Genomic DNA, 72,089 nt, shown 5'->3' with positions numbered 1-72,089 from the left:
TTATAGACTAGCCCAAATGTGTGGAACAAATCACCACAGAATACCAGAGTTCCAGGAAATGTCAGAGTGAGTTCCCCAGTAAGGGGTGGCAGGTAGCCTAGTGGTTAGATCATTGGGCCAGTAACTGAAAGGTTGCTGGTTTGAATCCCCGAGTTGAGAAGGTAAAAATCTGCAGTTCTGCCCCTGAACAAGGTAGTCAACCCACTGTTCCCCGGTAGGCTGTCATTGTAAATAAGAATTTGTTCTTAACTGACCTGCCTGGTTAAATAAAAAAATAAGGATTTATTTTTGTCCTTGAGAATGAGAGCAATAGAGAGAGCAGGACAAGCACATAGCAAAGCGAGTCAGGACTGGCCCCTGAGGGTCAGTCAGACAAGGTCCCACTGTAGACAGAGGCTCCTGGGTCATAATGGGACAACAACACAGAGAGAGGGGTAAGAGATGTCATGTCGAGTGCAGCTGAAGTTTTGTATTTGACCCTGTTGACATCTCACATGAACCCTTGGACAATGTCCAGTAGCCAAGTCACGCAATGACAAAAGATGGACATAGCATTTCAACCCCTCTATCTATTTAGCACAGCAGATGGAATTGACACAGCTAACCAACTGATGGGACTGTAAACAAGATACCCAGTGTGTAGAGGTTGTTGAGACACATAGAAAGTGGAAGATATAGGTAGTAGTATTAGTAGATGTATTAGTGGTAGTAGTTAGGCTTGGGCGATATACCATTTATACCGTATACTGGGGTATTGAGAAATACCTACTTTTGAATACCGTTGTTAAAAATCGCTACATTTCTTTTTTTTTTGGGGGGGGGGCTCTGGGGGGGCGTTCTACACCAATGCTTATTAGTTAAGTTAAGTATAACTACAAGAAATCTAAGTTGTGTCAAATCAATTATATGCAGCTCAGGGCTATGCATTTGGTTTACTAACTTGCTAGCTAAGTGGCTAGATGTGAAGATTAAGCTTTTTGGTTACAGCAGAGACATTCAATCCCCTCCTGGATCAAGATCCCTGTTGCCTAAATTATTTTGTGCACCCCCCCCAAAAAAATGAATAAATAAAATAAGAATATATAAATATATACTATATATACAAAAGTATGTGGAATCCCTTCAAATGAGTGTATTTGGCATATTCAGCCACACCCGTTGCTGACAGGTGTATAAACTCGAGTACACAGCCTTGCAATTTCCATAGATGAACATTGGCAGTAAAATGGTTTTACTGAAGAGCTCGGTGACTTTCAACATGTCACCGTCATAGGATGGCACCTTTCCAACAAGTCAGTTCATCTAATTTCTGCCCTGCTAGAGCTGCCCCGGTCAACTGAAAGTGCTGTTATTGTGAAGTGGAAATGTCTATTGGCAACAACGGCTCAGCTGCGAATTGGTAGGCCACACAAGCTAACAGAACGGGATCGCCGATTGCTGAAAGCGTGTAAAAATAGCCTGTCTTCGGTTGCAACACTCACTACCGAGTTCCAAACTGCCTCTGGAAGCAACGTCAGCACAAGAACTGCTTGTCGGGAGCTTCTTGAAATGGGTTTCCATGGCCGAGCTGCTACACACAAGCTGAAGATCATCATGCGCAATGCCAAGTGTTGGCTGGAGTGGTGTAACGCTAGACACCGTTGGGTTTGGAGGATACCAGGAGAACGTACCTGCCGCAATGCATAGTGGCAACTGTAACGTTTGGTGGAGGAGGAATAATGGTCTTGGGTGGTTTTTCATGGTTCGGGCCCCTTATTTCTAGTGAAGGGAAATCTTAACGCACAGCATACAAGGACATTCCAAACAATTCCGTGCTTCCAACATTGTAGCAACAGTTAGGGGGGAAAGAACGAGGTCCATACAGAAATGGTTACAATCTACACATAATATCCCATAATGACAAAGCAAAAACGTTTTTTTTTTTTTGTATTACAAATAAAAAACAGAAATAACACATTTACCTAAGTATTCAGACCCTTTACGCAGTACTTTGTTGAAGCACCTTTGGAAGCGATTACAGCCTCGAGGCTTCTTGGGTATGACGCTGTAAGCTTGGCACACCTGTATTTGGGGAGTTTCTCCCAGTAGTAGTATATCTGGTAGTAGTAATAGATGTAGTATACGTATATCTAGTAGTAGTAATATATCTTTTTTCTTTTTTTTTTTTTACTAGGCAAGTCAGTTAAGAACAAATTCTTATTTTCAATGACGGCCTAGGAACAGTGGGTTAACTGTCTGTTCAGGGGCAGAACAACAGATTTGTACCTTGTCAACTCGGGGATTCGAACTGGCAACCTTTCGGTTACTAGTCCAACGCTCTAACCACTAGGCTACCCTGACACCCTAATAGTAGTAGTAGTATAATTGCTCGGTCCAGAACATCACTGGGGCCAAGCTTCCTGCCATCCAGGACCTCTATACCAGGCGGTGTCAGAGGAAGGCCCTAAATATTGTCAAAGACTCCAGCCACCCTAGTCATAGACTGTTCTCTCTGCTACCGCAAAGCAAGCGGTACCGGAGCGCCAAGTCTAGGTCCAAGAGGCTTCTAAACAGCTTCTAACCCCAAGCCATAAGACTCCTGAACATCTAGTCAAATGGCTACCCAGACTATTTGCATTGCCCCTCACCCCCTTCTTTACGCCACTGCTACTCTTTGTTGTCATCTATGCATAGCAACTTTAATAACTCTACCTACATGTACATACTACCTCAACTAACCAGTGCCCCCATCCTTTCACTGTATTTTACAGCCTTTCACTGTATTCAGCGCATGTGACTAATCCAATTTGATTTGATATCTAGTAGTAGTAGTAGATCTAGAAGTAGTAGTAGATCTAGAAGTAGTAATAGATCTAGAAGTAGTAGTAGATCTAGAAGTAGTAGTAGATGTAGTAGTAGTAGATATAGTAGTAGTAGTAGTAGATCTAGTAGTAGTAGTAGTAGATCTAGAAGTAGTAGTAGATCTAGAAGTAGTAGTAGATCTAGAAGTAGTAGTAGATCTAGTAGTAGTAGTAGATCTAGAAGTAGTAGTAGATCTAGAAGTAGTAGTAGATCTAGAAGTAGTAGGAGTAGATCTAGTAGTAGTAGTAGTAGATCTAGAAGTAGTAGTAGATCTAGTAATAGTAGTAGATCTATAAGTAGTAGTAGATCTAGAAGTAGTAGTAGATCTAGTAGTAGTAGTAGATCTAGAAGTAGTAGTAGATGTAGAAGTAGTAGTAGATCTAGTAGTAGATCTAGTAGTAGTAGTAGATCTAGAAGTAGTAGTTGTAGATCTAGTAGTAGTAGTAGATCTAGTAGTAGTAGTAGATCTAGTAGTAGATTTAGCAGTAGTTGTAGATGTAGTAGTAGATATTGTAGTAATGGTAGTAGATCTAGTAGTAGATCTAGAAGCAGCATTATTAGCAGTAGTTGTAGTAGTAGATCTTGTAGTAATAGTAGTAGATCTAGTAGTAGTTCTAGACATTAGCAGTAGTTGAAGATGCAGTAGTAGATCCTGTAGTAGTAGTAGTAGTAGCTCTAGTAGCAGTAGATCTAGTAGTAGATCTAGAAGTAGCATTAATAGCAGTAAATCAAATCAAATCAAATTTATTTATATAGCCCTTCGTACATCAGCTGATATCTCAAAGTGCTGTACAGAAACCCAGCCTAAAACCCCAAACAGCAAGCAATGCAGGTGTAGAAGCACGGTGGCTAGGAAAAACTCCCTAGAAAGGCCAAAACCTAGGAAGAAACCTAGAGAGGAACCAGGCTATGTGTGGTGGCCAGTCCTCTTCTGGGTGTGCCGGGTGGAGATTATAACAGAACATGGCCAAGATGTTCAAATGTTCATAAATGACCAGCATGGTCGAATAATAATAAGGCAGAACAGTTAAACTGGAGCAGCAGCACGGTCAGGTGGACTGGGGACAGCAAGGAGTCATCATGTCAGGTAGTCCTGGGGCATGGTCCTAGGGCTCAGGTCCTCCGAGAGAGAGAAAGAAAGAGAGAAGGAGAGAATTAGAGAACGCACACTTAGATTTACACAGGACACCGAATAGGACAGGAGAAGTACTCCAGATATAACAAACTGACCCTAGCCCCCCCGACACATAAACTACTGCAGCATAAATACTGGAGGCTGAGACAGGAGGGGTCAGGAGACACTGTGGCCCCATCCGAGGACACCCCCGGACAGGGCCAAACAGGAAGGATATAACCCCACCCACTTTGCCAAAGCACAGCCCCCACACCACTAGAGGGATATCTTCAACCACCAATTTACCATCCTGAGACAAGGGTGAGTATAGCCCACAAAGATTTCCGCCATGGCACAACCCAAGGGGGGGCGCCAACCCAGACAGGATGACCACATCAGTGAATCAACCCACTCATTTGACGCACCCCTTCCAGGGACGGCATGAGAGAGCCCCAGTATGCCAGTGACTCAGCCCATGTAATAGGGTTAGAGGCAGAGAATCCCAGTGGAAAGAGGGGAACCGGCCAGGCAGAGACAGCAAGGGCGGTTCATTGCTCCAGAGCCTTTCCGTTCACCTTCCCACTCCTGGGCCAGACTACACTCAATCATATGACCCACTGAAGAGATGAGTCTTCAGTAAAGACTTAAAGGTTGAGACCGAGTTTGCGTCTTTGACATGGGTAGGCAGACCGTTCCATAAAAATGGAGCTCTATAGGAGAAAGCCCTGCCTCCAGCTGTTTGCTTAGAAATTCTAGGGACAATTAGGAGGCCTGCGTCTTGTGACCGTAGCGTACGTGTAGGTATGTACGACAGGACCAAATCAGAGAGATGGGTAGGAGCAAGCCCATGTAATGCTTTGTAGGTTAGCAGTAAAACCTTGAAATTAGCCCTTGCTTTGACAGGAAGACAGTGTAGAGAGGCTAGCACTGGAGTAATATGATCAAATTTTGGGGTTCTAGTCAGGATTCTAGCAGCCGTATTTAGCACTAACAGAAGTTTATTTAGTGCTTTATCCGGGTAGCCGGAAAGTAGAGCATTGCAGTAGTCTAACCTAGAAGTGACAAAAGCATGGATTAATTTTTCTGCATCATTTTTGGACAGAAAGTTTCTGATTTTTGCAATGTTACGTAGATGGAAAAAAGCTGTCCTTGAAATGGTCTTGATATGTTCTTGAAAAGAGAGATCAGGGTCCAGAGTAACGCCGAGGTCCTTCACAGTTTTATTTGAGACGACTGTACAACCATTAAGATTAATTGTCAGATTCAACAGAAGATCTCTTTGTTTCTTGGGACCTAGAACAGGCATCTCTGTTTTGTCCGAGTTTAAAAGTAGAACGTTTGCAGCCATCCACTTCCTTATGTCTGAAACACATGCTTCTAGCAAGTGCAATTTTGGGGCTTCACCATGTTTCATTGAAATGTACAGCTGTGTGTCATCCGCATAGCAGTGAAAGTTAACATTATGTTTTCGAATAACATCCCCAAGAGGTAAAATATATAGTGAAAACAATAGTGGTCCTAAAACGCAACCTTGAGGAACACCGAAATTTACAGTTGATTTGTCAGAGGACAAACCATTCACAGAGACAAACTGATATCTTTCCGACAGATAAGATCTAAACCAGGCCAGAACTTGTCCGTGTAGACCAATTTGGGTTTCCAATCTCTCCAAAAGAATGTGGTGATCGATGGTATCAAAAGCAGCACTAAGGTCTAGGAGCACGAGGACAGATGCAGAGCCTCGGTCCGATGCCATTAAAATGTAATTTACCACCTTCACAAGTGCCGTCTCAGTGCTATGATGGGGTCTAAAACCAGACTGAAGCATTTCATATACATTGTTTGTCTTCAGGAAGGCAGTGAGTTGCTGCGCAACAGCCTTTTCTAAAATGTTTGAGAGGAATGGAAGATTCGATATAGGCCGATAGTTTTTTTATATTTTCTGGGTCAAGGTTTGGCTTTTTCAAGAGAGGCTTTATTACTGCCACTTTTAGTGAGTTTGGTACACATCCGGTGGATAGAGAGACGTTTATTATGTTCAACATAGGAGGGCCAAGCACAGGAAGCAGCTCTTTCAGTAGTTTAGTTGGAATAGGGTCCAGTATGCAGCTTGAAGGTTTAGAGGCCATGATTATTTTCATCATTGTGTCAAGAGATATAGTACTAAAACACTTGAGCGTCTCTCTTGATCCTAGGTCCTGGCAGAGTTGTGCAGACTCAGGACAATTGAGCTTTGAAGGAATACGCAAATTTAAAGAGGAGTCTGTAATTTGCTTTCTAATAATCATAATCTTTTCCTCAAAGAAGTTCATGAATTTATCACTGCTAAAATGAGTCATCCTCTCTTGGGGAATGCTACTTTTTAGTTAGCTTTGCGACAGTATCAAAAAGGAATTTCGGATTGTTCTTATTTTCCTCAATTAAGTTAGAAAAATAGGATGATCGAGCAGCAGTAAGGGCTCTTCGTTACTGCACGGTACTGTCTTTCCAAGCTAGTCGGAAGACTTCCAGTTTGGTGTGGCGCCATTTCCGTTCCAATTTTCTGGAAGCTTGCTTCAGAGCTCGGGTATTTTCTGTGTACCAGGGAGCTAGTTTCTTATGAGAAATGTTTTTAGTTTTTAGGGGTGCAACTGCATCTGGGTATTGCGCAAGGTTAAATTGAGTTCCTCAGTTAGGTGGTTAACTGATTTTTGTCCTCTGGCGTCCTTGGGTAGACAGAGGGAATCTGGAAGGACATCAAGGAATCTTTGTGTTGTCTGTGAATTTATAGCACGACTTTTGATGTTCCTTGGTTGGGGTCTGAGCAGATTATTTGTTGCAATTGCAAACGTAATAAAATGGTGGTCCGATAGTCCAGGATTATGAGGAAAAACATTAAGATCCACAACATTTATTCCATGGGACAAAACTAGGTCCAGTGTATGACTGTGACAGTGAGTGGGTCCAGAGACATGTTGGACAAAACCCACTGAGTCGATGATGGCTCCGAAAGCCTTTTGGAGTGGGTCTGTGGACTTTTCCATGTGAATATTAAAGTCACCAAAGATTAGAATATTATCTGCTATGACTACAAGGTCCGATAGGAATTCAGGGAACTCAGTGAGGAACACTGTATATGGCCCAGGAGGCCTGTAAACAGTAGCTATAAAAAGTGATTGAGTAGGCTGCGTAGATTTCATGACTAGAAGCTCAAAAGACGAAAACGTCATTTTTTTTTTGTAAATTGAAATTTGCTATCGTAAATGTTAGCAACACCTCCGCCTTTGCGGGATGCACGGGGGATATGGTCACTAGTGTAGCCAGGAGGTGAGGCCTCATTTAACACAGTAAATTCATCAGGCTTAAGCCATGTTTCAGTCAGGCCAATCACATCAAGATTATGATCAGTGATTAGTTCATTGACTATAATTGCCTTTGAAGTAAGGGATCTAACATTAAGTAGCCCTATTTTGAGATGTGAGGTATCATGATCTCTTTCAATAATGACAGGAATGGAGGTGGTCTTTATCCTAGTGAGATTGCTAAGGCGAACTCCGCCATGTTTAGTTTTGCCCAACCTAGGTCGAGGCACAGACACGGTCTCAATGGGGATAGCTGAGCTGACTACACTGACTGTGCTAGTGGCAGACTCCACTATGCTGGCAGGCTGGCTAACAGCCTGCTGCCTGGCCTGCACCCTATTTCATTGTGGAGCTAGAGGAGTTAGAGCCCTGTATATGTTCATAGATAGGATGAGAGCACCCCTCCAGATAGGATAGAGTCCGTCACTCCTCAGCAGGTCAGGCTTGGTCCTGTTTGTGGGTGAGTCCCAGAAAGAGGGCCAATTATCTACAAATTCTATCTTTTGGGAGGGGCAGAAAACAGTTTTCAACCAGCGATTGAGTTGTGAGACTCTGCTGTAGAGCTCATCACTCCCCCTAACTGGGAGGGGGCCAGAGACAATTACTCGATGCCGACACATCTTTCTAGCTGATTTACACACAGAAGCTATGTTGCGCTTGGTGATCTCTGACTGTTTCATCCTAACATCGTTGGTGCCGACGTGGATAACAATATCTCTATACTCTACACTCGCCAGTTTTAGCTTTAGCCAGCACCATCTTCAGATTAGCCTTAACGTCGGTAGCTCTGCCCCCTGGTACAGTGTATGATCGCTCTACACTGGAGTCGCAAATGACGCCAGTTTTAGCTTTAGCCAGCACCATCTTCAGACTGCAATTAGAAGGCGTCATGTTAATGTTACTACTTAGCTTCGGCTGTTGGAGGTCCTAACGAATCGTGTCCAGATAAAGCGTCCGGAGTGAAAAAGTTGAGGAAAAAAATATATATAAATAAACGGTAATTAAAAAGTAAAAACCGTAAAGTTGTCAGGTAGCAAAATAGGTTGAAAACAAAACGCACAGCAACTCGAAAACAAGTCTGCAAGTTGTGACCGGAAATTACTTCAGAGAATGTGTCGATGTAGTAGTAGATCTTGTAGTAGTAGTAGTAGATCTAGTAGTAGTAGTAGTAGTAGTAGTAGCTCTAGTAGCAGTAGATCTAGTAGGAGTATATCTAGTAATAGTAGTAGTAATAGATCTAGTAGAATTAGAAGTCGAAGTAGTAGATCTAGTATTAGTAGATCTAATAGTAGTAGTAAATCTAGTAGTAGTAGTCGTAGTAGATCTAGAGGTAGTATTAGGAGTAGTAACAGTAGTAGTAGATGTTGTAGTAGATTTAGTAGTAATAGTAATAGGAGTATATCTAGTAGTAGTATATCTAGTAATAGTAATAAAGCACAGAATGCCCTGGGGGATAACTATTTTCTCAGACTGGTTCAGAGGCTCACACAGCCTGGAATACCCCAGACTGGCTGATTGGTATGCTGCCTGCACTTCATGAACACACTGGTGGTGAAGAGTTAAGCTCATCCTCTTGCTCTCTACAGTATGTGTGTCGGTGCCCTCTCTCTCTGCTTCTCTGTCAATCAGTCTCTCCCTTCCTCTCTCTCTGCTTCTCTGTCAATCAGTCTCTCCCTTCCTCTCTCTCTGCTTCTCTGTCAATCAGTCTCTCCCTTCCTCTCTCTCTGCTTCTCTGTCAATCAGTCTCTCCCTTCCTCTCTCCCTGCTTCTCTGTCAATCAGTCTCTCCCTTCCTCTCTCTCTGCTTCTCTGTCAATCAGTCTCTCCCTTCCTCTCTCTCTGCTTCTCTGTCAATCAGTCTCTCCCTTCCTCTCTCTCTGCTTCTCTGTCAATCAGTCTCTCCCTTCCTCTCTCTCTGCTTCTCTGTCAATCAGTCTCTCCCTTCCTCTCTCCCTGCTTCTCTGTTTATCGATCTCTGTCTGTCTGTCTGTCTGTCTGTCTGTCTGTCTGTCTGTCTGTCTGTCTGTCTGTCTGTCTGTCTGTCTGTCTGTCTGTCTGTCTGTCTGTCTGTCTGTCTGTCTGTCTGTCTGTCTGCCTGTGTGTCTGTCTGTCTGCCTGTGTGTCTGTCTATCTGTCTGTCTGTCTGTCTGCCTGTGTGTCTGTCTGTCTGTCTGCCTGTCTGTCTGTCTGTCTGTCTGTCTGTCTGTCTGTCTGTCTGTCTGTCTGTCTGTCTGTCTGTCTGTCTGTCTGTCTGTCTGCCTGTGTGTCTGTCTGTCTGTCTGTCTGTCTGTCTGTCTGTCTGTCTGTCTGTCTGTCTGTCTGTCTGTCTGTCTGTCTGTCTGTCTGTCTGTCTGTCTGTCTGTCTGTCTGTCTGCCTGCCTGTCTTTCTGTCTGTCTCTCCCTTTGTTTCTGCCTGTCTCTCCCTCTCATTCTATCTAATTCTCTCTCCTCTCTCTCCCATGCACATTGACAGATGTTGTGGCCTTGGTGTGTGTCCTTGACTAGACACATTCTCCTGACACTACCCCCTCTTCTGTGTTGCTGGTCCTCTCCTCCCACGTCCTGTTTGGTTAACAGTACATCCCTTGCTGAAGTATCTGTGACATTGTGGAGTCTCTGAGTCTTTGATGCAGTATGTACTTCTTGCAAGACCTCATAGACCTTAAAAAACACTGGTTTTTATGTAACTTATTCCACTTGATGGTTAGAAAGACTTTTGCATACGTCACAAGATGCAGGCCTCCTAATTGCCCCTAGAATTTCTAAGCAAACAGCTGGAGGCAGGGCTTTCTCCTATAGAGCTCAATTTTTATGGAATGGTCTGCCTACCCATGTGAGAGACGCAAACTCGGTCTCAACCTTTAAGTCTTTACAGTGGGTCATATGATTTGAGTGTAGTCTGGCTCAGGAGTGTGATGTTGAACGGAAAGGCTCTGGAGCAACGAACCGCCCTTGCTGTCTCTGCCTGACCGGTTCCCCTCTTTCCACTGGGATTCTCTGCCTCTAACCCTATTACAGGGGCTGAGTCACTGGCTTACTGGTGCTCTTTCATGCCATCCCTAGGAGGGGTGCGTCACTTGAGTGGGTTGAGTCACTGACGTGATCTTCCTGTCTGGGTTGGCGTCCCCCATTGGGTTGTGCTGTGGCGGAGATCTTTGTGGGCTATACTCGGCCTTGTCTCAAGATGATAAGTTGGTGGTTGAAGATATCCCCCTAGTGGTGTGGGGGCTGTGCTTTGGCAAAATGGGTGGGGTTATATCCTTCCTGTTTGGACCCTGTCTGGGGGTATCTTCAGATGGGGCCACAGTGTCTCCTGACCTCTCCTGTCTCAGCCTCCAGTATTTATGCTGCAGTAGTTTGTGTCGGGGGGCTAGGGTCAGTTTGTTATATCTGGAGTACTTCTCCTGTCTTATCCGGTGCCCTGTGTGAATTTAAGTATGCTCTCTCTAATTCTCTTTCTCTCTCTCTCTGAGGACCTGAGCCCTAGGACCATGCCTCAGGACTACCTGGCATGATGACTCCTTGCTGTCCCCAGTCCACCTGGCCGTGCTGCTGCTCCAGTTTCAACTGTTCTGTTATAATCTCCACCCAGCACAGCCAGAAGAGGACTGGCCACCCCTCATAGCCTGGTTCCTCTCTAGGTTTCTTCCTAGGTTTTGGCCTTTCTAGGAAGTTTTTCCTAGCCAACGTGCTTCAACACCTGCATTGCTTGCTGTTTGGGGTTTTAGGCTGGGTTTCTGTACTGCACTTTGAGATATCAGCTGATGTACGAAGGGCTATATAAATACATTTGATTTGATTTGATTTCCATATACATTTCTTAATCTCATTTAATGTTCTGTCTTCAATTTAAAGAATGACCTTTCTCTTACATGGAACCATCAATTACAGTCATTCAAACATACTGCAGGGTTTGTACAGACAGACATAGCTAGTGGACCTAGCCAGATAGCTTATACAATGGGTCCAGTTTGTGACCCAGACTTCTTCCTCTGACTCTCTGCCAAATTATTCCACCAGCGAATGGCTGTTCTTTGATTTATCCCTGTGTGCTCTTCGTCTGGGTGCTGGAAAGGGCCCGGGGTGAGCCTGTGCCATCATCATTAATACATGTCCTGAGTTTCTCTCTCACCTACTATGGTGCTTAGTAGTGGGCGGTTTACCACCTATGTCCTTTTAAAGTGAATGAAACGACTCAGTGACCATTGTGACTAGTGGTTTGTCTTTAATTGTGAAGATGAATGAATGATTTTGAAGGGGTGATCGTAAGATCCATCTCTTACATTTATAATATATAGTATTTTCTTAAAAGATTGTTTTTGTCCACCTTAAATCAATGTGGGTTCACTTTAGTGAGGCTGCTTACACTCCAGAGTTTCTGCATCTGCATTCTAATTTGTATGCATTCTAATTGAGTAAATCATACAACCTGCACAACCCTTCAACCTCTGTATGTACCGGTGTCATATGCCCAATGCAGCCATTTTTTATACCAATATCAAATCATTTCTGGGTAACAATTAAGTACCTTACTGTAATAGATTTCCATTAAAATGGGTAAAAATACCATTTTAGCAAAAATACTTTCTCAAGCAAAGATTTGGCTAGGACTGTCTGGGAGTGAAAACTAGCTGTTATTTGCAGAGAGGTTTTGAACTCTCTTTGTGATTGGTCTATTAACCAATTTACCGCATGGGGATGTCACCATGGAAAGCTGAAACTCCCACCAATGAAAACCTGCTGATTAGAAGGTTCTGTGTAGAATGTATATTCAACCAGCAACTATCAGGAAATAACACTGACAAGAAAAAAGTCACACTTTTACAGTGTTAGTTTCATCCGTTGTTGTACAATATGATATAAAACACAGGAAAACTGAATTTTAACTGCACTGGGCCTTTAAAGACAGTATATTACAGTATATTACAGTATTTCCACCCTCCCCAAAGTTGAATATACACACATATGCTTTTTGGGGGATAAGAAGTCTTCAATTAATGAAATATTCTTAAATTCCTGAAAATTACAACACCCTGTCCTGTTGAGGATTTAGCAATGCTATGTTTTCCCTCAGTGTAATAAATAAAATAAAATACACTAAGAGTACAACACATTAAGAATACCTACTCTTTCCATGACATAGACTGACCAGGTGAATCTACTTGAACACTATGATCCCTTATTGGTGTCACTTGTTAAATGTACTTCAATCAGTGTAGATGAAGGGGAGGGTTAAAGAAGGATTTTATGCCTTGAGACTATGGAGACATGGATTGTGTATGTGTGCCATTCAGAGGGTGAATTGGCAAAACAAAAGATTTAAGTGCCTTTGAACAAGGTATGGTAGTAGGTGCCAGGTGCACTGGTTTGTGTCAAGAACTGCAACGCTGCTGGGTTTTTCACACTCAAAAGTTTCCTGTGTGTATCCAGCCAACTTGACACAACTGTGGGAAGCATTGGAGTCAACGTGGGCCAGCTTTCGACACCATGTAGAGTCCATGCCCTGAAAAATTGAGGCTGTTCAAAGGGCAAGATATTAGGTTGGTGTGGGACTTCTCTATCAGCAACCGGTTAATTACTGTACTCTGGAGGGGTTACAATTCATGTGTGTGTGTGTTAATCTGGAAGTGTTGATTGATTATCTCTCCGTTGATTATCTCCCCATCTAATGAACTCATTAGGACTCTGTTCCAACAACCTCCCCCTAAACGTATGTTTGTGACCTAGACTGACAGACACCTGCTAACAATGCTGCTGTGCTGTTAATGTTGCCATGAGAAAGGTCACCTTGAGAAGGCTATAGACCACATGCAGGTGCAATGCGTCCAGGTTCCATATATCTTATTGGTTGGTTGATTCTTTATTCTATCAGTTTCAATGTTGATTGTTGATTTCTTGTTCTATCTTTTCGGTTTCATTTTCAGCAAGAGTAAAATGATTACATTGTCATGCTTCTCACACCCTCATTGCCTAAAAATCTGTCCAACATGTCTCTTATGGGAAAATGTGTCTCAAGCCAGGCTGATGCCCCTACCAAGCACTGTGGGGACAACATGACAAACAGGGTGACTGTCTGAGCCTCGAATCTCTCCTCCCTTGTCTCCCTCCAATCTCTCACCCCAAACTCCATCTCTCTCTCCCTCCTCTACACCTCTTCCTCCAATCTCTTTCCCATCTCTCGGGATCATAAATCCCCTTGCTGGGCCTGTCTGCTTGGGCTTTCTGCCTGTCAGGGACACCTGTCATCCTGAAGGCCATGGAGCCTGTCTCTGCCTGGGGCCTCATTGTCATTTTATAGCCAATCACACTCCCAGAAGTGATGTTAACCATTAACCTACCAGCCTGAATACAGCCAGGAAACTGTGTGTCTCTGAATCTACAGTCCACGAGAGCAGTTATTATAGCTACAACAACCTTTTGTTTCTGTCCACGGTTGTTTGGTAGGTAGCGGGGGTTTGCTTTGCTCCAATGGTCTTCCTCGCTCCTATGGGGTAGAGGGTTTGTGTTACTGCTGTTTATTTTGATGTGATGTATTGATTTTGAGTCTGACCCCTCCCTACCTGTCAGTAAAGAGCTAATGCCTCTCCATTAGGGTGAAGCACGCACACAATTAAGGATTGCTCTCATGTCTCTCTGTCATGTATTTTAGAGAAAAGCACAGCTTTTCATTGAGTCATGAGTTGAGCCATTTAGCCCTGTTTTATTTTATGAGTCTTAGGTCACCAACATATGGTAAGCTTGTATAGTGAGTCCATTCTTCTTGTTGATGTCATCATCGTAATCATCATTATCATGAAGCCATTACTTCCGAATATACCTTCATTCAAGAAAAAAGAGACAGATTCATGATTTTCCACAAGAGTTTGTGGCTCTTTTTTTTGTAGGTTTTAATAGTAGGCTTTACATCAAATGTCCCATAGGAGGGAGAGGAGACATTGCACACAAATATCAGAAAAGCACTAAATAATACTTTCACTTGAAACTAACCGCTACATTAGATATGAGTTTGGAAAAGGAGAGGATGCAGAGATCACAAGACAATTTTATACCACACAGTTGCAGACAGACAGTATTAACAATCACCCAAAATAGAGGAAGATAGAGCAAGGAATACAGTACAGTAGTTGAGTGAGAAAAGATCAAGAAAGAGTGGTGTGTGGTCGGTCGGTCACTATAGTTTGTGGTTGAACAGGAGGATGGTCATGCTTATGATTAAAGTATCCGGTTGCAGAGCTGTACAGGACAACTGGATAAATGTGTTGCCATGGAGACCTGTTGTGGAGGCAGTAACTAGGTCCCAGGCCCTGGTTGGTTGACTGTAATATTTTGCCTATGTGACTTTTTACTTAACCAGTGACCGTTTGTTCTGAGTGGTGGACGGTTGTAGTATGTTGGTGGCCTCCCTATAGGCGTGGTCATTAAATCATTTGGTTGATGTGTTTGAACATCTGTTTTCTATTGTTCTGTTCATGGCTTCGCATTTACAATTATCATAATTTGTCCTGGCTTTAAAAGTGTCTCGTTTTTTTGTCTTTCACACCCCAACTCATACCCAAAACAGTCACTCTCCCCCATGTTTTACTCTTCTCAAGGCGTATCTATACAGAGCTTTACCTGACTCGTAGGGATTTGGCAGAGGTGCTGCCATCTTGCAACCACAAATGGCATACTGACCACTGCTTTATATAGACCTGTGGTAGGCCAAGGTATTACATATCCTCCTTGAGTAGCTAGGGCCATGGACTATGATGAAGCAGATTTAAAGATCTTAAAATTACCAACATAGTCAGAAGATAGGGCCTTTAGTTTAACTTTTCACTCCATGTCATTATGGCGTAGCTGGCAACACCTCAAGGAACAACCAACTCTTAATGCATGTCTTCATTTCTATTAGCACAGCCGTGAGTTGTTGTTTTGGCAGATAAGAACAGATTTCCCCAATCCTTAAAAAGAGAAAAAAAGCTTATTACTCATGCATATTTCTTCCAACCATTCACCCTGCTACAAAGCTTTTTATAATTATAGTACAGTGTTTTAAAAAGAGAAAAAATGTAAGGTTAGGAAAGTGTCTCACTTCACAAGCCTGAAGATATTCTAGCACATTCAAACAGTCGCTAGGGCTCCATTTGTGGTTCGACACAAAATGCTGGGGAGTAATAGCTAAGTAAAACTCAACTACCCTGTGTACCTCATATCAACAGAGTTCAACAGCGACTAGTGTGGGCGAACTGGAGCTCCAAAATCACATAAAACAAGGCAACAGCAAACATGTAGCCCCCACGAATGATGCAGCTGTCTGAGATATAACGTGACTAACTTACGAATGAACGGACTGAGAGATCCACAGATCCCTCCCCGGGCTATTTTGTGGGTGCTGAAATCCGTTGTTTTTGTTAAAAACCTTTGTGACGTCGGAGCTCCAGTCCATCCACTCTCATCTCCGCTCAACTCCATTGATGTGAAGTACATCGTGGAGTTGAGTTTTACTTGGCTAGGGAGGACGGACTGAGCAGAAGTTTACAGTACACTACATAGAGTTCTATTTAAATCAACAGAAACCAATAAGCTATAAAGATCAAATCTGAACATAAGACAGATTAAAACAACGCGCTTTTGAAATTAAGTTTGGCCGATTATACACATACCTTTCATATTGTATATCTTTAAGAGACTATATTACATTTTAAAAGTTAGCCAATAATAAATTAAATAAATAACAACTCTTAAAACACTGAGATGAAATAACAAAATTCATGGCCCCCGAAGAAAAGGTTTGTATTAACTGATGTTAACAAAGACAAATCAACAATCGTTTGCACGAACAGGATCACAAAGCCTGCAGCGTAATTCTAAATCAAGATAGTGTCAGAGTCATGGGCAAATCTTGACTAGAATTGTCTTGTTCTCTAAATAATTACAATGAATTAAGACAAACATGTGTAATGTTTCATAGGCCCCTCAGTGCAGTTGAAACTTCATCTTGCTCTATGTATTTACTCCATCAGTATCAAACTAAACTAACTCTACACAGAGATTATATGACAGTTGGGGACGGACTCTTGTTAAATTGTGTTTTACGTTTTCTAATAATTCTTACACAGGCTATTTGTCCTCAGTGCATCAATCTTTTACATTCAATTCACTTCCTAAGGCAATAACTTAAATGTGTTTTCCTCGATCCTTTGGTGTATGCAGCAGGGTTAAATCAATTTGATAGATGAGTTATATTTATAGACAGAGATATAATCAGTGGTTTGAGGCATTGTTTGATGACCTACAAACACACTCGGGGGAGTAACTGATTACATGGGATATAACTGATTACATTACATGGGAAAAACTGTGAATGTAATCAGTTGTATTGTAATCGGATTACAGATACTTTTGAAAAACTAGATGACTACTAGTTGGATTACTTTTTCAATTCAGAAAGGATGTTTGCGAAAAATACATTGACACCGTTCTGTTCTCTCAATGACATTCAATTCAGCATTGAACAAAGGCGCAAGTTTAAGGTTGTTCCACCAGTGAGTGTGGCCACAAGTCAGAGATCAATATGATGACACACCAAATGCGTTTTGATGGATCCTTTGTGTCTTCTTCTAATGTGTCTAAAGGGGAAAGTCACCCAAAAGTAATCAGATTACATTACTGAGTTTGGGTAATCCAAAATGTATGTTACCGATTACAATTTTAGACAGGTAACTAGTAAATGTAACGATTACATTAAGAAAGTAACGGCATGTACCAGAATTGTACATATTTTGACGTGTAGTCCCAACCTTGAGGACAAATAGATTTCATCATAATATCTCAATAATTTTGTATTATTGACAGACCTTTTTTGTCCCCAGTATGAACAAGTATATTCTCATGAATTTTTCTACATTGTTTTGACTTGATAATTAATTGATAATTGGTGCTCATGGGAAATGTTGTTTTCTGAAGAAATCAATCTACGTCAAGAGCACCAATTTATACAGTTGGAGCATTCTATGTTCTCATTTTATGTTCTCTATAGTGGTCAGATACAATTTTTCATTCCGTACAGGATATTACTATGACATTTCCTTACTCAAAGTGCTCCACAAAGCTGACACTTGTGTCAGATACTTCTTTTGGGTATTGTGGACTTCTTTAAAACAATTATGTTTGCCATTGTTTTTTCAAACCAGAACATCATTTTAATGAAGGCTATGTATATTTCATTAATGTTGGCACACCGCCTTTGTTTAAATGACATGCGTTTACATTTACTCTATGTCTACGTCATCCCTCACCCCAACTCAAAGATACCACTAACAACATGATCCATTTGATCACTAGATCTCTCGGTTACTAGATCATTTGATCAGGAGAGTCCAGAGGGTTGTTCCAATCCAAATTACTACGACCCCTTCCCTCCATCAGAAGGTGCTCCCTAACAGAAACGTCTTGGAACGTCAATAGAGTGCACACTCCAGTGAAGGGAGAAGTTAAGGGAAGAAGAAAAGCATAATTTGGAATGGAACGAGGCCCAGGATCAGGTTCACAGCTCTATCTTGCAGGCGGGGAAGGACTCGTCCTGCATGACCACGGTGGAGCTGGAGGCCAGCACCATGATGTTCAGGTCCTGCTGCTTCTCGTGGGTCTCCTGGTACCACTCCCTCATCACCTCTGAGTCATGAGTTGGGATCAGGGTCACCTGCCAACAAAGAAGGGTTAGGGTTTGCATACTATTTTTTTCCACAAAACTCTGAGCTAAAAAAGGTTCTGACAGTATTTTCTCAATGTATACTATTTAAGTCTTGTCTATCTTCTCTATAGCACCTCTCTCTCTGATACTATGGGATTATAACATGGTTATTCTGTTAAATTGACTGTTTCACTGTACCTGCATGTTGTTTCCCCATGTGGCTTTGCCCTCCAGCAGTGAGTTCAGGACAGCTTTGCTGGGCTCCTGGGCTGTCTGGTCATTGCCACTTGCTACATAGTAGGATGACCTGACCCGTTTGAAGAACTCTGCATCCACATTCTTGGCGCTGCAGTGGTTTGGGATGTAAACCAAATCCATGTACATGGGAGGGCAGTTGGGTATGGGTATTGCAGTTGCTGCCTTTCCACTACCTGAACCTGAGACAGAGATGCAGCTTTGTTAGAAAATCTATGTACATAATAGATGAAAAACAATCAGAAATTAACCAACGCTTCCAGTCTCATGACCAAGTAAGAAATTATATGAGTCTTACCTGATGTGGCACTTTTCACACCCCTGGATGCAGAGCTATTGGTTGCATTTTTGGCATCTTTCCCTTCTCCTACACTTTTCTTAGGAGAGGCCATTGCTTTTGAATCCTTTACTTTTGAAAGGCCAGTCTTTCTGACTGGTGAGGAGGACTTAGTCTTGGTGAGTTTCTTCTTCTTAGCTTTCTCAGCTCCCTCTGCCTTTGACTCCTTGTCCTTAGTCTGGTTGTTGTCGTCAGCGGGGGGCTTGTCGGCCTCCGGATCCACCATGGTGACATCTGGGTGGGCTGGAGACGGAGCAGAGTCCCTGGGAGCCACGGGAGGAGGATCAGCATGTCTGTAAGTCAGGGTCCTGTCTGTTGGTAGTGTCTCAGAATCATCCTCAGAGTCTATGTTTGCGTCCGCAGTAATAGAGGGACACTCCTCTGTCCCAGGGGGAACATCCGAATCCGTCTGGGATGGGGCGGATTCACTGATGGAGGTTGGTGGGGTCTCTTCACATTGCTTAGCATGGAGTTTACTACCAGGGGGTGGAGGTCCTCCACCTGACTTAGCCAGAGGCTTTTCCTCCTCCAGAGGGTTCTCCTCATTCATGAAGTACTCCAAAGGACTGGGATTGATGAAGGATGGGGACAGCTCTGTCTTAGGGTGGCGGTACTCACAAGAGGTCACAAGGCAAAGGTCAACATCTGTCCTAGACCCAGGAGAGGGGCTCTTCTGGGAGGAGTCTGGGTCCTTGGAACCACCTGCACACTTCTTATAGTCGGAGTGGTTGAAAGAGAGTGGTATGTAGGATGGGGAGGGAACCTTGGGGCTGACAGGGGATTTGGAATCTCCACCACATTTGAAGGGATTAGTCTCTGCTCCTAGGGGCATATCTGTTTTCTGAGTGAAGCAAGAATAGGAGGGGGAAGAGGGGGAAGACCCTTTTGGGGTGGCAGGGGATTTGTCCATCTGCTGGGCTAAGCCCGGTGACATTTCCCTCATCTGACAAGGCGTAGTTGTCGAGGGGGTGGACTGAGATGCGTCTGATGGGGACGCAGAGGTGGCGCGACCTGAGTCATTGTCTTTGAAAAGCATAGGCTTGTCTACAGTGGGTCTGTACTGCTCGGAGGATCTCAGATCATTCCCCTCTGAGGGGCTGTAGTCCACCTCTGTTGGGCCGTTCTCTGTGGCGCGCAGACTGCCTGCAGAAGGGTGCTCTGGAGACTGTTTGCTGAAATCTAGGGCTAATGAGTGATCAGGGGACTCCTGGCCAAATGACATGGTGGAATGCTCTGGGGATTTAGGCTCCTGCACTGGTGTCCTTAATTTGGCTGTCTTTGGTGAGATGTCTGGAGATATTGACATGGGCCTGGGGCTCTCCCCCTTAGGAGAGACCTCTGCCTCCTGAAAAGGGGTTGGAGTCTGAACCACAGAGACAGATAGGGAGTCCTCCACCTCTGTTGATTGAGGGGAACCGGCTTCACCATGGAGAGCAGGGGAAACGTCATCTGTCATAGGCTCTGGGAATGAGCTGGTGGCCAGTGAGGCAGTGGAAGCCGAGGCGATGTGTGAAAAAGTGTCCTCTGCTACAGCCTCATCTACAGGGCTACCCGATTTATCAGACGTGGTTGCCTCCGAGATCGACATTTTACTCTCCTCTTTGAAACCTGCGAATGGGTTTGTGGATGAGAATGAGGTACTGTCGCTAGCCCCATTTTTCTTCTCATCTTGACTCGAGTGCATTGTTGACATATGATCTAAATCAAAGTGTAACTTTCCTTCTACTACAGGCGGCGGGCTCTTGATTGGGGACAGCACCTTCTCTATAGTCGAGGTGTGGTCAGGAATTGGGTCGTCCATGGGGCTGACCCTGTTGGAATCTTCTTTATCACTTGTAACTTCTACAATTACAGGCCCATGATCATTTGCAGGTGCTATAGAGCCAGCCTTCTCATCCACGGGAGACTGAAAGTAAGGGGTGTGACCAGAGGAATGAGGTGAGGTGGTACCTTCCAATGTCTTGTCATCTGGGCTAGTAGAAGACCCAGCTGGTGCCTTTGATGATCCTGAAAGTGTTGTGCACAGTTCAATTGGTGCCGCGAATCCAGATAAGTATGAGTCAAAGGTTCCTTTGGGAGCTGAAGGGGAGCGGATGAGAGGTGAAGTAGTGGTGAGTATAGAGCTTGCTGAATCAAGACCAAATTTGTCGGACTTGAACCCTTCCTCTTTGTCCTCTTCCAGTGACGATGGTGGAGATATTGTGGATGCAGAAGCGTTGTAGTCCCTGCCTTCGGTGGCATCGCTCTTTGAATGGTCTGACTCTGGGCCGTCGTGTAGTGGAGACAGCCGCTTCCTCTCAAGGTCTCCTAACATTGTTCCTCCAAACCTGGCAAAGTCCTGAGAGGGAGAATCCTCTGTCTCATCGTTAGTAGTCTCGTCACTCATAATGTCCCTTGGAGTGGACATTTCGTCCATTGGAGTTGGCACACTGGAGATCTCAATAGTTGACTGGGTGTGGCCAGATGTAGCAGTGTATGCCTCGTCACGGTTCTCATCATCTGAGGCTGCTTCGTCATCAGAGCCAGCTGGAAGGGTCTCATCATGAATAGATGCAGATGGAGAGAGAGGCTCAGAAGTTTTGGGAGGGGGTGTCACCGACAGGCCCCACTTCTGTACTTCTCTTTCCTTTCTGTTAAGATCTTCTCCACAATGGTCTGGCTCTGCATCCTCGTCCTCAGAGTCCTCATCTTCACTGTCATCAGCATGTTTATGGTTGTCCATTTCACTTCTCATTGGCTCATGGACCTCTTCTGTCTCTCCCTTCTCTTCATAATCTAGCCCAGTTCCCTCATCTTCAAACTTCTCACTGCCGCTGCCGCTCAACTTCCCTTTATGCTCTTGTTCCTCTGGAGTCTCCCCGCTTTCTCCTTCATGCTCAGTGGTTGTGATCCCCTCATCCAGAGACTCTGCTGCTTCAGGGGACTCCTTAGAGTGCATGAGGTCCTCTCTGTGGATCACCACCGGCTCTTCTTCCTGAAAGATCTCCTCTTCTTTGAGCTCTTCAAAGTCCTTAGTGAGGTCCTCTGGAGAAGACATCATGGCTCTATCTGTCTCAAGGACCTCTGCAGCACAAGTGGCAGTGGCTACCACTCCTGCTGTGACAGCTGCAGCTCCTGCAACAGCAGATTTAGCATCTGTGGCCTTGAGGTCCTTCTTGGTGACTTTCGGTTTTGCCTTGGACTTGGAAGGGCTTCCAAAGTCTTTCTTTGTCGTATCATCTTTTTTCAGAGGTTTTGGTTTTGCTGCAAGTTTTTTCCCTTCGCCTAAAGCAGATGGAGTATTTTTTAAATCCTTGGATGGCTTCTTTATGTCTTTCTTTAGATCGTCTTTCTTTTGCTCCTTATTCTCTTCCTTCCTCACCTTCATGGGGGAATCCCTCCTGAAATCTCTGTCTTTCTTTAAAATGTCTTTCTTCACCTTCTGTTCCTTTTTGGGTGTTTCTTGCTTCTGTTCCGTTTTGGGTGTTTCTTCCTTTTTAGATGTTAGCTTATCATCTTTCTTCACTACTTCTTTCTTTACCTCCTTTTCATCATTTTTCTTTTCTACAGACTTCCTGGGTTCTTTTTTGATAATCTTCTCCTTAAGAGCTTTTGGTTTCATTTCAGCCTTCTTCTTTTCTGGAGTTTCGGTAGTTGGCTCTGCTTTCACCTTCACTTCTTTTTCTGGTGCCTTCGCTTTTTCTTTTTTCACTAAAGGTTTGTCTTTTTTCTCAAATTTGTTAGTCTTTTCTTGAGCCAATTCTGCATCTGTCTTTGCCTTCTCTGGAGCCTCCTCCTTCGACTCCTTTTTGAAACTTTTGCTTGGTGATGGCCTAGAGACTGACTTCAAACTCTCCTTGCTGTCAGTTTTATGTTTCAGCTTTGCTTGCTTTAGAGCTGGTGCCAAGTTAGAAGATAGCTCCTTCTGGGTGACAACTGGCTGCTTCAAGAAGTCCAAGTGTTTTAGTTTTTCCAAACCTTCAAGAATGTGATACTGAGAGGCATTGCCTGGAAACAGGACACGTACTATCTTCTCTGAAGGGTTTGATGGGTGCCACACAATTAAGGAAGAGATTGAGGTCATATAAGAAATTGGGAGCTCAGATTCTTTTCCATTGGGCAGAATAACAGTGGCTTTGTCTTTCTCGCTGCCTGTCCACTGCTTCATAAAATGTTGCAGCTCCTTGCTGTTCTTCGACGGGTTCAGCACATACATCTCAAGCTTCCCCACGCCCATCTTCTGAAACAGAATGATGGGTTCGATAGTGTTCCCGACCGGCCTCTGCAAAGGCTCGGGCCTCAGATTCAACTTGCTCAGGTAATGGAGTGTGTGTGCTGCCTCTTCAATGTTCCTCCTCACTCTGAAGTTGGGTTCAGCAGGGTTCCCCAGATTATCAGGGGTGTTCAAGAACACAACCCCAATGTCTGGGGATATGAGGTTCTTCAACCAGTCGCCAGTAGCTTGGGAACCCTGTGACTGCTCTTCCTCCAGCTCAGCCATCTTCCTCTGAAGCATACTGTTGATGCCTGGCAGGTTGTCGTCCCCGATGTGGGTCAGGAGGATGGAGTCTACCCGGTCTAGGTGTCTCACCAGCTTCCAGAAACAGGACTTGCGGTCGGAGCCCCCGTTGATGAGCATGTTGAACCCATTCACCGCAAAGAGGGCAGAGTCGCCGTGGCCGCCGGGGAAAATGTAGCAGCATGGTTTTGAGAGCTTCAGGAAACCGCCAGAGGTCGGAGGCTCCAGCATGTCAAATGGCGATGGGATTTCTACTGACTCCGACAGGTATTCTGTGAACTCTGAGAGACCTTCCATCTCTGGGAGTATCAGTGGTGAATTGAGCTTCATGTTGATGAAGTCTTGTAGGTTGTGTTTGTCCAAGTTTGAGTTTTTCCAGTCACCTTGCTCAGGGCAATAGAGGGTTAGGCTTGCCTTGTTTGCTGGGCGAATAGTGCTAAGTAATTCACCAATCTGGGGATAAGAGAGAGAGAGAGATTTGGAGACATGGGATTAAAATCATGAGACTATGATCAAACAGAACATTTTCACAATTATGACAGATATTAGAGGAATTGTATTCAATCAGATGTAATCATGAGGTTTGCTCATTGGGAGGTCAGTAAACTTCAGCAGATCATGAATAGTACTGCAAACTGTAACATTATAATGAAACAGTAATTGCTTAGCGAACTATTTTCTCAATTTGACTCACCTCTTGGTCTGTGAATATATCTATGAAGTTGAAGAAAGAGAAGGAGCCAGACTGCAAAATCAGTGCTCCTGTGTTTTCAAAGCTTTGTCCTGAAAGGACCAGCAGCTTGTTTCTGGCTGTGTCTGAGATCATCTGACAAACCTATGCAGAAAAAAAGGGCAAACATGTCAGAATGAAAGCCACATCTGTATCATTGGAGTTTCCGTGCAATTGTGGCATTAATTTATTTTGCAATCACAGTCCATATTGCTCAGTTGGTAGCTCATGGTGCTTTCAACGCCAGGGTTGTGGGCTCGATTCCCACGGGGTACCAGTATGATGTGTGCACTCTACTGTAAGTCACTCTGGATAAGAGTGTCTGCTAAATGACAACAAAAATAATAATAGCTAATATGAAACATTTAATTAAAAGTTTATGCTCAGAGACAATCTTTGTGAGCTTGGAAAATGCTGTTAGCTGTAAAAATAGGAAAGTCTGACGCAACGGTAAATGTTGTACTTTATGTCTGTAATCCTTGTAGTCCATTTCAAAGTGAATTTGTCATGTCAATGTCCACTTAGGCTTTTATTGCCAACAATCTTGATTAGAAATATCACCCATTTCACTTCAATCAAATCCATTAGATAATTAGTGTACTCGCTCTCGCTCGCTCTCTTTCTTTCGCTCTTTCTCTCTAGTGCCCAGCCTTTTATCCTCTTCACAGGCATGGACTGTTCCGGAATGCTAGACAGGGTCAAACCTGCAGTACTGTGAGATATTATTAATGCACAGATTGCAGACACCGCCAGGCAGGAAGGGAAGCTGGAAGAGTGAAAGAAAGGATTGATAGATCTACCCTTGTGTAACAGCCTTCTGTTTCTTTTTTCAATTTTGAACCTTCTAGTAATTTCTAGTGAATTCACTTAGTAAAATGCTGCACTACAAAGTAAATATATATAGGGACAAAACAGTAACCTAGAATCCAAATGGAATAGAATTAATCTTTCGCTCATGTTTCACTATTCGGTCAGTATTTAGATTAGATTCCAGGCCAGAATCTGAGAAACTATCTGTTGGTTGAGTAAACCAAGGGAGTATTCTTCGTCCCCAGAGCTTCTTATTGTGATGGTTCTATTCTAGTCCACATAGCAGAGTAGCAGAAAACAAAGGACTGGGGAGGATAATTGGCCAATTAAGCGTGCCAAGCAGTCATCCATTTCAAGTTGCAGTTGCTTTGAAATGTGTTTATGTCTATGAAGATGTCTTCTATGTATGGGAGTCAAGAGTATGTTTGTGTACGCATTCTTGCAGTGTGAGAGAAGGAGGTAAGTTGAGAGGAACAAACAGATCAAGAGTAGAAATGTCTCCATAAAGGAGTATAGAAAATATCAATGAGCCCATACAGTACCATTCCATCTATCCAAGGTTGTGTTCAGTAAAGGGAATATGTTTTGAAGAGCTTTGAAACGTTTTGAAACAGTGAGGTGCTAACCTGAGCTCGTTCAATAAGAACATATTTTATTTGGTTCTTTTGCAAAGCCTTTTGCTAAAATGTGCCCTACTGAACGTAACCCAGGTGTGTTTGAATGGAATGTACTTACCTCAGTGCTGACAGCTTCATCTGAGGGGTTGATAAGCACTACTGTCTCGAGAACGCTGCTTTTGTGGTGAAGAATTCTCTGCCCTGAAAACAACACAGCGATACAGAACAACTAAATCAATGTGTGTTATGGGGGAAAAACGATCAACACAATGTCTAGATCAATCTAAAATGAAATGCTTTAATTATTTCTGCTTGTTTGATTTTTCTGATTATGGGTGCTTGTAAAAGCATGTTTTAAAGGGATTAGTTCAGGATTTTGGCTATGAGGCCCTTTATCTACTTCCCCAGAGTCAGATGAAGTAGTTGATACCAACATATATACACTGCATGTCAAAGGTTTTAGGACACCTACTCATTCAAGAGTTTCTTTATTTTAACTTTTTTTCTACATTGTAGAATAATAGTGAAGACGTCAAACCTATGTAATAACACATATGGAATCATGTAGTAACCAATACTTGAGATTATTCAAAGTGGTCGCGGTCGATTGCTGCAAACAAACCACTACTAATGGACACCAATAAGAAGAGACTTGATTGGGCCAAGAAACACGAGCAATGGACATTAGACCGGTGTAAATCTGTCCTTTGGTCTGATGAGTCCAGATCTGAGATTTTTGATTCCAACTGCCGTGTCTTTATGAGATGCAGTGTGGCTGAACGGATGATCTCTGCATGTGTCGTTCCCACTGTGAAGCATGGAGGAGGATGTGTTATGGTGTGGGGGTGCTTTTCTGGTGCCACTGTCGGTGGCACCAGAAAAGGCACACAACCAGCATGGCTACCACAGTATTCTGCAGCGATACGCCATCCCATCTGGTTTGGGCTTAGTGAGAATATAATTTGTTTTTCAACAGGACAATGACCCATAACACACCTCCATGCTGTGTAAGGGCTATTTTACCAAGACAGAGAGTGATGGAGTGCTGCATCAGATGACCTGGCCTCCACAATCCCCCAACCTCAACCCAATTGAGATGGTTTGGGGTGAGTCGGACCGCAGAGTGAAGGAAAAGCAGACAACAAGTGCTCAGCATACGTGGGAATTCCTTCAAGACGGTTGGAAAAACATTCCAGGTGAAGCTGGTTGAGAGAATGCCAAGAGTGTGCAAAGCTGGCATCAAGGCAAAAGGTGGCTATTTGAATCTCAAATATAAAATATATTTTGATTTGTTTAACACTTTTTTGGTTACTTCATGATTCCATATGTGTTATTTCATAGTTTTGATGTCTTCACTAGTATTCTACAAAGTAGAAAATAGTAAAAGTAAAGAAAAACCCTTGAATGAGTAGGTGTTCTAAAACTTTTGACCGGTAGTGTATATATTTTTAAAGTTGTATTATCACATTCACTGGATTGGTGCAGTGAAATTTTAGGGTAGTAGTGCAGCCATAGTAGTACGGTGCCCATGGAGCAAATTAGGGTTAAGTGCCTTGCTCAAGGACACATTGACAGATTTTTCAACTTGTCAGCTCCGATATGTACGTGCAGTTTGAAGGAAGTTGCTAACTAGTGTTAGCGAAATTGCTAACTGGCGTTAGTGCAACAACTGGAAGTCTATGGGAACAGCTAGCATGCTGTTCCTGTAGACTTCCAGTCATTGCACTAAGCTAGTTAGCATTGGCTCGCAAAACTACCTCTAACTTACTTCATACTGGATGTAGATACATCAAAATGGTATCCACAAGTTTATCTGACTCTGGGGAAGTAGATAAAGGGCCTCACTGCCAAAATCCCAAACTTAATATGGCCCTATTAGCAGAGGCTACAGTTGCAGCAGATAAGTATTACTCACTTGTCAAGGATGCACACAGACAATTACCCCCTTACCCTGTCACCAACCACCCACCCCAGCCACTCCCAAGTCAACCAGGGAATCAGTGAGAAAGAACCGTCTCTTTGTACACTCTTAGTTTCAGTTTTATCTAACAACTCCAGTCTCTCTCGTTCTCCCAGAAATGCAGGCCATGGAAGAACTGGGACATTTTCAGCTTCCAGGAATTGTGTACAGATCCTTGGCAACAGCTCTGGTGGACACGCTCCCTCAAAACTTGAGACATCTGTGGCATTTTGTTGTGTGACAAAACTGCATATTTTAAAGTGGCCTTTTATTGTCCCCAGCACAAGGTGCATCTGTGTAATGATCATGCTGTTGCTCACTAACAGGGATGTAAACAAATGTGTGCACACAATGTAAGCAAAGTAAGCTTTTTGTGCGTATGGACAATTTCTGGGATCTTTTATTTCAGCTCATGAAACATGGGACCAACACTTTACATGTTGCGGTTATATTTTTGTTCAGTGTACGTTGAATAGACGTTGAACTGGCGTATGTGCCCAATGGTAATCTTTCAGCAGCTTGCTTTATCTTAATCCTTTCCTTCACCATTATTGTATCTTAGGAACCAACTGGGTAACCCTTCAACATGTAAATGCAGTAATTCAGTGTTCTTTAGCCAGATCTGATAATAGTCCTGATAAAACGGAACCTGTACTTCCTGATAACTACCCAATCAAGAGCAAGAAGTGAATATAACAAAAGTAGCATGGGAATATAACATCAATACAAAACTGACACGTTGTCTATATTTCATTTGATTGGATGTTTCTGCCCTTTGTCTGTGCTCCTCTGGTCCAGGTGGCACCAACACACTTGAGAGTGCAACCACAGACTCATCACTCACCTACAGTAGTTGAGATTCCTTCCTTTAATCACCTGAGTGGCATCCCAATCCATCTTTCTCTCGGTTTCCTTATCCTCTCTCCTTTTCACTCATTGTGGCTATACTGCTACATGAGTTAACTGAAGAGCCTGGTCTTTGTTCCTCATAATTTACAAAAACTGAGCTTGATTCTATCACAGATCGTAACATGATAACCCTCGTAAAAGCTTAAGTTTCTATCGCTATGGCAAAACCAGCCCAAGGTTTGTAACACTAACAACCGGATTCCAACAGAACAGAAATAATGGAAATACAGTGCATGCTCAGTTGGAGGTTGAGGGCTGGGTCGTGGAATCTGCTGCTCTGTTGGTATATTGAAAGAATACAAGAGTCATGTGATTATCTCAGAGAGAGTGTCTGGTCTCTCGGGTTCCGTACTGCAGTTGGTTCTGGCTGCAGGGCCGATTCATCCGTACATATTTCATATTCTATATAGATCCACCTCCTCATCACACAGCTGTACCCATTAACCCTCCTGCTATTGCTTCTCCCTGAGGAGTGTCCCCCCACTGTGGAGGACGTGCTCTATTCACTGCCGCTAACGCTAGACTGGCTCCAACATCATGATTGGCCTAACATATCAGAGGAATACATTCAGCTAGATGGTAATGTTTCTCTTTTTAGTTGGATATCCTGTCTTCAACTGCCAAGGATTAGGCACTATAATTTAGAAAGGAGGAATATGTTGCGCAGACGCATCTCCTAGGGCTCTATTCAATCTGGATCGCTGAGGCGTTACACATTTCCAAATAGAAATGTAAAGGTCATTTCTATTTCTATGCGTTTACCGCGACTGCAGTCTCCGCTAAAGCGGTAACATTGCCTTTAAATGTAAATTGCGCTGTAAAGCTGAACTTCCGCAATGCAGACTGAATAGAGCCCCTAGTCTAATCATTTATGGTGGAAATGTTATGTCATGTATGGGTGGTTCTTGTATTGGATAGCTCCCTATAGGGTCTACAGCTTTAGCTACTGACACTCTCAGTGCTTATCATTATTATTCCAGGGAGAGATTTGTGATTTTAATATTGTGGAACAAGTTCAGTTCAAGTTCAAAATAAACTGGTGTGTCTTTAACACTGTACTGTACCTCTTAGTGCATTTCAAAGCTGGAGCTAATACTGTATTCACTTGCTGTGTATTCATTTGTTTTCTAAGGCTGGCGTAACAGCATCAGATATATTACTTTAAACCCCCAGGGAGAATGTTTCAAACCCAGCAGAACCGGCACCCTATAACTAGAGCCTCAGGATTTCTGTATGAGAATACTAAGTGAGTATTAACTGAGGGAAACAACCTTTAGCTTGTCTGTAATTATCTCCATACACAAACTACACAAACAGGCTATTTCTCTACCTGCCCCTGTTGTATTAGCAGGCTGAAGCTAATGGAAGGGAAAAGTAGGTGTTTTGTCCCCTTTTTCTGGTTCTCTATGCAGATCAAGTGTTTTGGTTATTGCCCTACTTGACTTTTCTTCAGAGAACATGGGGGAACTACCCCAAAACAAAATCCTTAAACTAAGCTACAAGGAGTATTAGGCCACAGTCGTAGCAAGTATTTTTCTATAAACACAACTAACATGGCCATTCCCCTCTTGGAAAATGATGTCATAAGAAAGAGAAAATGAAAAAGGAAGGGCCATTGAAGCTGGATTGACCCCTAACCTTTACAGTGGCTCTGTCAATAAAAGGCCCCTCTCTGCTCCCCTCCTCCACCCCCTCCAACCCCTCCAGTGCCCTCTCAGTGGGAGGGGAGGTAATGTGACACGCATCACTGCACATTATCATTATGACTGAGCAGAAAAATTGTCCAGCTAGCTACGTACTAGCTAGTTGTCCAATCACTAAGCCACTAGGCAAGGGAGTTCCTTTAAAACAGATGAAATAAGAGAAAATATTCTCTATTGTGTAAGAAAAATCTTGGAACGCAAGTACGATCAATCTGCTCTTCAGCTGAGGTCCTATTTCTCTTTAGATCTTTACTGTCTGTCTTCGTATCCATCCCATCCCCCGTCGATCTGTCACCTCATCTTTCTTTCAACTGAATCCAGAGGTCCCTTGACATTTCACAGTCCCTAGGCACCATTTCCAATGTCTCGACCTCTTCCCCCCTGTCCTCTTTAAACCAGACACTGTTTAGGCTATTTTTCTGAAAAGGCACACAGAAGAAAAAATGACTACAGTAGACTGATTTAGCAAATGTAACAGTGCCTGGTACGGCTGTTGGTCCACAATAACGACACTGTCCAACTTGTACTGAACTCAAAATAGAAGTGCAAAGTGATGCCACAAAACAACCAGTCTATTCAATCCATTCTCATATTTGAGAGGAGGACACAATTGCAGATTATTAATAGCCATGGCAACTGCAACAACTCAGTTTACAGCTAGGACGGCTGAAGATAGTTGGTGATCTAATCTATTGCAAGTCACTTTAAAAACAAAATAAACAAAAATCTATTCAACAAAACAAATTTAGGGATCTGGCCATTCTTGGGTGATGGTATTCCACAGATGTAGATGATAGACAGTTCAGAGACATAGTATCTTGAGAGGAGGGAGCACACATGGTACAGCCAGACAGAGAGGTAGAGACATCTGACAGACAAAGAGGTAGAGACATCTGACAGACAGAGAGGTAGAGACATCTGACAGACAGAGAGGTAGAGACATCTGACAGACAGAGAGGTAGAGACATCTGACAGACAGAGAGGTAGAGACATCTGACAGACAGGGAGGTAGAGACATCTGACAGACAGGGAGGTAGAGACATCTGACAGACAGGGAGGTAGAGACATCTGACAGACAGGGAGGTAGAGACATCTGACAGACAGGGAGGTAGAGACATCTGACAGACAGGGAGGTAGAGACATCTGACAGACAGAGAGGTAGAGACATCTGACAGACAGGGAGGTAGAGACATCTGACAGACAGGGAGGTAGAGACATCTGACAGACAGGGAGGTAGAGACATCTGACAGACAGGGAGGTAGAGACATCTGACAGACAGGGAGGTAGAGACATCTGACAGACAGGGAGGTAGAGACATCTGACAGACAGAGAGGTAGAGACATCTGACAGACAGGGAGGTAGAGACATCTGACAGACAGGGAGGTAGAGACATCTGACAGACAGGGAGGTAGAGACATCTGACAGACAGAGAGGTAGAGACATCTGACAGACAGAGAGGTAGAGACATCTGACAGACAGAGAGGTAGAGACATCTGACAGACAGAGAGGTAGAGACATCTGACAGACAGGGAGGTAGAGACATCTGACAGACAGACAGGTAGAGACATCTGACAGACAGAGAGGTAGAGACATCTGACAGACAGGCCACAGAGCTCTTCATCTGGCACCTCATGGTCTTCTATAGTTACAGCTCCTCCTCCTCCTCCGTAGATAAGTTGGATCGTCAAAACTGAAATGAAGCTCCCACCTGGGTGATGCTTCGGCGAGTGTAAAAGCGCCAGTAAGACCACCACACCTCATTAGTTATAAAGCTACATGTCAAGCGACTTGAAGTGTGATAAATTAATTAGTAATAAAACAAAGAATGTTGTTGATTATTGCATTATCTAGATATATAGATCATCTTTAAAGTTCTCCACAAATGGGCTCATGTGTGCTCATGCCTCATGTTCTCATATACATTACAGTACATCCATAACAATCTGATCTGAAGGCAATTAAAGCATGACAAACTGATCTGACTTTTCCATTAATATTGATTGGAATCTGCCATGTTGTCTTTCTCTATCACATCCCAGAAGGGAAGAAGGGTTAATAGATTGGGTGTTGAGCGAGAAGTGACTTCTTCATTCTCCAGTTGTTCTTTAGCCAGCTCTGCTGTCTGCAGCAAAGACTGAGAACAGGAATGGAAACTTACAGTATCATAGAGCCATCTGCTGTTTGCATAGCTAACTCCCTGTGTGGCAGTGGGGCTCTCCTCCCTCCATCCCTCTGCTTTCCCTCCCTCCATCCTTCTCCTTTCTCTCCATCCTCCTTTCTCTAATTCCCTGTCCCTCCTTCCTCTAACGTGTCTGTGCTAGCTGACACAATTTGATGGACAGCAGATCATCTATCAAGCAGACAGGTAATTGCATTCTCCCTCTCTCCCTCCTCTGTTGAGGACCGATCATGCTTCATGCGAGAAAAAAAACAACTAGTGACATCCATGTTCTCCCGATGTCTGTTTATGCAGGATGAAATTGTTTTCATTAACTGTGTGTAATAGCACTATTAGTATGTAGGCGTTTTATGTTTTCAAAGCTTAACATTAGCACAGGTGCATTTGCTTAAATTGTGTGTTAATTTGATCTATTGGGGACGCAGGGTTAAAACCAGACCAATGAAGGCAGTTTAAAAGCATACCAGCATACCACATTTTATACATGAAAAACACTATAATTTATACAGTATGCAAAATGCTAATAGACATTCCTCGTCATTTTTCTGTTGGGAGCTTATTATCTCGATTATCTTTAATTACATACACATATACATATACATACACATATCCTAAATCCTTGTCACTATATTATTAGACTACCAAAACGTATACTGAAACACAGGGAAAATCGACATCTCTTGTCCATTCATTTTTTACTGTCTACTCCAGTGAGAGAGAAAGACAGTGGTGGAGAAGGTTAGAGGGTGCCAAGTCAGGCATAGGAGAAAAGCAGATGAATGAGGGAGACACAAACATGTAAAAAGGCGATGGAGGGAGAGACAGACAGAGACAGGAATAGACAAGAATGGAGGTAGGGGTAGTAGAGAATGAGAATCATAGAGAGAGTGAGAGAGAGGTCAAAATTTTAAAACGTGTATTTTTCCATATATAGAGACAACCTATGTGTTTGAATCAAATCAACTATATGCACAGAGCTTGTCTGATGATTTAAGCACACTGTTTGATGAAATAATAAAGATATACAAATGACTAGAAGGAGTTGGACCGCAATTGATTTGATTGTGCCGGACCGAGCTCAGACTTGCTGCACTGTGTAAATTTTAAAAATGACAGTAAGTGAATGACTAGCACCCGTTGTGTCTCTCTCCTCCCTGCTGCAGCGACCACCACAGAACATCAACAGTGTTTATCATGCTGAAGCTGCAACATAATTACAGCCATTTCTGACTGAAAGGTTCTGATACCAAAATCCCTCAAACCTACTCCCTCAACCCTTGTTCTCTTTACGTGGCACATGTATGCATCACATGCACGTGACCAATAGGGCCTTACCTATAGCATATCATAATCACATCAATAAATTGGTTATAACAAACTCAGAAAACCGTAACAAATGTGACAGCAAAATAGATGCAGAGGATGTGACAAAATAACTCGAAATGGGGGAATGTTTACTGGTTGCTCAGGAGGTAAAGGGGAACTCTGATGTATGGAATAAATGTGACTAGTTGTGGAAAATACTGGAGATCAAGAAAAAGAAGGTAAGGAGCAAACACTGCATACATATTATGTGTTAAACAGGTGCTGTTACATTACAATATCATTTTCTAACCGTTTGGAACAATGTAAATAACACTAAATAAAATACCAGAGATTCTGTTGTAACGGTTTTTATTGATTTATTGTAAAGCCTTTATTACAGCAAAGACTAAAAGCAGTCATATTCAATCGTGAATGCAACTTCATGAATGGAATGGTTTATTTATTGTTTATGCTAATTATTCAAGTGTCAATTTGTTATTTTATTTTAAATCTAAAATTCTTGATTGCATTTCAAATCATGAATGACTCATATTCTGTGTGATGACATAAATGAATGAATGATCCATAGAGTACTGTAGCCTACATAATAAGTATTGAAATATAGGCCTAAGTAAGTTACAGTATTAACACTAAACAGCATGCGCTCTTAGGCCTACAGCTCAATGGTGGTTATACAAGGCTGCTATACTAAACCTACTAATGACAATGGCATTACTTATTATTATAATGATGATCATAATAATAACAATAAGGATATCAAGAAAAAGGAGGGTTGTTATTATTATAAATATCATTTTTCGGACAAATTGGAACAGTGTAAACAACACTAAATAAATGTGTAAAGCCTTTGTTACAGCATAGCAACGGTTAAAAACAGTTGAATTTGTGAAATTGTTTATCCGCTCACGGAATCAGTAGGTTATTAAACAAACACTCAAACAGGCAACAGAAGCAGGATCTGTGTTATTTCTGTAGTTATATATGGATGATTTCTAAAGCCAGGCACATTTAACAGTTAGGCTATTGATTATAGACCCAATTATGTTGGGGTTTCCTCTCTCCTCACTTTTTTCGACAATTAAGGCAAGGGCCGTTTTCTTAACTCCTAACTCCTAACAATGAAATATAGCTATCTCTCTCTTTCTGCTGTTTCCCCTTAATCTTTGAAGAAATGTATTTATTTAAAACTGCCCAACTATTGTGTTTCTCTCTGTCAACTACTCACCACATTTTATGTACTGCAGTGATAGCTTGCTGTAGCTTATGCTTTCAGTACTAGATTCATTCTCTGATCCTTTTATTGGGTGGACAACATGTCAGTTCATGCTGCAAGAGCTCTGATGGGTTGGAGGACGTCCTCCAGAAGTTGTCATAATTACTGTGTAAGTTAACTGAAGGGGCTAAGAACCTTGAACCTCCTAGGTTTTGTATTGTACCCAGAGGAGGACAGAAAATATCTGTCCTCCGGCTACACCATGGTGCTACCCTACAGAGTGCTGTTGAGGCTACTGTAGACCCTCATTGCAAAACATTGTGTTTTAATCAGTTATTTGGTGTCGTGAATACATTTAGTGTAGTTTTATCTAAAAATAATACTTTTTGAAATGTTTCACCGAGAGGCCTCCACTGACCTCTACCCACCCTGCCACTGAACCAAATCACAGACAATCACAGACAATCACAGACAATGGAGTGATTACAACTTAATTGAGTTGTTGGCTGCAGCTCATATTCTCTATCAAGGACACAATGACATGCAGATTAGCCTAAAGATGAGTGCTATTCATCTAATGATAAAAGGTCTAATTTGACTAAAAGCTATAAACAAAAAAACTAAGTGGCTCCAAATAATGTAAACGCAGCAAAAAAAAGAAACTCACTGTCAACTGCGTTTCTTTTCAGCAAACTTAACATTAATACATATTTGGATGAACATAACATGATTCACCAACTGAGACATAAACTGAACAAGTTCCACAGACATGTGAATAACAGAAATGGAATAATGTGTCCCTGAACAAAGGGGGGGTCAAAATCAAAAGTAACAGTCAGCATCTGGTGTGGCCACCAGCTGCATTAAGTACTGCAGTGCATCTCTTCCTCATTGACTGCACCAGATGTTTCAGTTCTTGCTGTGAGATGTTACCCCACTCTTCCACAAAGGCACCTGCAAGTTCCCAAACATTTCTAGGGGGAATGACCCTAGCCCTTAACCGCCGATCCAACAGGTCCCAGATATGCTCAATGGCATTGAGATCCGGGCTCTTCGCTGGCCATGGCAAAATACTGAGATTCCTGTCTTGCAGGGAATCACTCACAGATCGAGCAGTATGGCTGGTGGCATTGCCATGCTGGAGGGTCGTGTCAGGATGAGCCTGCAGGAAGGGTACCACATGAGGGAGGAGGATGTCTTCCCTTTAACGTACAGCGTTGAGATTGCCTGCAATGACAACAAGCTCAGTCCGATGATGCTGTGACACACCGCCCCAGACTATGACGGACCTTCCACCTACAAATCGATCCCGCTCCAGAGTACAGGCCTCGGTGTAATGCTCATTCCTCCTAAACGCAAATCTGACCATCACCCCTGGTTTAGACAAATCCACAACTCGTCAGCGAATAGCACCTTTTGCAAGTCCTGTCTGATCAAGCGATGGTGGGTTTGTGCCCATATGCAACATTGTTGCCGGTGATGTCTGGTGAGGACCTGCCTTACAACAGGCGTACAAGCCCTCAGTCCAGCCTCTCTCAGCCTATTGCGGACAGTCTGAGCACTGATGGAGGGATAGTGCGTTCCTGGTGTAACTCGGGCAGTTGTTGTTGCCATCCTGTACCTGTCCCGCAGGTATGATGTTCTGATGTACTGATCCTGTGCAGGTGTTGTTACACGTGGTCTGTCAATGTGAGGACGATCAACTGTCCGTCCTGTCTCCCTGTAGCACTGTCTTAGGCGTCTCACAGTACGGACATTGCAATTTATTGCCCTGGCCACATCTGCAGTCCTCATGCCTCTTTGCAGCATGCCTAAGGCACGTTCACGCAGATGAGCAGGGACCCTGGGCATCTTTCTTTTTGTGTTTTTCAGAGTCAGTAGAAAGGCCTCTTTAGTGTCCTATGTTTTCATAACTGTAACCTTAATTGCCTACCGTCCATAAGCTCTTAAATCAAATCAAATGTATTTATAAAGTCCTTCTTACATCAGCTGATATCTCAAAGTGCTGTACAGAAACCCAGCCTAAAAGCCCAAACAGCAAGAAATGCAGATGTGGAAGCACGGTGGCTAGAAAAAAAACTCCCTAGAAACGCCAGAACCTAGGAAGAAACCTAGAGAGGAACCAGGCTGGGAGGGTGGCCAGTCCTCTTCTGGCTGTGCCGGGTGGAGATTATAACAGAACATGGCCAAGATGTTCAAATGTTCATAGATGACCAGCAGGGTCAAATAATAATAATCACAGTAGTGTCTTAGTGTCTTAACGACCGTTCCACAGGTGCATGTTCATTCATTTATGGTTCATTGAACAAACATGGGAACAGTGTTTATACCCTAAAGTTATTTGGATTTTTACGAATAATTTTTGAAAGACAGGGTCCTGAAAAAGGGATGTTTCTTTTTTTTCTGAGTTTATTTGAGGAATTTCAACAACAAAAATAATGAAATGGGACAAAATAAAATGAACCCATATGAGCTCATATTTAAGTCCTTTGATAGGCATTAAATTCAGTCGATATTAAAGAGCAGATTAGATTACACTGGCTGACTGACTGAGCAACTCCTCAGGCAGACAGAGAGAGAGAGAGAGAGAGAGAGAGAGAGAGAGAGAGAGAGAGAGAAAGAGAAAGAGAAAGAGAGAAAGAGAGAGAGAGAGAGAGAGAGAGAGAGAGAGAGAGAGAGAGAGAGAGAGATAGAGAGAGAGAGAGAGAGAGAGAGAGAGATAGATGTGCCTATGCATCGAAAGTGAAAGAGGAAACCATCCCTCCCTGACAGACGTAGCCAGTATTGCTGCTTATGTATCGCTGACTCTTTAAGTCTCTGTTTTCACCATATTCCACTGAATTCATCCCTCTCTTCTACACTTCATCCATCCATCCCTCTCTTTCCTTCCTCCCTCTCTCCACCACTCCATCCCTCCCTCGTTCCCTCTATCTTCCCTCCTTCTTTTATTGTGAAACCCAGGCCACTGGGGAGTTAATCTCTCTATCCTTACCTTCCTACCTCCATCCGTTCATCCCTCCTATATATCCCTCTCTCTCTCCCTCCCTCCTTTATTCTGAAGCCCAGGCCACTGGGGGGTTCATTCAGCTAATTACCCAGGAGTCTCCTCTGCATCTGCATCTGAGCCACGTTGCATGGCAACAACACACAAAGAAAGAGAGGGAGAGAGGGAGAGGCTGCTTGGAGGAAAGAGAGAACCGGGAAGTATGGAGGAGAGAAAATAAAAATGGGGGACAAGGAGGAGGGCAGAGTGTACCTCAGAAGAATAAAAGCCAAAAGCTTTTCATGCTCAGTGCAGTGAAAGTGAAATGGTTATAGACTCCTGTTGTGTCACTGCTTAGCAGTCGATATCATGCTTTTTGGCTAGACCCTGTAAAAAGACAGCCCACTGGTTTACATCTGTATGTATCATATGTGAGGTTTATTTGTAATCTACAGTTTCTTATTATGAAATGAAAAATATTCCATTGATGTGGAGAATATTCAATGCAATCCACTGCATCTACTTAGGACACTCCCACGTAACTGACATCACAACACCATTTGCTTGACATGGGTGATCAAATCAAATGAAATATGCAAACCACGAGGTATGTAAATATACAAACTGCTGATTCACCAGCTGTCGGTTGACAATGACACAGCCCATGGTCAGAGAGGTGAGCTCGTACAGGCACACACACACACACACAGACACGCACACACAGCCCATTGGCACTAATGTCTTCAAAGGGCTTAACGTGAGTGTGCCCTCACCTCCTCAGCCAAAAAACAGACAGCCCTACATTGAGATCAACACCCCTCTCCTGCACTGAGATCATCACCCCTCTCCTGCACTGAGATCAACACCTCTCTCCTACACTGAGATCAACACCTCTCTCCTACACTGAGATCAACACCTCTCTCCTACACTAAGATCAACACCCCTCTCCTACCTCTCACCTACACTGAGATCAACACCTCTCTCCTACACTGAGATCAACACCTCTCTCCTACTTAGAGATCAACACCTCTCTCCTACCTCTCTCCTACACAGAGATCAACACCTCTCTCCTACACAGAGATCAACACCTCTCTCCTACACTGAGATCAACGCCTCTCTCCTCCTACACTGAGATCAACACCTCTCTCAGTGAGATCTCTCTTAGGAGAGAGGCGTACTGTGGGTCGTACTGTGCAATAGAGACAATATTACATACTAATAAAAGCAATGTTCACAGTGTAATTACAATGAAATAACATGTAGGTTATTAGTATGGCATAAGGTTAAAAAAATGGGACCTCTTGTCTGTTCCCAGTCAAGGGCACCCTGCCCACCAGATGTCCTGCTAGCTATAGACTCATTAGTCCATTAGGACTACTCCTTCACTGCCCACACTATAGGGACATGGCAAAGCTCACCACTGACACTGCAGATCCAGGGATACATAATACAATCTCAGACAGCTCAGAGATCACACACTGTACACTGCTGGGGGTTACTGCACCTAGTAACTAACCACAGTACAGAGAGAGAGAGTTGGAGGGAGTGAGAAAGAGAGTGAGACAGAGGGAGTGAGAGCGAGAGCGAGACAGAGAGGAGAGAAAATGGGACAAACACCAAATTGAGACTCTGCATGCAGAATCCTGCAAAAATATCCTCTGTGTACAACGTAGAACCCCAAATAATGCATGCAGAGCAGAATTAGGCCAATACCCGCTAATGATCAAAATCCAGAAATGTAAATTCTATTAAATTCTACAAGCACCTAAAAGGAAGCGATTCCCAAACCTTCCATAACAAAGCCATCACCTACAGAGAGATGAACCTGGAGACGAGTCCCCTAAGCAAGCTGGGGACCTGTGGGGTGTGTTTGTGAACAGAGCCCCAGGACAGCAACACAGTTAGACCCAAACAAATCATGAGAAAATAAAAAGATAATTACTTGACACATTGGAAAGAATTAACAAAAAAACAGAGCAAACTAGAATGCTATTTGGCCCTAAACAGAGAGTACACAGTGGCAGAATACCTGACCACTATGACTGACCCAAACTTAAGGAACGCTTTTGACTATGTACAGACTCAGTGAGCATAGCCTTGCTATTGAGAAAGGCCGCAGTAGGCAGACCTGGCACTCAAGTAAAGACAGGCTATGTGCACACTGCCCACAAAATGAGGTGGAAACTGAGCTGCACTTCCTAACCTCCTGCCCAATATATAACCATATTAGAGACACATATTTCCCTCAGATTACACAGATCCACAAATAATTTGAAAACAAACCTGATTTTGATAAACTTCCATATCTACTGGGTGTAATACCACAGTGTGCCATCACTGCAGCAAGATTTGTGACCTGTTGCCACAGGAAAAGTTCAACCAGTGAAGAACAAACACCATTGTAAATACAACCCATATTTATGCTTATTTATTTTCCCTTTTGTACTTTAACCATTTGTACATCATTACAACACTGTATATATATATATATATATACATAATATGACATTTGTAATGTCTTTATTGTTTTGAAACTTCTGTATGTGTAATGTTTACGGTTCATTTGTATTGTTTATTTCACTGTTGTATATTATCTACCTCCCTTGCTTTGGCAATGTTAACATATGTTTCCCATGCCAATAAAGCCCCTTGAATTGAATTGAGAGAGAGAGAGAGAGAGAGAGAGAGAGAATGAGAGAGGAGTGAGAGAGAGGGCGAGGGAGTGAGAGAGAGAGGGAGTGAGAGAGAGGGAGTGAGAGAGAGAGAGAGAGAGAGTGAGTGAAATAGAGGTAGTGTGAGAGAGAGAGGGGGAGGAGAGAGAGATGTTCTTTGAAATTGTAAAGAAGTGATGTACAGGTGAATATACTTTGGTAAACATGCAAGATTGCATTGTCACTTCTTCACATTTTTGTGCTTGACCTTACCTCGTACATCTGCAGAGAAACGGGCTGAATGTCTGGAGACAAAGAGCTTTAGTTCCTGATCCAGGTTACAGTCAATGAGGTTGGTGTCCCATGAGCGAATCCCTGCACAGAAAACAAAACAATCAATGGAAAGAATGACATGAGTGCAGAACCCACTTCATCCATCACTAGGCTAGCCTGGCAGAGGCTGGCACACAATCAATATTCCCCATAGATTTTGCATCAAGGGCCTTGGCTTTGGCTTGTAGCTGGCATGAGTCTCAATTCATGAGTCTCAATGTCACCGGCATCTATTCAAAGTTGGTCTCACTCTTCCATTTCATTGGGTCTGTCCTGTAATGAACATGTACCATTTGGCATGAGAGAGGAAATCTATAATAGGAAATATCTATAAAGTGCTTTAGCTTTAGTTTGCCAGGGGCTGCGGGTGGTGCTGCTAGCCAAGGCTGAGTCATAACCTGGGTTCTGTTGTCATCTATCCTCTGTACATGACACTGTTACTTACTGTAATGAAACGGGGTGTGTTTAAACTCTGATGAACTTTATTGGAAAATAGGAACATTTCCTGTGTTGCTAAAATACAATTGCAAAGCCACACCAATGCAAGGCTACTAACTTGACCCAATTCAATTCATAAAATATTACAGATAAAATCAACATATTATGATATACAGTGCCTTCAGAAAGTATTCACATGTGTTACAGCCTGAATTCAAATGGACAACATTTAGATTTTGTTTGTCACTGGTCTACACACAATATCAAAGTGGAATTATGTTTTACAAAAAAAATCTAAATTGTGGAGGGGGGGGGACAACAGACATTGAATATCCATTTGAGCATGGTGAAGTTACTAATTACACTTAGGACGGTGTATCAATACACCCAGTCACAACTAAGATACATGTGTCGTTCCTAACTCAGTTGCCAGAGAGGAAGGAAACCGCTCAGGGATTTCACCATGAGGCCAATGGTGACTTTAAAACAGTTAGAGGTTAATGGCTGTGATAGGAGAAAACTGAGCACGGAACAAGAGCATTGTAGTTACTCCACAATACTAACCTAAATGACGAGTGAAAAGAAGGAAGCCTGAAGAGAATAAAAAGATTCCAAAACATGCATCCTGTTTGCAACAAGGCACTAAAGTAATACTGGAAACAAATGGCAAAGCAATTAACTTTTTGTCCTGAATACAAAGTGTTATGTTTGGGGAAATCCAATACACCAATATGGAGAGTACCACTCCTCATATTTTCAAGCATAGTGATGGCTGCATTATGTTATGATATCCTTGTATGATTAAGGACTGGGGAGTTTTTCAGGATAAATATAAAATATTAACATAATGGAGCTAAGCACAGGCAAAATCCTAGAGGAGAACCTGGTTCAGTCTGCTTTCCACCAGACACTGGGAGATTAATTCACCTTTCAGCAGGACAATAACCTAAAACACAAGGCCAAATCTACACTGGAGTTGCTTACCAAGAAGAAAGTGAATGTTTTTGAAGATTTTTGAAAAGAATAACAGGCAAATGTTGCACAATCAATGTGTGGAAAGCTCTTAGAGACTTACTCAGAAAGACTCACAGCTGTAATCACTGCCAAAGATAATTCTACAAAGTATTGACTCAGGGCTGTGAATACTTATGTAAATGAGATATTGTTATATTTCATTTTCAATCAATTTTAACATTTCTAAAAACATGTTTTCACTTTGTCATAATGGGGTATTGTGTGTAGATGGGTGATAAAAAATAGTTTCTGAAGTGCCTATATATAAAAAAGAGTCAATATAATACAAGACATTAAGAACAGTGATCCAACAGTGCAGTTAAAAAATAGTATTTAGGAAAATAATAAGGTGGAACATGATTCAACAGGAGAAACAATGCCTTCCTGGAAGATGACGAAGGATTACTGGAACTGTTGCAGTTGTGTACAATTCCTGATTGATATTTGACTTGACATGAGGTCATAGCACTAGTAGCATCAACCCATTCAAATCACAGATATTTAATAGTAATAATAAGCTACCAAACACAATAATTATTACAACAATAATAATGTTTCAAAACAAAAGTCTTGTTTTTCCTTTAAAAAAAACATTCATTCTTTGCGTAGTAGGTATATGATCATATTTGCCATAATAACAATTAGCCTATATGCCTGAAAACCTACTTTGTCCGATCTAATAAACATAACAGGTATTAACAATATTTCCTTGTTTGTTTGTCCCCCCCCCCATAAATTTTTCCTGGTGAGTTAGGAGTATTGAAATAGATTTTCCATATGTGTCCTTATTCTCCTTTTAATGTTTCACATGGACTAAATTATGAAAGCTTTATTAATAGTGTGTTTATACTGTAAACAAAAAGGACAGTAGGAAAACCATAGCATGAATTTTCAAAGACATCATTCCTTTGAATTAGGCCTCAGCAGGTTTTTAATCCTTTGTTCCAACATTTTATGAAACATGGTGCCGTAATCCGCCCACACATTTTGTTCTTCCGCCCACACATTTCGTTCTTCCGCCATAGTTTCTTCTTGTCATACCAATCTCTGTCCCCAGTAGCCTGTCAATCAGAAACGCCCTTTGTGTTTGAATAGCGCTCCCTACGACTTTCCGTAGGGACCGCATTGCGGAGTGGGCCACGCCTACATGCCGGTGTCGGATGAGAGAGAGCTGGATGCGGAAACAAGAAAGCAGGGATGGGGATGGGATGGGTCCCGCTGGGGCGGGCACGGTGGGTGATTTAAGATGCAGCACCAAGAGGAGGGTTTTCACGCACGTAGACAAAGCAACACCGTGTTCAAAATACGGTACTATTGGAGTGCCCACACCTGCCAATAAGTTGCATACACCTTCCTTTGTTGTTCTGTAAATGGACACAGTGGAAGAAAAGCTATCTCAGTAATTGAGAATGCACTGTGTAGACGAGGCTATTTAACACCGAAAATATGTTTTTTTAATGATTTACGCATGGGTAGAAGGGACAATAGGGTTGGACCCCTTTATAACAATAGGCCTATGTATACATTTCTGACAACGAAATAACGGATGCACCACAGAAAAACAAGCAGACGCTAGGTGGTCGATACCCTCTCACTGGTGCGCATCACATCTCAAGAAAAAGAAAATGTCTTATTGACGCACAATAAGAATGCTGAATCATTCTCGGCATCTTTACCACGTGTGGCTGATTTAAAGTAACACTGCAGAATAGTTGGTGCTTTGGAAAGGTATAGCCTGCAGTCCTTATATAGAATGTGTATGGAGACAGGGAGAAGAGGTACGGGGGAAAGGTTGTTGGGGTGTCGACGGATGCCTTCTGTTTGATTTGCGCTTTCCACAGATTTGCAGATACCACCTGGGAGGGGCTGTGCGCGCAACCAGCAATATCACATCACTTCAACAACAACCAAATCATTAAGTTTTCCATTCAGGTGGCCTATTGCTTTATAGCCTAATGCCTATGGAGGTCGATGTATCCAAAATGAGATTGTGTTATACATAAAGTAAGTTCAAGGTTACAAAACATGACATCCAGACTTGGCGCATGATGTGATTATTTTCACAATATTCCAAATAATAATAGAAAGTCGGCTATAGTTGTATGACAAAGCATTCGACACATAAAGTGATGCTTGTGCTGCTACCACCTAGGCTGTGGATAGCTTACACCACCTCCTCAACACCGGGCAAGGCTGTAGCCTCCCTCTGTCTTCTTACCTTTTTCTATATCCGCAATGGCACACTTCAAATGATCCTCCGTGACTATTTCTCCAATAACCACAAGCAGGTAAAATTTGTTGTCGTCAAAACGGTGCGAGAGACTCGCGGACATTGGGGATGCCATAACGTTGCTCGAACTGCTTAAAGTCTCAATGTCTGCAGATTCCACAAGCGTCGCCATCCTCGCTTACACGGGGCAACACACACCCCTGTCCAGCTACGGAAATGAGAGGAAGTCACCAGACGCCGTGAAAGGAGTGGTCCTGCGTTTTATACTCCTAGACATTGTGCCATGATCAGTAACCAGGGGAGGAGAGGGCTAACAGCTGACGTCATCCGCAGCGAATCAAACTCCCCGGAAGCTGATTAGCGGGAGATTGATGAATCCCCTAAATGTTTTGGTGTAGGCCTAATTTTCTATAATCAAATTTTGTGCCCCACTCATCTTGGTAAGTGCCATGACTATTTTATATGTTTGAAGATTTGTTAATGCAGGTGTAGGCCTACCAATGTTGATATTGGCCTACTAATGTTTCAGAAAGGATATAAGTGTAATATCTTAATTGTACTATTTTCTCTCTCTTTTTCTTTGTCTCTCTCCACTCCCTCTCTTTCTCTCTCTGTGTGTGTATGTGTGTGTGTGTGTGTGTCATGCCAGTCTTATGTAGAAGCTCTTATCATCTCAGGTATGATCCATTGGTTCTGCCTGAACTACTGTGCTTGTCTCTGTCTGCGCTGTCACTGCCCTGATACTGGCTGCTGTCACAGAACCTGTCATTCCCACAAATACCAGGATGATGAGTCAGTAAACTAAAGCTCTCCTCTATCAGCACCTTCTGCCCTTTACTTTCATTTCTGTGCAAGTTTACTACTGAATTGATAAGTGATATGTCACATAAAGTACCTGTCAAAAGTTTGGACACACCTACTCATTCAAGGGGTTTCTTTATTTTAAATATGTTCTACATTGTAGAATAATAGTGAAGACATCAAAACTATGAAATAACTCATATGGAATCATGTAGTACCAAAAAAGTGTTTAACAACTCAATATATTTCAGATTTTAGGTTCTTGAAAGTAGCCACCCTTTGCCTTGATGACAGCTTTTCACGCTCTTGGCATTCTCTCAACCAGCTTCCCACCATATGCTGAGCACTTGTTGTCTGCTTTTTCTTCACTCTGCGCATCAACTCGTCCCAAACCATCTTAATTGGGTTGAGGTTCAGTGATTGTGGAGGCCAGGCCATCTGATGCAACACCATCACTTTCCTTCTTGGTCAAATAGCCCTTACACAGCCTGGAGGTGTGTTATGGGTCATTGTCCTGTTGAAAAACAAATGTTAGTCCCACTAAGCCCAAACCAGATGGGATGGCGTATTGCTGCAGAATGCTGTGGTAGCCATACTGGTTAAGTGTGCCTTGAATTCAAAATAAATCACTGACAGTGTCACCAGCAAAGCACCATCACACCTCCACCTCCATGCTTCACGGTGGGAACCACACATGCGGAGATCATCCGTTCACCTACAAAGACACGGCGGTTGGTACCAAAAATCTCAAATTTGGACTCATTAGACCAAAGGACAGAGTTCCACTGGTCTAATGTCCATTGGTTTTGTTTCTTGGCCCATACAAGTCTCTTATTATTATTTGTGTCCTTTAGTAGTGGTTTCTTTGCAGCAATTCAACCATGAAGGCCTGATTCACGCAGTCTCCTCTGAACAGTTGATGTTGAGATGTGTGTTACTTGAACTCTGTAAAGCAGTTATTTGGGCTGCAATCGTAGGTGCAGTTAACTCTAATGAACTTATCCTCTGCAGCAGAGGTAACTCTGGGTCTTCCTTTCCTGTGGTGGTCCTCATGAGAGCCAGTTTCATTTATTGAACGTTCATTTAACCAGGTAATACCCATTGAGGTTAAAAACCTATTTGCGAGGGCGACCTGGCAAGAAGGCACAACTGGGAAATAGCAGCGTGTACATAAAATATGTTCATCATAGTGCTTGATGATTTTTGCAGCTTTACTTGAAGAAACTTTCAAAGTTCTTGACATTTTCCATGACTGACCTTCATGTCTTAAAGTAACGATGGACTGTCATTTGTCATTGCTTATTTGAGCTGTTCTTGCCATAATTGACCAAATAGGGCTGTCTTCTGTATATACCACCCCTACCATATCACAACACAACTGATTGTCTTAAATGCATTAAGAAGGAAAGAATTTCTACAAATGAACTTTTAACAAGGCACACTGTTAATTGAAATGCATTCCAGTTGACTACATCATGAAGCTGGTTCAGAGAAGGCCAAGAGTGTACAAAGCTGTCATCAAGACAAAGGGTGGCTACTTTGAAGACTCTCAAATATAAAATATATTTTGATTTGTTTAACACTTTTTGGTTACTACATGTGTTATTTCATCGCTTTGATGCCTTCACTATTATTCTACAATGTAGAAAATAGTACAAATAAAGAAAAACCCTTGAATGAGTACAGTAGGTGTGTCCAAACTTTTGACTGGTACTGTATATATATACACACAGATAATAACATGGCTACACTAGTGTTCCCTTAATGTAATTATCCAGCTTCCCTCATACATCACGATAAACAGATCTGTTCTTCTTTATTAGGACAGAAACTGTCTTTGACACTTTGTTGATTTTGTCATGGAAAACAAAAAGCTTTTGACATGAAAATTATATTGAAACGGCAAGGACATGAAAGCCAGACAGGTTTTGGGAATGAAAAGAGACTAGGGCCTAGATTCAATCAGATTGAGCTTTAACCAGTGTTGGTTGTGTTTTGGTGGTGTTGGGTGTGTATGAATTGCCTATCGTGAGCTGCTGCTCCTGTGAGTCACAAACCACTACGTTCTTTGTTATCCCTACCATGTTAGAAGCTCAAAACAGCACTAGAAAGTGTAGGCTCTATTCATGTTTGAAATAATGACTCCCAAATATCAAACCATTGATGTTCGGCTAATGCATGTGTTGCACATGGGGATGTGTAAAACGTACTCCTCACCCTGAAGTGTCCCCACTTGCGCCAGCGACTAGCTAGCCTTTTGCAAGGCGCCGACTGTTAAGACGCTTCAGGAGGGTGGTCACATGTGCTAGCAAAGCAGAAGTCCTGAGTTTGAGCCTCAGTGTGAGCCGAATCAGGAGGAAGTGGTACTCACTAAGCATGCAGCATGACGTTCTTTACAGTGGTTGCCGTTACCCGGATCTACAGTTGCGCTGGGGTGAGGGGTGAATGCAGCACATGGAGATGTATGAAATGTACTCCTCAGCTTTAAGTATCCTGTTGCGTTGCTTCATTAGCTAGCTTTTGAGGTGAGACAGTCGTCTAAGACACTTGAGGGAGGACGGTTTCGTGTGCTAGTAACGCTACTTCATTCATTTCTAACACACACTCTAATACTTGTGAATACAGGCCCAGGGCTGGGCATGGTCATATTGTCTTAAGACAACATTTCCCAAACTCGGTCCTCGGAACCCCAAGTATTGCATGTTTTGGTTTTTGCCCGAACACTACACAGCTTATTCAAATGATCAAAGCTTGGTGATTAGTTGATTATTTGAATCAGCTGTGTAGTGCTAGGGCAAAAACCAAAACGTGCACACCTTGGGGTCCCAAGGACAGAGTTTGGGAAACATTGTCTTAAGGCCACTGGGATGATAGAGCACATCAAACATTCATCACCCACAGCTGGGAAAGTATGAACACATTAAATATGCAGTAGTCTGTCACCGTCAGTCTCCTTCCCCCATAGTCTCCTGGTCTCCCAGAGACAGACAGGAGGAGAAGGGATGGAGATTGGCAGTGTGTGTGTGTGTGTGTGTGTGTGTGTGTGTGTGTGTGTGTGTGTGTGTGTGTGAGAGAGAGAGAGAGAGAGAGAGTGTGTTGAGATGGGAGGTGGGTGGTGGGCGGGTGGCAGGCTAGGACTTTAATAAGTAAACCGGTAGTCTTAAGACAAGGGCCTGGGAGGGAGCAAGTCAATTGTTCTGCTGTAATTCAGAAAGATAGTTGGCTGCCCATGAGAAAAAAATCACAGGATGAGTTTGGAAGCGTCCATCATATACTATAGGTAAGCATACCTTTATCAGTGAATCAAAGGGCAGATCTTTGGGGAATTCCTTGTCTCGCTGCACCCCCTTATTGCCTCAGTTACACAGGGAGAGTGCTGTGCACTGCAGAAGTAGGATCTATGCAGAGCAGCATGCATGCATCTTCCAGTACCTTACCTTCCTGTGTGCTGTACATTTCTTCAGTGTTTACTGTACTTTGAATGACATATCTGACATTAGAGTGGTCGTTTCCATGGTTTGTTGGCGGGATGGCGGCCATCTGCCCTGCGTCAGCATGGGGTCAGAGATTAAGACTTCATCTCGCACTGCAGGACCATTAGAGAGAGAGGAGGGTTTGTGGGTAGTAGTGCTCTCGGAGCTATCTCTAAAGTGCTGGCTTTCAGTGATGGAACAGAGAGAAGAACTGAACAATATCCCGCTGTGATTAATGTTGAGTAGGATATGAGTCTGTTACATAAGGTTCAGGCAAGACACAGTAGGCCAGTAAGTATACTCATGTAAGATAGTCTACTATACAGTATATACAATATTCACATAGATTGCATTTGGATTACTGATACAGTGTTATTTGGGTTGTTAATTGGATCGGTTCTGACATTTCTAGATTTTCTATTATTATTTGTGTACTTGTTTGAGCTGTATTGTATGCGCCAACAAATTGGGAAATTAAATTATTTTATACTAAGATCCGCAAGTGGATCTGCCAGATTTACAATAACCCCAAGCACACATCAAAATCTACAAATAATTTGGTTAATTGGCAGCAAAAACAATATTATGCAATGACCATCTCAGTCTCCGGACTTTCACCTAATTTAAAACCTGTGGTTTGAATTGAAGAGGGCAGTCCATAAGTGCAGAGTAAGGATATCAAGGATCTGGAAAGATTCTGTATGGAGGAATGGTCTAATGCTTTGAACACACCGACTCCGTCATTGCGTTTTGATACACCAGAAGTACATTCATTTCCAATGGAACGCTGCGTTTGCCTTGCAGCATTGCGTTGCAGGGGCAGTTGCAGTGTGTTCTGTGTGGTGCATACTTTGGATTTATCGAATGTATGCATCAAATTGTATGCGTAAACTTGACAGAAAGGAGCAAAATGCGAATGTTGAATTTTTGCTGCACACATATCCAGTAAAAAAAATGTGGGACAACATAATAAAAACAGTTTGACTGGAGAATTTCTTTACATTTTTATTCATTTATTTGTCAAGTATATTATTTATTCGATGACATCCACAAATTAATTGTGAGAGCCTATAATATAATTTCCCTAAAAAATGCAGAGCGAAATGCAATAATAAATAGTCAAGATAGCAGAGTAGGCTCTTTCAACAATGAGACCAACATTGAGGAAGGTGGTCTTGATCGTGCTGTTGGACCGGGACCAGCCCCGCCGAGAGCGCAGGTCTGTGTGGGTCCAGAGATGGTTAAAGTCCCGAAAGCAGGCAGGGGAGTTCCACCGTCTAATTCAAGAGCTTCGACTGTGTGGAGAGGAATTCCGAAGTTACTTTCGTCTGGACCTAAGCGAGTTCGATCACCTGCAACAGATGGTTGGAGCCAGGATCACCCGGATGGATACCAACTACCGGGAGTCCATCTGCCCAGTTGAACGCCTGGCGATTTGTCTCCAGTAAGCTAAATTCTAGTTCATTTTTAAAGCCTTTGATACCATAATTGATTGATATTTGATACATTTTTTTAATGTGCAACCTAGCTAGCTAAAGGGCTCTCTAGTTAATAGTCCCTATTTGACATCAGATGTACTTTTACAGAATATTGAAGTTGGTTAATAAACCAAAGTTGGTTTATAATCCTTTTTTAATCATGCAATGTTACCAAATGAAAAGAAAGTTGAGGTGCATTCTTCCCCGATGAAGGTAGGCTAGTCTTCTCCAGGACCCATTGTTGTTCAATATAGTTACAGTCATTCATTACATTCTTATTGGACTCACATACACTCTTAGTGAAAAAGGTTCCAAAAGTATCATTCTGCTTTCTCCATAGGAAAACCCTTTTTGGTTCCAGGTATAACCCTTTGTGGAAAAGGTTATACATGGAACCCAATAGTGTTTTACTTGGAACCAAAAGGGTTCTACCTGGAACTAAAAAGGATACGACCTGGAACCAAAAATGGTTCTTCAAAGGGTTCTCATATGGGGACAGCCGGAGAACCCTTTTAAGTAGATAGTACCATTCTTTCTAAGAGTAGAGTTGGCCTGTGTAACGGTTTTCTAGTGGTGATGAAGGAGAGTCGGACCAAACTGCAGCGTGTCGATTGCGATCCATGTTTAATACAACAAAGAAACACGAACTTACAAAAAACAATAAACGAAACCGAAACAGCCTATCTGGTGCAAACTAACAGAGAGTACACATAGGACACTAAGGACAATCACCCACGACAAACTCAAAGAATATGGCTGCCTAAATATGGTTCCCAATCAGAGACAACGATAAGCACCTGCCTCTGATTGAGAACCATTCCAGACAGCCATAGACTTTGCTAGACAACCCACTAAGCTACAATCCCAATACCACCACCAAAACCCCAAGACAAACACACCACAATTACAAAAACCCCATGCCACACCCTGGCCTGACCAAATACATAAAGATGAACACAAAATACTTTGACCAGGGCGTGACAGAACCCCCCCCCTAAGGTGCGGACTCCCGAACGCACCTCAAAACAATAGGGAGGGTCCGGGTGGGCGTCTGTCCATGGTGGCGGCTCCGGCGCGGGACGTGGACCCCACTCATTTAATGTCTTAGTCCCCTCTCCCTTCGTCCCTGGATAGTCCACCCTCGCCGCCGACCATGGCCTAGTAGTCCTCACCCAGAACCCCACTGGACTGAGGAGCAGATCGGGACTGAAGGACAGCTCGGGACTGAGGCAACTCGGGACTGAGGGGAAGCTCGGGAGTGAGAGAAAGCTCGGGAGTGAGAGGAAGCTCAGGAGTGAGAGGAAGCTCAGGAGTGAGAGGAAGCTCAGGAGTGAGAGGAAGCTCAGGAGTGAGAGGAAGCTCAGGCAGGTTGATGGATCTACCAGATCCTGGCTGGCTGGTGGTTCCGGCAGATCCTGGCTGACTGGCACTTCTGGCGGATCCTGGCTGACTGGTGGATCCTGGCAGACTGGCGGATCCTGGCTGACTGGCGGATCCTGGCAGACTGGCGGATCCTGGCAGACTGGCGGATCCTGGCAGACTGGCGGATCCTGGCAGACTGGCGGATCCTGGCAGACTGGCGGATCTAACTGATCCTGGCCAACTGGCAGATCCTGGCCGACTGGCAGATCCTGGCCGACTGGCAGATCTTGGCCGACTGGCAGATCCTGGCTGACTGGCAGATCCTGGCCGACTGGCAGATCCTCGCGGATCCTGGCAGACTGGCGGATCCTGGCAGACTGGCAGTTCTGGCGGATCCTGGCAGACTGGCGGATCCTGGCTGACTGGCACTTCTGGCGGATCCTGGCAGACTGGCGGATCCTGGCAGATCCTGGCTGACTGGCGGATCCTGGCAGACTGGCGGATCCTGGCAGACTGGCGGATCCTGGCAGACTGGCGGATCCTGGCAGACTGGCGGATCTAACTGATCCTGGCAGACTGGCGGATCCTGGCTGACTGGCGGATCCTGGCCGACTGGCAGTTCTGGCGGATCCTGGCCGACTGGCGGATCCTGGTCGACTGGCGGATCCTGGTTGACTGGCAGTTCTGGCAGATCCCGGCTGACTGGCGGATCTGGAAGAGTCTGATTGACTGGCAGATCTGGAAGAGTCTGGCAGATCTGGAAGAGTCTGGCTGACTGGCAGATCTGGCGGCGCTGGGCAGCCTGGCGGCGCTGGGCAGACTGGCGACGCTAGGCAGACTGGCAGTGCTGGGCAGACTGGCGATGCTGGGCAGACTGGCGATGCTGGGCAGACTGGTGGCGCTGGGCAGACTGGCGACGCTGGGCAGACTGGCGATGCTGGGCAGACTGACGGCGCTGGGCAGACTGGTGACGCTGGGCAGACGGGGGGCACTGGCGGCGCTGGGCAGACTGGCGGCACTAGCTGCTCCATATAGGCTGACAGCTCTGGCGGCTTCTTACAGACTGACAGCTCTGTCGGCTCCGTGCTGACTGGCTGCTCCTTGCAGCCTGGCAGCTCCTTGCAGACTGACAGCTCCTTGCAGACTGACAGCTCCTTGCAGACTGACAGCTCCGTGCAGACTGACAGCTCCGTGCAGACTGACAGCTCCGTGCAGACTGACAGCTCCTTGCAGACTGACAGCTCCTTGCAGACTGACAGCTCCTTGCAGACTGGCTGCTCCATGCAGACTGGCTGCTCTATGCAGACTGACATCTCTGGCTGCTTCATGCAGACTGACAGCTCTGGCTGCTCCATGTAGGCTGACAGCTCTGGCGGCTCCGTGCAGACTGGCAGCTCCTTACAGACTGGCAGCTCCTTGCAGACTGGTAGCTCCGTGCAGACTGGCAGCTCCGTGCAGACTGGCAGCTCCGTGCAGACTGGCAGCTCCTTGCAGACTGGCAGCTCCTTGCAGACTGACAGCTCCTTGCAGACTGACAGCTCCTTGCAGACTGGCTGCTCCTTGCAGACTGGCTGCTCCTTGCAGACTGGCTGCTCTATGCAGACTGACATCTCTGGCTGCTTCATGCAGACTGACAGCTCTGGCTGCTCCATGTAGGCTGACAGTTCTGGCGGCTTCTTACAGACTGGCAGCTCTGGCGGCTCTGTGCAGACTGGCAGCTCCGTGCAGACTGGCAGCTCCGTGCAGACTGGCAGCTCCGTGCAGACTGGCAGCTCCGTGCAGACTGACAGCTCCTTGCAGACCGGCAGCTCCGTGCAGACCGGCAGCTCCGTGCAGACCGGCAGCTCCGTGCAGACCGGCAGCTCCGTGCAGACCGGCAGCTCCGTGCAGACCGGCAGCTCCTTACAGACTGGCAGCTCCTTACAGACTGGCAGCTCCTTGTAGACTGGCTGCGCTGAACAGGCGGGAGACTCCGGCCGCGCAGGAGAGGAGAAAGGCTCTGGCTGCGCTGAACAGGCGGGAGACTCCAGCAGCGCTGTAGAGGAGAAAGGCTCCGGCAGCGCTGAACAGGTGGGACGCACTGTAGGCCTGATGCGTGGTGCTGGCACTGGTATGCCGTGCATGCTATGCCAAGCCCACACCTTTCTTTCTACTCTGTCCAATACATCCTCCACACTCTCAGACTCAGAACTCTGCTTCGCCGACAGCTCCAATTCCATCCATGGCTCTGCCCAGGGTCCTTGTCCGTCAAGGATCTCCTCCCAAGTCCATTTATCCAAAGAGTGCAGCCTCTCCCAATGCTGCTGCTGCCTCTGTTGCTTCTCCTGCTGCTGCCTCTGCTCCTGCTGCTGCCTTTGCTGCTGCTGCTGTTGCTCCTGCTGCACCTGTCGCTTCTCCTGCTGCTGCTGTTGCTGCTGCCTCTGTTTACCACGCCGCTTGGTCCTTGGTTGGTGGGTGATTCTGTAACGGTTTTCTAGTGGTGATGAAGGAGAGTCGGACCAAACTGCAGCGTGTCGATTGCGATCCATGTTTAATACAACAAAGAAACACGAACTTACAAAAAACAATAAACGAAACCGAAACAGCCTATCTGGTGCAAACTAACAGAGAGTACACATAGGACACTAAGGACAATCACCCACGACAAACTCAAGAATATGGCTGCCTAAATATGGTTCCCAATCAGAGACAACGATAAGCACCTGCCTCTGATTGAGAACCATTCCAGACAGCCATAGACTTTGCTAGACAACCCACTAAGCTACAATCCCAATACCACCACCAAAACCCCAAGACAAACACACCACAATTACAAAAACCCCATGCCACACCCTGGCCTGACCAAATACATAAAGATGAACACAAAATACTTTGACCAGGGCGTGACAGCCTGGGCTACAGTTTATTGATATAATCATAGACTGAATTGTACTGTTTCAAGGCATTGTTAATGATGGTTGATGAGTATTACAATATAATTAGTAGAGCATAATAAACAGTAATGAGGTAGATATATGAGTACACATAATATGTGGGTGGAATTCAAGTTACACACAATATTGATAATTATTTGGAATTATATTTTAGATTCTTGGCAACAGGGTACTCCTACAGGACCATCGGATTCAGCTTCCGAGTTAGATGGTCCACGGTGGCAGGCATTGTCCCCTCTGTGGAACAAGTCATTTGGGACTGTCTGGTTGGTGAATACATTCCTGTCCCCAAGGAGGAAGACTGGAGGGCCATCGCTGCTGAGTTCCTGGAGAGGTGGAATTTCCCCAACTGTCTTGGCTCCATTGACGGGAGACATGTAGTAATCCAGGCTCCACCGTGCTCAGGTTTGCAATTCTACAACTACAAGGGTACATATTCAGTTGTACTCTTGGCTGTAGTAGATGCCATCTACTGTTTCCGTGTTGTCGATGTTGGTGCTTACTGCAAGGGAAGTGATGGCGGGACCCTCCGGGACTCTGCCTTCGGCCAGGCACTTCAGGATGACACCCTGGAGATTCCACCACCTGCATCGCTCCCTGGGGCTGAAGACCTGGGACCCGTTCCTCACGTCTTCGTCAGCGACGAGGCCTTCCCTTTAAGACCCAACCTCATGAGGCCCTACGCTGGACGCCAGCTGCCATTGCCAAAGCCTGTAAGGATCTTTAACAAACAACTGTCCAGGAAAAAGTTAGTAGTTGAATGCGCCTTTGGGATTCTGGCAGTCCGGTGGAGAATGTATCGGAGAGTGCTTGGTCTCAGCCCCTCAAATGTCGATGCCTGTGTGAAGGCCACATGTGTTCTCCACAACTACCTGCGGAGGTCATTCCAGGAGCCACTCCAGATGGAGATGGGCACGCCAAATGGTCACCTACCTGATGTCACCAGAGCAGGTGCCAACCACGCCCCCAGACAGGCACTCCAGGTGAGGGAGAAGCTGACCCCCTACTTCTCATCGTCAGCAGGTGAAGTCCCATGGCCACATGCTGTGGAGTGAAACAGCTCTTTTAAGAGCCCCCTAAAAACAAAGGTTATTTTAAGAACCATCCACCGTTGTCAATAAAATTGCATTTTCCCCCCATGTTACTTTATGTATCACTGTCTCTCTTCATTTGGAAGTTATATTTAAGTGAAATTTGGGAGTAAAGACCACACCTTAACCCCTTCCCTCTCCCATTAACGTCAGTATTATACACACCTGGCATGGTACATCAGGTGAGTGGGAGTGTCACGTTTTGATCTTTATTTCCTTTGTTTTGTATTCATTATTTAGTATGGTCAGGGCGTGAGTTGGGGTGGGCAGTCTATGTTTGTTTTCTATGATTTGGGGATTTCTATGTTTCGGCCTAGTATGGTTCTCAATCAGAGGCAGGTGTCATTAGTTGTCTCTGATTGAGAATCATACTTAGGTAGCCTGGGTTTCACTGTTTGTTTGTTTCCGTTTCTGTGTTTTTCACCACACGGTACTGTTTTGGGTTTCGTTCGTTCCACGTTTATTGTTTTTGTATTCAGTTGTGTTAATGTTAAGTATTTCTTATTAAAAGAACCATGGACACTTATCACGCTGCATATTGGTCCTCCGATCCTTCTCGCCTCTCCTCTTCAGACGAAGAGGAGGAAATCCCTTACAGGGAGCACTAATTAAGGTTATATGACATACAGTTAGTATGATAACAAAGGGAAAGGGTAACCTAGGTAACCTAGGGTCCATACAAATAGTACAGTTTACCACCATGTTCACTGGCCCGACAAAATACAGGTGGAAAAAAAACGAATTAGGAAGAGAATGTGTTTTTACTTTCATCTTGTCTTAGTCTGCAAAGGTGTAGGGAAGAAATAAACAGATGATGTCTAAATTAGATATTAATAAACAAATGTAACAACTGACTATGAAAACAGTATAATTTAATAAGTATTCAAGTACAGGAAAGAACATGACAGGTATGTGTGTTGTAAAAATGTTTAAAAAATACAACTATTGAAAGAGGTGTGTGTGCGTGTAAAAATAAATGAATGTGTAGCCTGTAATCTGTAAGAGAACAACAAGAGCATGTGTTTTTGGCACAACTGCAGACAGATGTAGCACACGCTCCAGCAGGTATATCTCTCTAGTCACCCCCAAAACCAATTCTTTCTTTGGCCGCCTCTCCTTCCAGTTCTCTGCTGCCAATGACTGGAACGAACTACAAAAATCTCTGAAACTGGAAACACTTATCTCCCTCACTAGCTTTAAGCACCAACTGTCAGAGCAGCTCACAGATTACTGCACCTGTACATAGCCCACCTATAATTTAGCCCAAACAACTACCTCTTTCCCAACTGTATTTAATTTTTATTTATTTATTTATTTTGCTCCTTTGCACCCCATTATTTTTATTTCTACTTTGCACATTCTTCCATTGCAAATCTACCATTCCAGTGTTTTACTTGCTATATTGTATTTACTTTGCCACCATGGCCTTTTTTTCCTTTACCTCCCTTCTCACCTCATTTGCTCACATTGTATATAGACTTGTTTATACTGTATTATTGACTGTATGTTTGTTTTACTCCATGTGTAACTCTGTGTCGTTGTATCTGTCGAACTGCTTTGCTTTATCTTGGCCAGGTCGCAATTGTAAATGAGAACTTGTTCTCAACTTGCCTAGCTGGTTAAATAAAGGTAAAATAAAATAAATAAAAGATACAGGGACACCTCATAAAGCCTAGACGTAGTAGGGGAACTTCAGACATGGCCATAAAGAGAGAGAGGGCAGGGCACTGGAGATCTGAGGGAAAGAGAGGAGTGGAGGAGAGGTGTGTGTGTCTCTGTCTCTGAAAAAAGAAGATAATGTGTAGACAAAACACAGCTAAACAAACAAATGGCCCCTGGACGTCATGGACCAGTCGATGGAACATAACTTCACAAACAGTTTCAACACCCTGGTTTTCAAGTGGTTTTAAATGAATGAAATATATTCACCTTTAGTCTTGTAAGAGACCAACAAGAGCATCTGTGAAATGAGTTTCAATTATGTCAATTCAGAAATCTATGTAACACTAATAATGAATGCTATCCTAAGACTTTATAAACAAATTACTTTATGAATTGACTGAATTTAAAGGGATCTGACGTGTGTGAAAAGAAAGGTACAATGAGGGAGGTCAAAACAACAACCAGACAACTCCTCTCCTCTTCCTGTCCTTCCTGTGAGCTGGTCGGCTAAATTGACTCCATCTCTGGAAGGGAAGAGAAAAACAACACATAGAAGCATTACATAATATAACACCATAAAAGGTGAGATTTATGTTAACTAAATACTGCTTGCATAGTGTAGTTAGTGGCATAAATATTGGAACAGTGTGGTAAAGTTGGTAATACTTGCTGTTTACTCATGGAATTTCAGATCAAAAGATGAATATGACAGTCAAATATTTAGACAGCGAACTGTTGTTAGGATATTTTCTAACCCAGAAAAAACAGCTATACATTTGCCTCATATTAATACTTTGATCTGAAATACCAATTAGCCTACATGAGTATACTGTAAAAAGTTACTTCACTGTCGCAAAACTTATGACACTACCTGTGATACGGAGAGAAAAAAAACGTACCATTGAACTCGGCTTCAAAAAGCAGCTGATACATTTTAACCTTGACTGCTGCTTTTCTTTGCTGAGGCAGCCTCTTCAGTGTTGGCACCAGGCTCATGGCAAAGAGGGTCTCTTCATCCTCCTTCCTGTGTGCATCAGGTTGGGCTGCATCCCCCTCGATGGCTTGGGGGAGCCTCTGTTGAAATGAATTGAGTGGATCTGGGGGCTGGTACCTCCGATGATGCCTGGTGTGACGTTGTTCCTCTTCGTTTCTCTCTCTGTTTCTCTCCTCGTTTGTCTCCACGGCCACATCCTGTTCAACGAAGTCCTCAGTGGTCACTTCCGTGAGGTTCATAATTATCTCAGGTGGTCCTAGATTCAGAGGTGCTTCCTCCATTTCATCATCTTCCATGGCTGCACCGGTGGTGGTCATACTTGTGGATGATGTAGACGTTGTAGAGGGTCTCAATGCACCGGTGGAGGCGATGGTCGCACTTGTTGATGAAATTAAGGGTCTTGATGCACCAGTGGCGATAACACTTGTGGATGAAGTAGTAGAGGGTCTGGCTGTAAAATTGCCACTCGTTGTCCTAGGCACAATAAATGGATCCAGAAAAGGAAGAATGTGGCAGAAGCTCCAAGGCTGCTGGCCTGAAGCTGCTGACCTGGACTTCTTCTTCTCTTTCTCTGCCCTTCTCTCTCTCTGATACCTGTCCCTGAGTCCTCTCCACTTCCTCCTACAGTCTTCTTCTACATAGACATGAACATGATAAGCCAAACCATTACCTAGCATAACTATAGTTATTAGATAGCTATCATGGACATGTCACCTACTGTACACATAGACACACACACACACACGGTTATCTGACCAAATGATCAAGGGGTACAGTAGTATCTACCATTTCTATTACTATTTACCTGACATACACACTCACGCTCTTTCAAACATGATTATTTGGGAAAGTTTTCAAGGGTATTAACTAACATCACTTATACAGTCAGCCACCAATTGTGCAAGTTCTCCCACTTAAAAAGATTAGAGAGGCCTGTAATTTTCATCATAGGTACACTTCAACTATGACAGACAAAATGAGAAAAAAAAATCCAGAAAATCACATTGTAGGATTTTTTATGAATTTATTTGCAAATTGTGGTGGAAAATAAGTATTTGGTCAATAACAAAAGTGTATCTCAATACTTTGTTATATACCCTTTGTTGGCAATGACAGAGGTCAAACGTTTTCTGTAAGTCTTCACAAGGTTTTCGCACACTGTTGCTGGTATTTTGGCCCATTCCTCCATGCAGATCTCCTCTAGAGCAGTGATGTTTTGGGGCTGTTGCTGGGCAACACAGACTTTCAACTCCCTCCAAAGATTTTCTATGGGGTTGAGATCTGGAGACTGGCTAGGCCACTCTAGGACCTTGAAATGCTTCTTACGAAGCCACTCCTTTGTTGCCCGGGCGGTGTGTTTGGGATCATTGTCATGCTGAAAGACCCAGCCACGTTTCATCTTCAATGCCCTTGCTGATGGAAGGAGGTTTTCACTCAAAATCTCACGATACATGGCCCCATTCATTATTTCCTTTACACGGATCAGTCGTCCTGGTCCCTTTGCAGAAAAACAGCCCCAAAGCATGATGTTTCCACCACCATGCTTCACAGTAGGTATCAAATCAAATCAAATCAAATTTTTATTTGTCACATACACATGGTTAGCAGATGTTAATGCGAGTGTAGCGAAATGCTTGTGCTTCTAGTTCCGACAATGCAGTAATAACCAACAAGTAATCTAACTAACAATTCCAAAACTACTGTCTTATACACAGTGTAAGGAGATAAAGAATATGTACATAAGGATATATGAATGAGTGATGGTACAGAGCAGCATAGGCAAGATACAGTAGATGGTATCGAGTACAGTATATACATATGAGATGAGTATGTAAACAAAGTGGCATAGTTAAAGTGGCTAGTGATACATGTATTACATAAGGATGCAGTCGTACAGTATATACGTATGCATATGAGATGAATAATGTAGGGTAAGTAACATTATGTAAGGTAGCATTGTTTAAAGTGGCTAGTGATATATTTACATCATTTCCCATCAATTCCCATTATTAAAGTGGCTGGAGTTGAGTCAGTGTCAGTGTGTTGGCAGCAGCCACTCAATGTTAGTGGTGGCTGTTTAACAGTCTGATGGCCTTGAGATAGAAGCTGTTTTTCAGTCTCTCTGTCCTAGCTTTGATGCACCTGTACTGACCTCGCCTTCTGGATGATAGCGGGGTGAACAGGCAGTGGCTCGGGTGGTTGATGTCCTTGATGATCTTTATGGCCTTCCTGTAACATCGGGTGATGTAGGTGTCCTGGAGGGCAGGTAGTTTGCTCCCGGTGATGCGTTGTGCAGACCTCACTACCCTCTGGAGAGCCTTCCGGTTGAGGGCGGAGCAGTTGCCGTACCAGGCGGTGATACAGCCCGCCAGGATGCTCTCGATTGTGCATCTGTAGAAGTTTGTGAGTGCTTTTGGTGACAAGCCGAATTTCTTCAGCCTCCTGAGGTTGAAGAGGCGCTGCTGCGCCTTCTTCACGATGCTGTCTGTGTGAGTGGACCAATTCAGTTTGTCTGTGATGTGTATGCCGAGGAACTTAAGACTTGCTACCCTCTCCACTACTGTTCCAGGAATCGATGTGGATAGGGGGTGTTCCCTCTGCTGTTTCCTGAAGTCCACAATCATCTCCTTAGTTTTTTGATGTTGAGTGTGAGGTTATTTTCCTGACACCACACTCCGAGGGCCCTCACCTCCTCCCTGTAGGCCGTCTCGTCGTTGTTGGTAATCAAGCCTACCACTGTTGTGTCGTCCGCAAACTTGATGATTGAGTTGGAGGCGTGCGTGGCCACGCAGTCGTGGGTGAACAGGGAGTACAGGAGAGGGCTCAGAACGCACCCTTGTGGGGCCCCAGTGTTGAGGATCAGCGGGGAGGAGATGTTGTTGCCTACCCTCACCACCTGGGGGCGGCCCGTCAGGAAGTCCAGTACCCAGTTGCACAGGGCGGGGTCGAGACCCAGGGTCTCGAGCTTGATGACGAGCTTGGAGGGTACTATGGTGTTGAATGCCGAGCTGTAGTCGATGAACAGCATTCTCACATAGGTATTCCTCTTGGCCAGATGGGTTAGGGCAGTGTGCAGTGTGGTTGAGATTGCATCGTCTGTGGACCTATTTGGGCGGTAAGCAAATTGGAGTGGGTCTAGGGTGTCAGGTAGGGTGGAGGGGATATGGTCCTTGACTAGTCTCTCAAAGCACTTCATGATGACGGATGTGAGTGCTACGGGGCGGTAGTCGTTTAGCTCAGTTACCTTAGCTTTCTTGGGAACAGGAACAATGGTGGCCCTCTTGAAGCATGTGGGAACAGCAGACTGGTATAGGGATTGATTGAATATGTCCGTAAACACACCGGCCAGCTGGTCTGCGCATGCTCTGAGGGCGCGGCTGGGGATGCCGTCTGGGCTTGCAGCCTTGCGAGGGTTAACACGTTTAAATGTCTTACTCACCTCGGCTGCAGTGAAGGAGAGACCGCATGTTTTCATTGCAGGCCGTGTCAGTGGCACTGTATTGTCCTCAAAGCGTGCAAAAAAGTTATTTAGTCTGCCTGGGAGCAAGACATCCTGGTCCGTGACTGGGCTGGATTTCTTCCTGTAGTCCGTGATTGACTGTAGACCCTGCCACATGCCTCTTGTGTCTGAGCCGTTGAATTGAGATTCTACTTTGTCTCTGTACTGACGCTTAGCTTGTTTAATAGCCTTGCGGAGGGAATAGCTGCACTGTTTGTATTCAGTCATGTTACCAGACACCTTGCCCTGATTAAAAGCAGTGGTTCGTGCTTTCAGTTTCACACGAATGCTGCCATCAATCCACGGTTTCTGGTTAGGGAATGTTTTAATCATTGCTATGGGAACGACATCTTCAACGCACGTTCTAATGAACTCGCACACCGAATCAGCGTATTCGTCAATATTGTTATCTGACGCAATACGAAACATCTCCCAGTCCACGTGATGGAAGCAGTCTTGGAGTGTGGAGTCAGCTTGGTCGGACCAGCGTTGGACAGACCTCAGCGTGGGAGCCTCTTGTTTTAGTTTCTGTCTGTAGGCAGGGATCAACAAAATGGAGTCGTGGTCAGCTTTTCCGAAAGGGGGACGGGGCAGGGCCTTATATGCGTCGTGGAAGTGAGAATAGCAATGATCCAAGGTTTTTCCACCCCTGGTTGCGCAATCGATATGCTGATAAAATGTAGGGAGTCTTGTTTTCAGATTAGCCTTGTTAAAATCCCCAGCTACAATGAATGCAGCCTCCGGATAAATCGTTTCCAGTTTGCAGAGAGTTAAATAAAGTTTGTTCAGAGCCATCGATGTGTCTGCTTGGGGGGGGGATATATACGGCTGTGATTATAATCGAAGAGAATTCTCTTGGTAGATAATGCGGTCTACATTTGATTGTGAGGAATTCTAAATCAGGTGAACAGAAGGATTTGAGTTCCTGTATGTTTCTTTCATCACACCATGTCACGTTAGTCATAAGGCATACGCCCCCGCCCCTCTTCTTACCAGAAAGATGTTTGTTTCTGTCAGCGCGATGCGTGGAGAAACCCGTTGGCTGCACCGCCTCGGATAGCGTCTCTCCAGTGAGCCATGTTTCCGTGAAGCAAAGAACATTACAGTCTCTGATGTCCCTCTGGAATGCTAGCCTTGCTCGGATTTCATCAACCTTGTTGTCAAGAGACTGGACATTGGCAAGAAGAATGCTAGGGAGTGGTGCACGGTGTGCCTGTCTCCGGAGTCTGACCAGAAGACCGCCTCGTTTCCCTCTTTTTCTGAGTCGTTTTTTTGGGTCGCTGCATGGGATCCACTCCGTTGTCCTGTTTGTAAGGCAGAACACAGGATCCGCGTCGCGAAAAACATATTCTTGGTCGTACTGATGGTGAGTTGACGCTGATCTTATATTCAGTAGTTCTTCTCGACTGTATGTAATGAAACCTAAGATGACCTGGGGTACCAATGTAAGAAATAACACGTAAAAAAACAAAAAACTGCATAGTTTCCTAGGAACGCGAAGCGAGGCGGCCATCTCTGTCGGCGCCGGAATGGGGGAGGATATGGGGGAGGTATGGTGTTCTTTGGATGCAACTCAGCATTCTTTGTCCTCCAAACACGACGAGTTGAGTTTTTACCAAAAAGTTATATTTTGGTTTCATCTGACCATATGACATTCTCCCAATCTTCTTCTGGATCATCCAAATGCTCTCTAGCAAACTTCAGATGGGCATGGACATGTACTGGCTTAAGCAGGGGGACACGTCTGGTACTGCAGGATTTGAGTCCCTGGCGGCGTAGTGTGTTACTGATGGTAGGCTTTGTTACTTTGGTCCCAGCTCTCTGCAGGTCATTCACTAGGCCCCCCCGTGTGGTTCTGGGATTTTTGCTCACCGTTCTTGTGATAATTTTGACCCCACGGGGTGAGATCTTGCGTGGAGCCCCAGATCAAGGGAGATTATCAGTGGTCTTGTATGTCTTCCATTTCCTAATAATTGCTCCCACAGTTGATTTCTTCAAACCAAGCTGCTTACCTATTGCAGATTCAGTCTTCCCAGCCTGGTGCAGTTCTACAATTTGGTTTCTGGTGTCCTTTGTCAGCTCTTTGGTCTTGGCCATAGTGGAGTTTGGAGTGTGACTGTTTGAGATTGTGGACAGGTGTCTTTTATACTGATAACAAGTTCAAACAGGTGCCATTAATACAGGTAACGATTGGAGGACAGAGGAGCCTCTTAAAGAAGAAGTTACAGGTCTGTGAGAGCCAGAAATCTTGCTTGTTTGTTATTGACCAAATACTTATTTTCCACCATAATTTGCAAATAAATTCATTAAAAATCCTATAATGTGATTTTCTCGATTTTTCCCCTCATTTTTTCTGTCATAGTTGAAGTGTACCTATGATGAAAGTTACAGGCCTCTCTCATCTTTTTAAGTGGGAGAACTTGCACAACTGGTGGCTGACTAAATACTTTTTTGCCCCACTGTATAGCCACCTCACAAGTCATACAATGAGTTCCACTGTATGACTATTTCTCACACACACACACACACACACACACACACACACACACACACACACACACACACACACACACACACACACACACACACACACACACACACACACACACACACACACACACACACACACACACACACACACACCTCATTGGCTAGGTTAGCTAACTAGCCACATCCAGCACAAGCTCACTACTAAACCTAACTGACAACACTACTATTGTGGACACTTGTCTCCATGCAGCATTTTTTGTGTTTATATCCCTGTAGCTGTCAGCAGTTGTGTCAAAAGGACACGGTTTTGAGGATACTGGGAAATGATTCTCTTCTCCATGTGTCCAACCGCATGTGACCATCTGCAAAAGATACCTGCATCAGTATAGTTGCCCAGCTGTGCAAAATATTATGCAGCAGTGATGCAATGACGTAGTCGGTGTGTTATGCAAGTCAAAAATTCTTAATCTTTGGTCTTCTGAGATCTCTTTTGTCCGAGGCATGGTTCACATCAGGCAATGCTTCTTGTGAATAGCAAACTCACATTTTGAGAGTGTTTTTTATAGAGCAAGACAGCTCTAACCAACATCTTTAATCTCATCTCACTGATTGGACTCCAGGTTAGCTGACTCCTGACTCCAGTTAGCTTTTGGAGAAGCCATTAGCATAGGGGTTCACATACTTTTCCCAACCTACTCTGTGACTGTTTAAATGATGTATTCAATATAGATAAGACAAATACAATAATTTGTGAGTTATTAGTTTAAGTATACTATGTTTGTCTATTGTTGTGACTTACATGAAGATCAGATCAAATTTGATTACCAATTTATGCAGATATCCAGGTAATTCCAGGGTTCACATACGTTTCCTTGCCACTGTAGCTCACATAGCACAAGGACTGTGCAGTGTAGAGGAGTAGATATACAGTGGGGTCTGAAATGATTCACACCCTTGATAAAGATGAGCAAAAAATACTGTATAAAATAAATAATTATATTGTACGCTCAACAAAAGTATATCATTTTATACTATATATTTTTTTCCACCTTTATTTAACCAGGTTGGCTAGTTGAGAACATGTTCTCGTGTACAACTGCAACCTGGCCAAGAATAAAGCAAAGCAGTTTGACACATACAACAACACAGAGTTACAATTGTTAATACAATTGCTTAGAGAAAGTGATATTGTTTATCAAGTTAAGACAAATTCTCAAAAAGGTAGGGGTCAAAGTTCTCAATACCATCCAATACATCACCTTGCAAGGATAACAGCACTGAGCCTTTTTCTCTTCATGTTTCATGAGATTGGAGAACACATTGGAAAGGGTCTTACACTTGGAAAGGGTTACAAAGTATCTCTACAAATGATCTATAAATGGAGAAAGATCAGCACTGTTGCTACTTTCCCTAGAAGTGGCCGTCCTGCAAAGATGACTGCAAGAGCACAGCGCAGAATGCTCAATGAGGTTAAGAAGAATCCTAGAGTGTCAGATAAATACTTACAGAAATCTCTGGAACATGCTAACGTCTCTGTTGACGATTCTACGATACGTAAAACACTAAACAAGAATGGTGTTCATGGGAAGACACCACGGAAGATACGACTGCTGTCCAAAAAATACATTGCTGCATGTCCAAATTTTGCAAAAGTGCACCTGGATGTTCCACAGCGCTAGTGGCATAGTGGCAAATATTCTGTGGACAGATGAAACTACAGTTGAGTTGTTTGGAAGGAACACACAACACTATGTGTGGAGAAAAAAAGGCACAGCACACCAACATCATAAACCCCATCCCAACTGTAAAGTATGGTGGAGGGAGCATCATGGTTTGGGGCTGCTTTGCTGCCTTCAGGACCTGGACAGTTTGCTGTCATCGACGGAAAAATGAATTCCCAAGTTAATCAATACATTTTGCAGGAGAATGTTAGGCTATCTGTCCGCCAATTGAAGCTCAACAGAAGTTGGGTGATGCAACAGGACAACGACCCAAAACACAGAAGTAAATCAACAACAGAATGGCTTCAACAGAAGACAATACGCCTTCTGAAGTGGCCCAGTCAGAGTCCTGACCTCAACCCGATTGAGATGCTGTGGCATGACCTCAAGAGAGCGGTTCACACCAGACATCCCAAGAATATTGCTGAACTGAACAGTTTTGTAAAGAGGAATGGTCCAAAATTCCTTCTGACAGTTGTGCAGGTCTGATCCACAACTACAGAAAACGTTTGGTTGAGGTTATTGCTGCCAAAGGAGGGTCAACCAGTTATTAAATCCAAGGGTTCACATAATTTGACCACCCTGCACTGTGAATGTTTACACGGTGTGTTCAATAAAGACATGAAAACGTATAATTGTTTGTGTGTTATTAGTTTAAGCAGACTGTGTATGTCTATTGTTGTGACCTAGATGAAGATCCGACCAACTTTTATGACCAATTTATGCAGAAATCCAGGTATTTCCAAAGGGTTCACATATTTTCTTGCCACTGTACTTAAAGCACTGCAGCACTGTAGGAGAGCAGCCAACGTGAATCAGTCCTGAATCAGACTTTAGGATAGAGATAAAACTAGCTCTAAGATGAAAGCACTAAAGCAGGCAGCGTGGGCTGAGGGACTGGGCATGGATGGTACATGGGACGCCCATCTTCCTGATACTGGCATCTCCCTGGGCACGATGTGGGTCACAGCAGCACAGCAAAGAGTGCCCGCCTGCGCCCCCATGGAGCTGACAAAACTGATGTGTCTTCCAAGCGATGGAGCGGAGGGGGGAGGTTAAGGATGGGGAGGCTAGCTACTTGTCTCTATCTCTGTATAGTTCATATGAGGATAGAGACTGAGTGCGTGGAATTAGAAGGAAAACATGGCTTCTCACCCCAAGGTCTCTAAAGACAAAAACAAATTATCAAAGAAAGTTGTAGTTAGTGGTCATCTCTTTACAAGGCCAAAGAATTATACAGTACATTCATTTATGCCAGTTGTGGGAAAAGCACAGAATTGTCATACTTGAGTTAAAGTAAAGATACCTTATTAATAGAAAATGACTGAAGTAAAAGTGAAAGTCACCCAGTAAAATTATACTTGAGTTATATATATACTTAAGTATCAAAAGTAAATGTAATTGCTAAAATATACTTAAGTATCAAAAGTAAAAGTATAAATCATTTCACATTCCTTATATTTAGCAAACCAGACAGCACAATTTTCTTGTTTTACGGATAGCCAGGGGCTCACTCCAACACACAGACATAATTTACAAAGGAAGCATTTGTGTTTAGTGAGTCCGCCAGATCAGAGGCTGTAGGGATGACCAGGAATGTTCTCTTGATAAGGGCATGAATTGGAAAAGTTGTCAAAAACATAAATGTAATTTGTTCCCCAAAAACTACTTAAGTAGTACTTTAAAGTATTTTTACATAAGTACTTTACACCACTGGTTTGTGCCGACCTACCTCATAATATACGGTAAGCTATGCAAACTGTGACCTACACAAAAAAAGGAAAGTTCTTAAATGGTTCTTCCTCAGCTCTTAAGGTTCCTTGGAGAACTTTTTCATCACCAGGTGGGGTAAATTAATTAATAGACCAATAAGAACGAGTTCCAAACCTAATGTCACCAAGCAGGCCATCAAAACAGGCTGAAATTTTAGGCAGGTCTTTTCAAAAAGCTCCTTCACTGAAAGTGCCTTATAGTGTGGAAAGAAAAATTAATCAAAGAAAAATCTATTTTTGATTGCACTGGGCATTTAAAACACGGTAAATAGTTAAATTAACAGTCAGTGGTATAAAATAACCCTATGTTTGATGTATATAAACCGGGGTTGAACAAAAACTACACACATCAATTTCATATTTTTCAGCATGCTCTATTCCATGTAGTTTTTTTTCATGTCTGGACTGATTGGGATGGCGGGGGTATGGGCAGAGATGGACTGACTGGGCTGGTGGGGGTATAGGCAGATATGGGCTGACTGGGCTGGCGGGGGTATGGGCAGAGATGGACTGGGCTGGTGGGGGTATGGGCAGAGATGGACTGACTGGGCTGGTGGGGGTATGGGCAGAGATGGGCTGACTGGGCTGGCGGGGGTATGGGCAGAGATGGACTGACTGGGCTGGCGGGGGTATGGGCAGAGATGGACTGGGCTGGTGGGGGTATGGGCAGAGATGGACTGACTGGGCTGGCGGGGGTATGGGCAGAGACGGACTGACTGGGCTGGCGGGGGTATGGGCAGAGATGGACTGACTGGGCTGGCGGGGGTATGGGCAGAGACGGACTGACTGGGCTGGCGGGGGTATGGGCAGAGATGGACTGACTGGGCTGGCGGGGGTATGGGCAGAGATGGACTGACTGGGCTGGCGGGGGTATGGGCAGAGATGGGCTGACTGGGCTGGCGTGGGTATGGGCATAGATGGACTGACTGGGCTGGCGGGGGTATGGGCAGAGATGGACTGACTGGACTGGCGGGGGTATGGGCAGAGATGGACTGACTGGGCTGGCGGGGGTATGGGCAGAGATGGGCTGACTGGGCTGGCGGGGGTATGGGCAGAGATGGGCTGACTGGGGTATGGGCAGAGATGGACTGACTGGGCTGGCGGGGGTATGGGCAGAGATGGGCTGACTGGGCTGGCGGGGGTATGGGCAGAGATGGACTGACTGGGCTGGCGGGGGTATGGGCAGAGATGGACTGACTGGGCTGGCGGGGGTATGGGCAGAGATGGGCTGACTGGGCTGGCGGAGGTATGGGCAGAGATGGGCTGACTGGGCTGGCGGGGGTATGGGCAGAGATGGGCTGACTGGGCTGGATGGGGGTATGGGCAGAGATGGACTGACTGGGCTGGCAGGGTGTATGGGCAGAGATGGGCTGACTGGCTGGGAGGTTGTTCTAGTTCTCTAACCTCAGCTGACACGGACTCTGGAAAAAGACAGAGCACAGCTATACCCTCAGAGCTACGATATCTATGACTCTTTCATGTTCTCTACTTATGTAAGCCATGACATTTGAATGTCTCAAAACACAACTATTTCCTTTCCCGTCAATGATTACCTTCATTGAACTTTATATATGTTGACAGGTGAGGTATATAGCATCTTTCCACCAAATATGGCGACCACTAACAGCCACTGTTTTCAGTTTTAAAAAATCCCCGTTTCCATTACAGATCGGGATGGAGATGTCATTAGTTATTAGTTTAGAGGACAGGACATAACAGTGATGCTGAGGAAAGGAAACTTGGCAGGCTCAGGGTGGCATGGCGGTCTCTCTCTCCCTGAAAAGTCAATAGCCTCTATAGACACAGCACTGGAGCTCTTACGCTGCTTAAAGGGATTTTGGCAATGATGCCCTTTATCTACTTCCTCATGGTCAGATGACAGGAAGTCTATGTGTATCTGCTAGCACATTGCTCTAGTCTAGTTAGCATTGGCTTGCGACACTACCTCTAACTTCCTTCATACTGGACACAGACACATAAAAATGGTATCCATGAGTTCGCAGACCTGATTTAGGGAGGTAGAGTTGAGCCCCGAACCCGAAGCCCTGACTGCTTCATTCCATCCCATAATAATCAGTGTTTGTGTGCGTCTCTCATTACGACCAATGAGGTAAAGAGATGCTGTGAAATCACGATCAGAGGCAAAATGATGTCCTCTTTTTAATAATAAGCTGAATGAGAGGATGGGTTTTTAAATGATAGAGAGAGCAGTCCAGGGAGTTTTTCTAAATCAAATCAAATCAAATTTTACAACCTGAGTGATAACATCCTCTGGTGGTGTTAAGGGTCCATTTATTTTGCACCGTAAATACAACATATTTTCACACAACAAACATACAGCTACACACATATAAATAAATACTGTAACTAATGTTTGTTTTTTAGTATTCTAAAGTGGACCAAAGAGCCTCAAAAGTAAGTGTATCTCCGTCTACTTCATACTCCGCAGACACGAAAAAGCAGACACACACATCACTATTAATTTAATTGACTAAGCAAAACAAAGTTTAGTCATTGTTACCTTTCCCACTTTCTACAGGTTCCATCTCTTTAGAACACAGTGACCCTGCTGAGAACATCCTGTTGAATGACAGGATGTTAAATAAACTGTACATTCCTCTCCCATGCAACATAACACCACCCACGCTCACTGATGTGTGTGTGTGTGTGTGTGCGTGTTCACAGATCAACATGAAGTGGCCAGCCACAAACCGGCAATTTCCTTATCAGCACTCCAACTCAGGATGACATCACTGACTTCTGACAGAGCTAATCTAGAAATCCTGTATATTACAAGACGTACTCGCTCCTTCCTACCCCATCCATTAACCACAACATCAACATGCCATTACCTGAGACTTAAATAGAGGAATGATGAGCAATAGCTTTTGTCCCCTTCCAAAGACAGTATTTATTGAGGCAGTATTCTTTTGTTTTGTTTTCATACAATTGAAGAAGAGTGTTCAAACCACTTCACCTTGATAACTCAGCTAGCAGGATGATTGTTGTTTCTGTCACAACTTAACAAAGGAATTTGTATAGTCTTTAAATTAAGTTAATAGCAAAACAACAGTATGGCACTATTACCAGATGTATCACAGGGCTTCGGTCAGTCTGTTTGTAGATTATTTACACACTGTGTCCAGAGAGTGGTGCTGTGGGGCTGTTGTAACAGCAGGAGGAGAAGCCTTGAGAAGACCCGACAGAAGAAACCATTCGCTATCTGTCACTACTGGGCATTAGGCTAGCTATGGTATTTGGTATATTTTATTAGGATCCCCATTAGCTGTTGCAAAAGCAGCAGCTACTCTTCCTGGGGTCCACATGAAACATTACTTATTTTTATTTTATTTCATTTTTTACAAAAGGCACACATAGCCTTCATATCAATACAGACACGTAAATGATCTAGGTCAAATAGGGGAGAGGTGTTGTGCCTTGAGGTGTTACTTTATCTGTTTTTTTGAACCAGGTTTGAGCAGTTCCATGCAATCATGGCTCTGTATAATACTGTACACTTTCTTGAATTTGTTCTGTTGGGGTAAGTGTGTGTTTGGGAATTTCAACACATTGTTTCTTATAAAAAGAAGAAGTGATGCAGTCAGTCTCTCAACCCTTAACCAAGAGAGACTGGCAGCATAGTATTTATATCAGCCCTCTGATTACAATAAAGAGCCAAACGTGCCGCTCTGTTCTGGGCCAGCTGCAGCTTAACTAGGTCTGTCCTTGCAGCACTCTACTGGACAACAATCAAGATAAGACAAATCTAGAGCCTGCAGGACTTGCTTTTTGGAGTGTGGTGTCGAAAAAGCAGAGCATCTCTTTATTAAATTATAGATGGTGGAGAATATCTGCAGACGTTGCTAGTTGCAAGGACCTTTAGAGAAATGTGGTTTGTGTTGTGCATTACTGCCGAAGACCCCACATTGGCTCTCATGACCTCATGCAGTGTGATTGAGTGTCTCTCAAACCTCACCCTAGCTTAAACAGACCTTTGGAGGACACCCAAGAACATATAAGGAGAGATTTCATTTCTCATAACTCTCTCGAAAAAAGATCCAACCGCCATTTGATAAAACAACATCTGATTATGTAATATGATTTATGCTTTTAGTCGGGCACCATTAGTATGTGTCATTGGCTTATTAATGTAGCGGGATAACTACAGTATTTAACTATAAGCCAGAAGAAGTAGAAAATATAGTTGGAATTTTTCAGGTATTTCAAATATTTCATATATCAAAAACTAATGCTCCATTTGCTACTAATGGGGACCTGCCCATAAAAGACAAATCACTATCAAATCATCTCTCTCTCTCTCTCTCTCTCTCTCTCTCTCTCTCTCTCTCTCTCTCTCTCTCTCTCTCTCTCTCTCTCTCTCTCCCTCTCTCCCCACCCCAACCTTGCTGTCTGGTTCAGTGCTTTGAAAATGTTTGCAATCCAAACTACTATTTCAAGACATGTTGTCAGTGCTGTACAGTCATGTTCCTTACAAAGAGAACTCTGACATTGTGGTTGTGTACATACTGTAGCTCTCTGTTCTAGTTTATGTCAGTGCAGGCCTCAATCATATCTTATCTTATCTGCACCTTAACTCTTGCTTATCTACTACTGACTAACCGGCTGATGTTCTTCCTAAACATTTTCTCAACGGACC

General features: G+C 43.8%; 2 protein-coding genes across 2 annotated transcripts; both read right to left on the bottom strand.

Moving 5' to 3' along the window:
- Nucleotides 1-14,137: 14,137 nt before the first annotated feature.
- LOC112220214 (microtubule-associated protein 1B) lies at nt 14,138-44,419 on the bottom strand. Its single transcript, XM_024381936.2, has 7 exons — nt 44,145-44,419; nt 40,415-40,516; nt 25,336-25,418; nt 23,755-23,895; nt 18,524-23,513; nt 18,169-18,407; nt 14,138-17,979 (listed from the first exon to the last, which is right to left on the bottom strand). Exons 1-7 carry the CDS (start codon nt 44,326-44,328, stop codon nt 17,824-17,826), a joined length of 5,895 nt encoding a protein of 1,964 aa, XP_024237704.1. The 5' UTR covers nt 44,329-44,419; the 3' UTR covers nt 14,138-17,823.
- A 12,499-nt stretch (nt 44,420-56,918) lies between these two features.
- On the bottom strand, nt 56,919-58,878 carry LOC121840159. The gene is made up of 2 exons (XM_042302029.1): nt 57,856-58,878; nt 56,919-57,480 (listed from the first exon to the last, which is right to left on the bottom strand). The coding sequence occupies exons 1-2, from the start codon at nt 58,625-58,627 to the stop codon at nt 57,464-57,466; spliced, it is 789 nt and encodes a 262-aa protein (XP_042157963.1). The 5' UTR covers nt 58,628-58,878; the 3' UTR covers nt 56,919-57,463.
- Nucleotides 58,879-72,089: the final 13,211 nt, after the last annotated feature.

Source organism: Oncorhynchus tshawytscha, linkage group LG20 (assembly GCF_018296145.1).
Source record: "Oncorhynchus tshawytscha isolate Ot180627B linkage group LG20, Otsh_v2.0, whole genome shotgun sequence".
Classification (NCBI taxonomy): domain Eukaryota; kingdom Metazoa; phylum Chordata; class Actinopteri; order Salmoniformes; family Salmonidae; genus Oncorhynchus; species Oncorhynchus tshawytscha.
Note: the sequence above shows the minus strand (reverse complement) of the source record. Positions and strands in the feature narration are given on the sequence as shown.

Coding starts and splice junctions, on each gene's coding strand:
- LOC112220214 (XM_024381936.2), bottom strand. CDS start 44,328: ATGGCGACGCTTGTGGAATCTGCAGACATTGAGACTTTAAGCAGTTCG. Junction 40,517..44,144: donor CATTGCGGATATAGAAAAAG/GTAAGAAGACAG, acceptor TTTTCTGTGCAG/GGATTCGCTCATGGGACACC. Junction 18,408..18,523: donor TGTGAAAAGTGCCACATCAG/GTAAGACTCATA, acceptor TCTCTGTCTCAG/GTTCAGGTAGTGGAAAGGCA.
- LOC121840159 (XM_042302029.1), bottom strand. CDS start 58,627: ATGCTAGGTAATGGTTTGGCTTATCATGTTCATGTCTATGTAGAAGAA.